Genomic DNA, 72,089 nt, shown 5'->3' on the forward strand with positions numbered 1-72,089 from the left:
ACCACGACGAAGCCACTGGTGGCTTTCTTTGCTTCCTGAAAGCTGGTTTCTTGCTCCCATGAACCAGGATCCTTATCCATCCAATCAGTTGGGGTCCCTAGGATGCTGAAGAAATGCTTGGTGTGTTTTGTTATGAGGCCAGCGATTGACAGGGCGGTGCCTCGTTTGATAGCTGGTCTCTTTGGAGAGGGGTTTTCACCGTCATTTTTCAATGCTTCAATCATATTGATCTTGCTTTCTTTGTCAATTCTGGTGTCAAAGAATGCAAATGCCACTAGTACTGGGCTCATGTACCACGTGTGGCGGCCAAGTGCCTTCAAGGCTGCCTGAGCCATCTTCTGATTGATTTGTTCAAACTTTTCCAACTTCTTGAAGAGGTTAATGTCATTCAGGGGAGCCTCAATAGCTTGTGGAGCCCGAAACCAAGCCTGTACATACACAAGGCAGACAAAAATGTTGAAGGCTCGGAGTTCTCTCGCCTCTCGAAGTGTCAAGTGGAACTCTGACCGAAACATGAACACCTGTAGTGAATATAGTGCTTTTGCCATCCATCTGGCTCTGTGCATTGCTCCTGGAGCCATGATCCGGATTCCACGAGGTGGGATTCCTCCCATGTAGATGACAGTCAGTTCTAGGAGTTCACGATAATCATCTCGTGGCTGCTGATCTTTCAAACACACAAGAGCAAATTCCAGAGCTTCATCCATCATGTCATTGTTCTGCGCAAACTCAGCTGCCGTATCAGGATCTGTGAATCCATTTTTTGGTTGGTGATGGGCAATGGACGGCCACTCCGCCTGAAACCGCTTAAAAAGCTGGATGTCAGGGCCTGATGAAGGACCGAAAAGAGTGGTGAAAACATCTCCCAGAATGATTTCGTGCGCATGATGGCGGCAAGCCAAATGAATTAGTTCAGTCTGTAGCTTCTTTTCAATGAGGACAGCAGCCCCTCCACGAACACCTGAATTGCTGGCCGTTGTGTCAAAAGACAAAGCCTTCACCTTGCCCACAAGGTTCCAGCTCTTCAGTGTGTCCACTACAGCGGTTGCCATAGCTTCTCCTCCCCCGTCAGGTAACTTGGGAACATTCAACAGCTGCTCCATTCCATGGTACTGGTTGGACACAAGGATTGGAAGACGATCCACCTACACATGCACAAAATCTCCAGTGACATCGGGAAGAAGCTTTCCATCCCAATGGACCACTAAAGGACCCTGCACATTATGATGAAATGCTTCTTTTATTTCGTCCATGGTTTTGCATCGATGCATCATGCGATTCCGCCGCACTGTCCATCGGTTCAGTGCCAGCTCTGCAGGATCCCATCCTACTGCTCTACAAATGGATGCCAAGTTGTGGACAGCCATTCGGTCACTTGTTTTCGTACGATCCAAAGAAGCTGCGACTTTAGGAGTGACAATGTTGATAGGCCTTCTTTTCTTGGGACGAGATATCCCACCATCAGATGATGAAGAACCAGCCTGTGCCGTGGTCTCAGAGTCAGAGTCTGAGTCTGTGACTTCCATAGCAGTAGCACCCTTCATGACCATTTCCTGTCTCTTATTTTCCTTCTCTGCCTTAGTCTTCTCCTTTTCTTCCCTTTCTTTCTTTCGCTTCGTTTTTGCTTCCAACACAGTGTCTACAGATCCCATTGAAGCCTTCCTCTCTGAGAATTGATCGTGAAGAAACTTCCTGTCCTCGGGGTTGGTGATTATGGCCTCCGAATCTGCATGCCTAAGATCAAACGTCTTCTCCAAGGAGGCCTTGAAGGATGCTTCCTTTTTCTCTTGGGTCGCACCAGCCCGCTTTGCACCTTTTTGGAGGCTCCTCCATTCTTCATATAGCCTCTCCAAACGATGGATGCAGTGCTGCTTCGTCGTTGTAGGTAGGTGAGCTTTTTCCCAGAACTTCACAACCTCTTCAATGGTGAGGGTTGCACTCTCCCGGGCAGTGCGATTCTCCTTCTTCAGGTGATGGAAAAACAGGACAAGAGATTGATGCACAGTCGGGAGCTTGGCACCTTTGATGGCATCTCCAGAAGTGGACCCAATGAGATACACATTATCCTGAGCCCGAGTTTTCAATGAAACACTGGTACTACTAGCACATGCCATATCTGCAAAATACGCAAGAATGTGGGTAAAATCCTGTTAATTCTTACTCCACAGGGTCACTCTCTACAAAAGAGCCACAGTCAATAAGTTAGGCCTACATATTACACACTAAAAAAGCGTACCCCTGACCCCGGGAACCTGTACAAAACATGCATGAAAATTGCCCAGATAGTGATCATAGGAAGTCTCAAAACTGTATGTATAATATATTGTATATAACTATATATATAATGTATAATGTGTATTTATGTATATTTATTATTTAATGCATATTTTATGTATAAATTTAATGTATATTTAATTATAATGTATATATATTGTATAACTATATATTTATTTATTATATTTAAATTTTAATATATTATATTTCTTTTTAATATATTATTTAATGTATTATATTTGTCTATATTTGTATAATTGTCTATCGTATAATTGTATATATAATGTATAATATAATATATATTATTATTATTTAATGTATATTTACTATATATTTTTATTTTTAATATTATATTTAATGTATATATATAATTATGTATTTATTTTGTGTATATACAGCCCAAAAAATGGGAAATCCTATTTTTGCATGGGGCAAAATTCATCACTGATGTGGCACCCCTACATATTATTGGATTCCATTCACATTTGGTGTGGTTTACTTTGACACCAAAAGGAACAAAAATAGGCCATGTCCCGGAGAAAATCTGCATTTTGAATTTTTGAAGCCCACCCTAATATATATATATATATATATATATATATATATATATATATATATATATATATATATATTATATATATATATATATATATATATATATATATATATATATATAATACATATATATATATAATTATATATATATATATATATATATAATATATATATATATATAATTATATATATATATATATATATATATATATATATATATATATATATATATATATATATATATATATATACTGAAACGCAAAAGAAACTTACCACCTTTGAAACCTTTAAATATCAACAATAACACTGCGTGTAGTAAATGTGTGAACTTATTTGTGGACAATAGTGTCCTCACTGTCAGACAAAACGGTCACGGATGGTCACTTGAACCTTCAATGGTCACTTCATAGCACAGCTGTTGAACAGCCGTTTTGACTGTCAGTGATTAGTCAAGGGGTACGGGATGATTTTAATGAGCTGCACATGATGTCTTGATATTGGCTTTAAAAAGGCCAGTGCAAAATGGGCATTTCAATCAACATGCCACGATTGTCAAGGGATCAACGGCAGCGTGCAAGGCGGACTGAGCTACCGTACAAACCAACAATTGCTAATTGAAACATTGGCATTTTATTGATGACCTGTCAAGTTTTTGACCAAGATACACCATCTCATCAGTTTGTTCTCTCGGTAACTGCGCGGACCACGTGTACGCAATCCGCTCGGCGTACTCAAACCACAAGTGGTTCGTGCGAGGCTTGTTTCCTCGCTCCCAGGGCAGCGCGGGGAATTAGGTACGAGCGAGAAGTGGTCCTGAAAACCTACTCCGCATTTGTCCGGAAGGGACATTGCAAGTCTCGGTTCCGCCAAGCCCAGTAAAGACAAGGGGATTAATCCTGGTAAGGGGAAGAAGGGTGGCATAGAGAACCGTAACTATATATATATATATATATATATATATATATATATATATATATATATATATATATATATATATATACACACACACACACACACACACACACACACAAACACACACACTCACACACTACCAGTCAAAAGTTTTAGAACACCTCCATTTTTCCAGTTTTTATTGAAATTTACGCAGTTTAATGTCACAATGTACTCTGAAATTAAGCATAGAACAAATAAACAATGGAGATTTTTAAAAAATCATAGAATCATATTAACAAAATTTAATTTAAAATTTTGACTCAGCAAAGTAGCCACCTTTTGCAGATATAACCGCTGAATACACTCGTGGCATTCTTTCTACAATGGAAATCAAATATTGTTCAGGAAGTTCTTCCCATCACTGTTGCAGAAGTTCCCACAAATGTGTTGCACTTGTAGGTTGCTTTGCTTTCATCCTGTCCAGTTCATCCCAAACCAGCTTGATGGGGTTTAAGTCTGGAGACTGTGCTGGCCATTCCAAGATTTGAAGCCTACCGTCTTGTTCTTATCCTCGAAGGTAGTTTTAACATAGCCTGGAGGTGTGTTTAGGGTCATTATCTTGGTGTAGGATGAACCCCTGACCACCTATGCGTGTACCAGAGGGTATTGCATGGCACTGCAAAATGCTGTGGTAGCCCTTTTGGTTCAGTGTGCCAGTCACTCTGTGCAAGTCGCCGACTCTGGATCCAGCAAAAGAGCCCCAGACCATCACGCTTCCTCCTCCATGTTTGACAGTTGGTGTCACACACTGAGGAACCATCCTTTCGCTGACTCGACGGCATACAAAAACCCTGCGTGATGAACCAAAGATTTCAAATTTTGATTCATCGGTCCATAAGACCTTGTTCCAGTCTTCATTATTTCACTGGCGGTGCTTCATGGCCCAGGCAAGCCTCTTTTTCTTATTTTGCCATCTTAGCAATGGCTTTCTAACTGCCATTCGACCTGTCAAACCTGCAGCTCAAAGTCTTCTCTTCACAGTTGAAACTGAGACTTGCTTACTTCGACCAGTGTTAAGCTGTGCTTGAAGCTGTCCTGTGAGCCGCCTATCACACAAGTTGTTGACTCTCAGAAACTTGTCTTCTGATTCTGTTGTGGCTTTGGGTCTGCCAGACCTCGTCCTGTCAGAGTTTCCTCCAGTTTCCAATATACTACTTCCTGCAGTGCAATATTGTCCAAATAATGCTTCAGAGGGTGTAGTAACAGTCTGTTTCAATACTGCTTTTATACAGACAGGGAGTTTGTAATCAAGTAATCAGCATAGGTTGGGACACCTGTCGGAATTGTTTGCATCAACCTTCAAGGCTTAATTTACTTACATTGCTGCAGAACAGTTTAAGTTGTTAACCCATTACTTGTTCCCTGAAAAAGGCCGTTTTTACAATATACTGTAACTGGGCAATTTACATTATTTCCCCGTTTTTGCTAACCTAAACTTTTTTTTAACCTCGAGCAGTTTACTGCTTACCTTTGTACCATTTCAGATTATTCACTAGACATTAAATTGCGTAATTTCCAATAAAAACTGGAAAAATTGAGGTGTTCTAAAACTTTTGACCGGTAGTGTATATATATACACAAGCTGGCTCGGCTCGCTACACTCGCCTCACCACGCGTCGTTACAGAGCTGAGGATAATGAGGATAATTGATAAGCTGAGGGCTTGTTTTAGCTGAGGATAATGACTGCACCTGAGTTGCTGTGTTGTCATGATTTACACCAATCATACAAACAAAAAATTATTTTGCACAAATTTATTTGTAGTGTTTGTGATATTACATTTTCATAAGCAATTTCGGTTTAACATTTAGGTTGAAAAAATAGAGAGAATTCAAAAAAGAACCCCTCAGCACATACATACTTTTAGTACTCGTGAGGGGTAGGTGCAGACTGGAAGTTTGGGACAATTACACCTCACCATCACGTAATTAAAAACACCTCACAGCCACGTTATTAAAAACACTTCACAACCACGGAAACAAAAGTTAAATATTCATATACAGACTTGGCATTTAATATGGAATATATTTTTATCCCTTGACTTGGGTTTACTTTCTGAACTCAGTATATCAATCTGGTGAGTTACTTTTACCCTTCGGTGATGTCTTTGTTGAAAGAACCATGTCACTGAATGTCTTTCGCAGCAAGAAGTCAATAACAGGATTATATCACAGGTGGCGTGACAAAATGTAAGGACAGGTACATTTGAGGATTGGCTTCACAATCGGGTATATAAGGGTTGTTGCGTTCTGTATTAGTGGAAAACAATTGCTGCACGTCTACAAAAGTTATTGCCGCTTCCTCTGGAAGATGGTCCGTCAACTTGACAATGCTGTTTGTCATGGAGTGGTGGCTTTATGAAATTCTGGCATGAAACAGCGTGCTATTGCTCGGCAGTATGGTATCACTCAAGGTCAGGTGTCAAAGATCCTGAAACGAAATGCTCAGAGGGGTGTCCCTACTCCAATACCGAGGCCAGGACGTCCACGCAGAACCACAAGGAGAGATGATCGCCAGCTGCACCGTTTAGTCTGCAATGGCCGTACCAAGTCAGCTAATCGGCTTTGGGCTGAGTGGCAGCAACTGACAAATGTGCCGGTATCCAGAAGGCTAGTCAACCAACGACTGGTTCAAGCAGGCTGTCGTGCCAGGCGTCCCCTGAGAAAGCCACACCTGACCAGACAACACAGCCAGCACCGATTGCAGTGGGCCAGAGAGCACCGTCAATGGCAGCCAGGAAACTGGAATCACGTGACCTTCAGTGATGAGTCTAGATTTCTGGTCTATCGTCAAGATGGCCGCGTCCGAGTGCGCAGACAAGTGCATGAAGCCGACAACGAAGATTGTATAGTGCCAAGAGCCCAAGCTGGAGGTGGTGGGGTGACCGTTTGGGCTGCTTTTCATACAGGGGGCAAAACTGACCTGGTTGTTCTGAATGGAAACCTGAACCAGTTCAAGTACAGGGTCATTCTGGAAGAAACATTGCTTCCATTTGCTGGTGCAGCCTTTTGAGGAAACTTTGTCTTCGAAGATGACAATGCACCGCCTCATCGTGCTCGCATGATCCAACACTTTCTTGCTGACCGTGGTGTAGAGCATATGGAGTGGCCTGCCATGTCCTCGGATATGAATCCGATAGAGAACTTGTGGGCAGAATTAATGCGTCAAATCGACAACTTGGTCCAGCAGCCTACCTCTGTGCGTGAATTGCAGCAGACTATTGTCACTGCATGGCAAGCGATTCCTGTCCAAACCTTGGCAAATCTCGTGAACAGCATGCCTCGACGTGTACGTGCTCTCCTGAATGCTCGTGGGGGTTACACGAAGTACTGAACTGTAATTTTACTGTCCGTAATCCCAGTCATAATTTCGCTTTTGTTTTTGTTGGAATTTTTTTTGGCTAATGTGCAAAATAAAGAGATACTTCTGGAAAACGTACAGAAGTTTAACACAGTAATGTCCGTGAATTGAGTTCGATATCAGTTTGCATCACTTTCAAGGATCAATTTATTTGCTTCAAAATGTCAAATGTGGTTTTTGTTTCTTTTAAAGGTCACATCAACAAAATCTAGAATAATTTCAACATAATTCCAAAGAACTTTTGGTTCTAAGTCATCTTGAAAAGTAAGTTCACCCCAACAAAAAAAATATTCCATATTAAATGCCAAGTCTGTATATATATTGTCTGTTATTAAAAAAAGAAAAATATTTCTTATGTGTTTCTTCTGCCTAAAATTAAATAAAAATCGATATTTCTTGGGCTTTGTGTGATCCTCTCAGTAGATCGTTTCAAATGATTCTCACACTTGATTTTCCATTACACATTATTTTCAGTAGAGCTGTGTGGTATATGCCCTGCATTTATTTCCTTTCTCCAACCCACAAAAGTTATTCAATCACTTTTATATTCTCACACGTGCGAACGAAATGTGGGATAAGCAATTGGGTCACTTTGTCTGTCTGTCTGTGGACAACTGTCAGTTTATGATCGAGGAACAAGTTAATTTCATTGAATGTTATAATTTGAACACAAATCGAACCAGGTATCCGAAAATTAACCTTTAGTTTAGCAGTACATTGGCTCTGAATTCATCACGATCGTGCATGCGTAGAGGAATGAGATGAATTTTTTTCCTTTCTGGCAGTCTAACAAAATTCAAAAGCATTCCAAACAGGAAACCTTACAGAAAAAAACAGGAAAATTTCAAATTTAGTGGTGTGATAGAGTCAGTCACTTTATTGTCCCTTCTAGTAATCTTTAAAATCAATCCAGATGTTCATGTTGATTTTAAAGATTACTAGACCATCTAAACGGTGGTCTAGTAATCTTTAAAATCAACATGAACATCTGGATTAAAGTACATTTAATGCAGATCTTCGTAGAGTAACACACAATTTTAAATATTTTGCATTACAGTTTTCCCTCTTTTTAGACAAATCCAACCTCCACCGCCCGATGTTGCACCACCATTTTGCAGTGGGCGGTATAAGTAGCTCAGAGTTTTGGCTCTGAGTGAAACAAAGAGTGCAACACAATTAACCTTTGTAAAGTCCATTAAATAATTTAATTCGATAAATTAGCTTTAACTTTTCTTGTCACTGGGGACGGGTACTTTTGCAAGTATTAAATAATCCAGATTTACAGATGTATCGATCTAAACGAAGGTCTGGCATAGATGGTGCAATAGCATTTTACTTGCCCTTTGCATGGTCCGGGATAATTTCCCGACACGACTATAAACCGTTGGATTGGCGTTTCACTGGCATCTTGCCTCACGTAGTGTGCCACCCCTCTGATGGTTGTGAAGGTCAGAAGGTCAGTGATTGTTCAAGGTCACAAAATCGTCAATTTCCATCTAATTGACATGAAGTTTGAGCATGGCTTGCACATTGGGTCATTGATGCCTATTGCCTTTGAGGTCAAAAGGTCATGGTCAACTAAAATCATCAATTTATTGGTATTTTTTTGCTGTTTTCCTCATGTTTAGCATACGGAAGAAGAAGAAGCAGACATGGACAGGCTTTGCATTTTCAGATGCTTACTAGTTTTTTTTGGGAATACCAGGCTGCAGATACTTGTAGATTTTCCAGAACATTTACAGCATTTTCTACAGCAGAGCGATGTCCCTCAAGGTTAATTAAACCTCCCTCAATAGAATAGGGGGAGGATTATAGCTGTTGCAAGGTTTGCTTCTACAATTAGTCCCCTCAATTTTTAATGGCACCACAGAGTTTCTCGGACCTCTAGGAGTACTAAACCACCACTTTTTAACCACCACAAACTAAACCACCATCCTGCACTCCTGCATCGCCGAGCCAGCTGTGTCTTTCGGAATGAAATTTTGCATCAATAATGTGAATAGAAAGTATATTTGACCTTGACCCAATTCTAATTGTCATGATCTAATTATACAACTTTCACATTTTTCACCATAACTCGACTAAGTTTGTCCGATCAGAATGAAATTGCCCTTTCTAGATAGCCTGGAATAAGTTTCATCAATCTCCATCATACTCCTTTGAGTTAAAAGTATAGGTCAAATGGCAATCTGAATAAAAATAACATAGTCATGGTCAAATGGTGGTGTGAAAAAAACGTGTTTTTATCATTGTTCAATTTTGACAACTAGTGAGATACCCGTGCTATGCACGGGTGGGAGGCCGGAAGCAAACAGGCAATGCAGATACGGCGAATACTAAAGCATGAAACCAATAAATTCCACATTCCTGTAGCACCTTCAGTTGCACAGAATGGACAGCAAGTCGCACATCATGGACATCAGACATGGACAGAAAGTTCGTGAATGACTTCCATGAAAAACGTACCCATTCGCAAACAAACGGGTACGTTCACGCATAGAAACATCGATCGTGGGTCCGTGGCAAATCTGCCTATGGCGATCCGCGAATTTCACGTTCAGAAAGTAGAAACCATCACGGCATGCCGTCATTCACTTGAACTCGATATCTCTTTTTTCATTCCAAACAACATATCTCCAATCACAAATTAATCAAAAAATAAACTTTTAACAACATTGTTAATGTTTCCTTCATTATAAAAAGTACCAAATCAACAGTTAAAAGGATTTTGAGCCGATAGCTGTTACGGCCTTGGCAATATCGATGGAGACAGCGATCTGTTAGCGTATACACCGCCCAAATAGCTTTGTTGAATTCTCTCATGTAGAGATTCAACCCGTGTCCTTATAAACTATCCATGGATATCCGTGTCCTTATAAACTACCCGTGTCCTATATGAACTGTCCTACGTTTGAACTCTCGCCGAGGTCATTATTTACTTTTAATGATGTTTATATACGAATCGAATTAAAGATAATTGGTTTTGGGTCATCCTTTCCGCATATCATGGGATTGTGAGTTGGAGAAACAGCCATGATGGCAGGGAGGGGGTTGGAATTCTCTCAAGCAGGGATTCAACCCGTGTCCTTATAAAAGGTCTTTGTCCGAGGTCACCGAGTCCAATCGAGTCCGTGCATTGTCACAATGAGAGCAATGAACGTTATGCAAACCTGAGAATGCTGGAGACTAAAGCTGAAATTGGGAAAACTAAATAGCCTATTTTACTCCTGGAGATCCCAGGATTATCCAACCAAAATATCTTTGCGATCGGTTCAGCAGTTTTTACGGTACCTTCGAACAGACAGACAGACGGACGGACATTTGGTGAATTATAGTAGGATGCGGAACCTGAAGGACAGCTTGACCTTCCAATATGCTTTTCCATCATAATAATGGATCTGCACTGATGTTGTGCATCTGATATTTAATTCATGTTCCTGACCTATTTTTTTCCCAGATTGTGACAAAATTAACAAAAAATACCTTTTAGATCATAACTTGAATAATTTTCTTTCGATTTTCATGATGTTGAGTTTTATGGATAGATTGCAGATGGGGACTCTTTCTTTTTTCACTCTATCCCGAAATGTTTATCCCTAAAGGTCAAAGCCATATATGCCATCAGCAGTCTGAACAGAATATGCCATCGGCATCATTGGATCGTGGACCAAGGGTAGAGGTCAAAGGCGATCGCCAAGTGTAAGCCGGGGGAGGCATTCCCTTGGTGATCGCTTGGTGATCGTAGATATCTATAGTTTGCTAGACCATTTATACACTACTCACAATAAGTTAGGGATATTGTGGGAGTGAGTTTATTTTATTTTTATAGGGGTTAGGGTTAGGGTATTGAAATCAAGTATGCTGTGTTTTTTCACACATTAATAACCATAGAATTAGGACCAACAACCTTTTTCAGCATACCGTAATTAATACACAAAATCAACCACACCGAAGAACCTGCCAATATCCCTGACTTATTGTGAGTAGAGTATTTCCACCATATATCTTCATCTTTTGTATGAGGCAGACAGGACAGCTTAGAGGTATGTACACCCTCTTTGAGCTGTCCAGTCTGGGCTCGCATCTCAAACCAGCTGTAAACTGTCATCCTGATGTTTCTCGAGCAGGGTGAGGCATCAATGTGTGTGCCATCCATCAGATGGATTTTAAGCTGGAGGAAATCTTCGCCAGCACTTGTTCTTGGATGTTAAATATCCCATGACGTCATTCGCAAATAGTAAGTGAGTTATCACTGGCACCCTGAACAAATTCCAAATTCCTTCACTTTCAGTTGATGTTTGCAGAAATATAATCATAAATATCACCAGAAGTCAGCCCGCAACTAGAGGGAACTACATAACTAGATATAGCTCATGAAATCCAATTGTACATTATTATGCGAGAAATGCTGCACCAATCAGCTCAATCAGTGCACTTGTTGATCAATCCAGAACTCGTGTTTAAGTCCAAACTTTCTCAAACGAAATCAATATCTCTAAAATATACCTCAGCATCCATCTGCTCTTAATCGAATGCAACCTTTATCCAGTAATCTTATAAATGGTCCCTCACAGAGCCTTGAAAAATCTTTACCATTACATTGACCCATCGCTATGTTTTGACCTTCATATTCGCAAAACGTTCAAAATCCGTTGATGCACCGGGTACACAAGTTTCCAAAATTAGTTTGTGCTTCGATCAGAAAAGAGCCGAGAGGTTCATTATCTGCTCACGAATATATTATTGATGTTCTCCTTGATTACAACAACTCGCCCGTCTCCCTACAAGTGTTCACGTCACCGTCTATAATAGGTTCACAATTCTGCCACAATATTTATCACATGATCGTGTGTAAGTTCCGTTCCGCAGGAGCGTTTACTTGTTCTTTGTCTTTTCTTCCTGAGTTTGCATTTTCGTTCCACACTTTGCGATGTCACTCTATTAAAGCTCCTCTAATAATAATAATAATAATAATAATAACTAGAACAGCACTCGGTAGAGAGCATGCACCTCTGCCAGTCTGAACAGTTTACGTTTTATATCCCACTGATAGGCCATATCTGGATCCGACATGAACCAAAATCGAATCGGCTCGTTCCTGTCGCCTCACCAACTCATCCACCAAGTTTCATCAGAATCCGTCCACAACTATTTGAAACATCATGGTGCACATCGTTTTTGACCCCCATCTTTAAATGGTGAAGAATCACTTTAACATTTTAAAATATTCTCGTATCTGGATCGTGTCCGTATCTTCAACAAAATCGAATCATTTTTTCCTTGTCACACAACCAACCTCTCCACCAAGTTTCGGCCGAAACCGTCCGCAACGTTTTGAGATATCGGGCTATACGTATATCGCTTTTCGCAATATCGCTCCATTGTGAAGAATAACTTTAAAAATTATAGTACCCAGATCCGGATCCAGATCTTCACCAAAATGTAATAATTTCGTCCTTGTCACATACTCAACATCTCCACCAAATTTTGTCTGAATCCGCCCACAATGTTTTGTGATATCCTGTTCACAGACAGACAGGTGAAAACATAACCTCTGCCCACCTTTGGTGGCGGGGGTGACTAGAACACCACTCAGCATGAGCATGTATCTCCCCAAGGCTGAACAGTTTACGTTGAGTATCCCACCGATATGTCATATCTAGATTCGGAGTTGAACCAAAATCGAATCGCTTGTTCTTGTCACTTATCCAACTCATCCACCAAATTTTGTCCGAATCCGCCCACAATGTTTTGTGATATCCTGTTCACAGACGAACAGACTGACAGGGGTGAAAACATAACCTCTGCCCACCTTTGGTGGTGGAGGTGACTAGAACGCCACTCAGTAGAGAGCATGTATCTCCGCCAGGCTGAACAGTTTATGTGTAGTATCCCACCGATAGGTCAGATCTGGATTCGGATCTGAACCAAAATCGAATCGCTTGTTCTTGTCACTTACCCAACTCATCCACCAAGTTTTGTCATAAGTCGTCCACAACTTTTTTCAAATATCATGCTATAAATCGGTTTTATCCCTATCACTTAAGAGTGAAGAATGACTTTAAAAAATTATATGATCCGGATCCAGATTCGGATCTTCACCAAAATCTAATCATTTTGTCCTTCTCACACACCCAACCTGCCCACAAAATTTCATCCAATTCCATTTGCAACTTTTTGAGATATCCTGTTCACAAACAGACAAACAAACAGGAAGGCATCATGCAGAGCACGATACTTGCAAAACCCACCCTCCCCCTCCCCCCCCCCCCCCCCAAAAGGTCGACATCCATATATCAAATGGTCCTTTTCATTAAGATTAAAATTGACGATCTAAATCAAAGCTCGGGTCAATCGGATTAAAATAGATGATTTTTCAGATGAAAATTGATGATATTTGAAGTTAGAAGATAGTAGAAGCTTGAGTTGACCTTTGACCTTGAGTTGACCTTTGAACTTTTGCCCTTAAAGAGTTGGTTTCCCAAATCAGTGATACGCTATGTAATTGCTGTTTAATTCGGAAGTTAATAAGATGAAAATTGATCATTTTGGAAGTTTGACCTTCAGTTGATTTTTGACCTTTTGACCTCAAAAATAGTTGATTTCTCAATTCAGTGACTCAATATGCAAATGCCCTTCAACTTTCACGGCAATCGGATGAAAAATGACGATTTTAGAAAAAAATTGACCTCAAGATGATCTTTGACCCCAAAATCAATCGGCTTCTCAGTTGTGACTACATCTACAACTCGGTAAAGTTTCATGACGATCGGTTTGGAATTGTGACCTGTAGGTGATTGACAGGCAGACAGACAGACAGAATAATGCTCAAGACCAACCAATATACTTGAAAAATCTTCCATTTTGCAAGTAACAAATAGACAATCAGACAGGGATGAAAACAACCTCCATATACCTTCAGGGGTGGGAGTAATAATAATAATAATATATACGTGTTTATGTCATGTAAAACTTCTGTAAGATTTGAAACAATGAGCTCATTTAATCAAAAATCGAACTTTTATATTGTTCTGTCATTTGATTGTTTATTCTGTCGTTGGGACACCCGTTTATGGCCGAAACTGTTCTTTTGTTGCTTGGGTGTCGCTCACTGGAATTTATTTGCAACGGAGAACTCCAGTGGCATGAAAATTGCTCTTCGCAGATGAAATACATTGATGAAGTCGCTTGCAATGGAAACAAGTTTATCCGTCCCTGTTTTTTTTTTGGTTTGTTTTTTTGTATACAAGATCGAGGCTCATGTAAGAGCTAACATTAATCATAAATAAAAAAAACTGACACATAAGACGAAATAAAGGGAGCGGGAAACAAGACGGGGAGAGAGGGCGAAGCACACAAGTACAACATTTGAGAGCAGGGACATCGGGAGATCTGTGGGAGGGAGAGGGCTTGGGGGGAGAAGGCGAGGGACGGGGGTGGGAGATGTAAAAACCACATGGACACTGCTAGGACTTCCAGAACTTTTTTTTCTGTTCTACAACTTGCGACTCATCAAACTCAGAGCTGGTAGTTGTTAGCGTTTGTTGCCCGAACAGCTTCGGCGACCGAGCGGGCACCGCTAATTTTAGCCAGTGTTGTCACCGTAGGCAGCACGGCCCGCATCCTTCCTTCCGCCCCCCACCAGCACCTCCACCACCACGAACCCCTTACCCCGCTACGCTCCCGCAAGCCGCCCACACCCTCGGGGACGGGACGTAGCACGTCTCGCACAACTCAATAAATTTCCGCTTATTTTTGCCTAGTCCCACAGGAACGGGAGCACCGCACCCCACCTTCAGCACGCAGACCTCGGCAAGTATATAACGTTGTGTGTGCTTTGCAAAGAGGCCAAGAAAAATAGATAAAATGCCAGTTACGCATAAAGTAGGCCCACTGTGCGTTTCTCTCCGCAAGCCCTTCTCTCCTCCCAAAAAGAAACTTCTGAGTTGCAGACTTCTCCAGGAGGATAGACCCCTCCTCTTTCGTCTGCAGTCATACAAAATGACGTCAAGGGGCGTCAGCTTATGAATAATTTATGGCGGTAATCCCGTCGGTACAAAACATAGCGCGTACCGTCGCGGTAGGGATTTAATGGGGGGTTTCAACTTTTTAAAAGCGATCCCAACGCACCCCATGTCCGCACACCACGACGACCCAGCACGAGTGCGGCAGCGCGACCGTTGATACCCGCGCTTAGCCCGAAGCTGAATGGCTCCCAGGCGGCTCGTCGTGCTCGCGCTACTGTGCGCGCTCCTTTCCGCGGCTCCGACCCGGGGCTGCGGACCGGGCCGGATGCACGGACGGCGCCGACCTCCCCGACGGCTCACGCCGCTCGCCTACAAGCAGTTCATCCCAAACGTGGCCGAGAAAACCCTCGGGGCCAGCGGCCGCTACGAAGGGAAGATAACGCGCAACTCGGAACGCTTTAAAGAGCTCACCCCCAATTACAACCCGGACATCATCTTCAAAGATGAGGAGAACACGGGCGCCGATCGCCTCATGACGCAGGTACCAACAACCTATAGGAAGGATGGTGTTCCAAATCCAGCACGACTCCATATATTATTCCATTGCATCAAATATCAATGTACCTTCTTTTTGATGGTGACGCTCGACCAAACTTTTGTAAACAAAGTTCAACCTGAGGATGTGCATCGGGGAATGATGCATCGGGTTCCAAAGTTTTACGAGTTTGTCGTCGCAGCCTCTGGATATTTTTTTCCCCATGTTAGACATTAGGCAATGACTTTAATTGTACAATAAACGATGCAAAAAAAAAAAATTAATTCATGAACGATGCAATTAAACGACTTCATCTTCTTCTTCCCCCTTTTTTTTTCTTCCGACTGCATATCTCCTGTGATCTGTGCACCTGTCGGTCGTTCAATCCTCCGATGTACTTTTACGTCCGTTTATCCTTCAAACTCGTTTCCTGTTCTAATTTAAATCGCGTGATCAGTGGAATCATTAGTTCATAACCCGTTTTGCCCTCGGGCTTCGCATTATCACCGATTGCTGTCATACTATGACTCATGGTGTAAAGACATACTCACGGCGGGAGTATCTGAAACTTCTCAAATAAAACTTAATGCAGGAAAGTACCGAAGTTCATTATCAGGATGCAACTTCGTCCAGCTACACAACCAGAAGGCACAGAGGTTTGGTATAAATGTTTACCTCCGCCACCAAAGGTGCATGGAGGTTATGTTTTCACCCCTGTCCGTTTGTCTATGAACAAAATATCTCAAAACGTTGTGGACGGATTCGGACAAAATTTGGCAGAGATGTAGTGTATGTGACAAGAACGAAATGATTTGATTTTGGTGAAGATCCGGATTTGGATCCGGCTACTACAATTTTTTAAGCTATTCTTCACCATTGGGAGATAGGGCCAAAAACGATGCACAGCAGGATATCTCAAAAAGTTATGGATGGATTTGGACGAAACTTGTTGGACAGGTTGTGTGTGTGACAAGGAAGAATCGATTCAATTTTGGTGAAGATCCGTATATGGATTCGGATATGAGAATTGTTTATTTTTTAAGTGGTTCTTCGCCATTGGGAGATAGGGCCAAAAACGATGCACAGCAGGATATCTCAAAAAGTTATGGATGGATTTGGACGAAACTTGTTGGAGAGGTTGTGTGTGTGTGTGTGTGTGTGTGTGTGTGTGACAAGGAAGAATCGATTCAATTTTGGTGAAGATCTGAATATTGGATTCGGATATGATAATTATTTAATTATTTAAGTGATTCTTCACCATTGGGAGATAGGGCCAAAAACGATGCACAGCAGGATATCTCAAAAAGTTATGGATGGATTTGGACGAAACTTGTTGGACAGGTTGTGTGTGTGACAAGGAAGAATCGATTCAATTTTGGTGAACATCTGAATATGGATTCAGATATAAGAATTATTTAATTTTATTAAGTGATTCTTCATCGTTGGGAGATAGGGCCAAAAACGATGCACAGCAGGATATCTCAAAAAGGTATGGATGGATTTGGACGAAACTGTTGGACAGGTTGTGTGTGTGACGAGGAAGAATCGATTCAATTTTGGTGAACATCTGAATATGGATTCGGATATGAGAATTGTTTATTTTTTAAGTGATTCTTCGCCATTGGGAGATAGGGCCAAAAACGATACATAGCAGGATATCTCAAAAAGTTATGGATGGATTTGGACGAAACTTGTTGGAGATCGTGTGTGTGTGTGACAATGACGAATCGATTCAATTTTGGTGAAGATCCGGATCCGGATCCAGCTAGTATAATTTTTTAAGTGATTCTTCACCATTGAGTGATGTGGCCAACCAGGTGGAGGTATGCTCTTCTACTGACTGCCGTTCTAATTCTTAATTGTTTTGGGCACAATTGGCTCAATTCATTGGGCACGACAGAATTCCCTCGCCCATGATGACTCCAACAATGTGATGCCGGATAACTCGGTGGGATATATTCGGTGACCGGTGTCGAGGGGCACACGCCGGGTGCGTACGTGGGCGCAGCGGGCACCGCGACACGAGCTTTCCCCTCGGAGGGCGAGGAAACCCCCGGCTGGCGCGCACAATGGAGGCGGTCAAGCTTAACTGAGCGTGAAATTGGCAGAATAACAGACTTGTGCTGGACAATTTACATCAATCACTTTCGACTAGACTCGACCGTAGCGGTGCAAATGACTCGGAAACATTGACTGTTCAGGTACTTAAACTGGGCTTGTACCCCTTTCTGTTGAGGTGTGAAAGCCATTCCTTTATAGGTATATTTAATTATTTAACGTGTGTGTATAGAGTGCTGAAGCTGTCGTTACACCATGTGCCACATTTTTTTTATGAAGCACTTTTCTGTCCGTTTATTATATCGTGGAGTAATGTCGGGCACGACCACCATCACTGCCATCCTGATATGGCAAGGGGTAACCGTCGGGCCACTACGTGAAATAAATGAATGGCCACAAGTGTACCTGTAATGTTACCTTGTGATGTTTCAGGGAGGGTATCCCGACATCACTGCGACTCTTTCTATGGGTACCTCCACGTATACAGGTGTGCGTTTTTCCCGCCCTAAATGACGGTGGGCAGGTACATCATGCTCCCCACCTTATTATACATCGAGTGCACAGGCTTAAAATCGACCGAGATTGGAATCTTGACTGTCAAGGAATATCGAGTTTAAAATATGAAGGAATTGATTTTTTATTGTCAGATAATACATTGCACATGGAGACACGTGTACATGTACTGTGTCCACAAGCAGCGCTGCAAGGACCGTTTGAACTCGCTCGCCATCTCCGTGATGAACCAGTGGCCTGGTGTTAAGCTCCGGGTCACGGAGGGCTGGGACGAAGACGGACATCATTCGGACGAATCCCTGCACTACGAGGGTCGGGCCGTCGACGTCACCACGTCGGACCGTGACCGTGGGAAGTACGGCATGCTGGCACGGCTCGCAGTGGAAGCGGGATTTGACTGGGTCTACTACGAGTCCAAGGCGCATGTGCACTGCTCGGTGAAGGCAGGTAAGGGTGCACTCCCTCCATTCCCTCTTTACTGCAGCATTCTTTACATGTACAGCCACGGTAAAGTGGAAACGACTATTAAAGCTAATTTTATGAGGATACCTGCCTTATGTGGCCACGTTATTACCCTCGCCTGAGGATAGTGTATTGCATTTGAGTCCGTTTGTTTGTCTGTCTGTTTGTCCGCACAGAATAAATATGATTTCCCCAGCAACCGTTGGTCCGATTGACAGGAAATTTCCACCGAAGGTACACCTCCTCCTGTAGAATTTTTAGGATAATTATGACGTCATAGGTCACGTTTTACGGGCGCCATGTTGTAAAAAAAGAAAAATAATAATTTGCACCTCTATATCTCAGAAAATGCATAGAAAAAATTGAGACATGGCTCCTTGTAAATAACTCTCCATGGGGAATAACGTGTTAATGATGATGTCATAGGTGCCTCCATTATGATGTCATAATTTGACGAGTACAAAACTTGATCCGATCAAGATGAAATTTCTTGAGCATAATCTAGGAATAAATTAGTTTAGAAAACAAATAATTGATGACGTCATCAGTTACGTGGTTTGGCCGCCATATTTGTTTTAACACAAAAGCCTTAAAAACCACTAAAAACACGTCCTGGGGAGGGTCTGCAATCTCTGATTGCTCTTTCTTGTTTGTTTTCAATTAGGTGGGAAGTTATCTTATGTACCCATGATTCTGGAAGATTTAAGTTTATAATAGTTTGCGAATGAATGATGAGAGTGTTTCGTTTGGTGTCATGATGATCGTTTTTGGCAGCACCTGCATCTTGTACTGTGTAGTCCTGTCTCTAATATGCAAAGGGAATCTCTGCAGGAAACTTTATGCAATATGTTGCCTTGACTGATTCACTGCGGCTGTAAATTAATAAATAATATTATGTGAACCTTTTGAAGATATCGAACTCGCCCTGAACTATACACATGGTCAATGTATGTCAGTTTCTCGTTAAGTTTTATTGTCATTATCATGATTCATGACACTCAAGTTTAAATATTATGATAATGCCCAAATTATAAATGTATCTTCAAAATGTTTCTTTATTTGGCCACAAATTTATTGGGTACACAACCTTCAATCGACCATATTACCTTACTCTCCCCCATTTTAAACAGGCTTGCTGAAGGTCAGAAGGTATGAGTAATAATTGTAATAACTATGAGATTACAAGTGCATAAGAGCTTTACATTTATTTGGAATGAGATCTTACGTCAAAATATATAACGCAGCTATTTATGAGCAAATATACAAAGGGCGTTCAAAAAGTTAGACGAACAGATAAGTTTTTGTATACATAGTCAGGACAAGGACGTAAGAGACAAGAACTGGACATAAAAAACAGGCATGCGTGGAGAAGGAAACTCCAAAGAGGGCAAACTGGAACATTAAGAAGGATTTGGGAGTGGGGATTAATGAGAGTAGAATATGTCATGGTTTTGGATTGGAGACAATCTGAGATGGTGGTGAACAGCTGTCTTGAAGACCTGGAGGGAAGAATGCTATAGAAGAGGATGTGAATTGATTGCAAAGGTGGGGAAAAAGAGGAACAAATTAATGAAAGTGAACAGTGATTCTGGATTTAGGTAGTTTAACCACAAGGGGGTTGACGGTGGACAGTGTGAGCTCTGCAGAACCCTGGAAAAGACAAAGCATGGCAAGAGCAGAGGGTGCAAGACCAGAAATGAGGTGGTAGAAGACAGAGAGACCACCAACCTGTCAGCAATGGCGAATTGATAGACCCATCGACTCAGCTTAAGTGCGGGAGATTCCAATGATCTTGAAGGCGTTGGTTTCCAAAGCATCAAGATGAGCAAGATGTGAGGGACGGGAGACATCCCACAGGGGAGAGCAGTACTCCATCAAGCTGCGGATGAAGGTCTTGTAGGTGGACAGGAGTTCAAGTGCGCCAAGGAATGACTTTGTACGATGGAAAATGCCCAGTCGACGGCTGGCTTTGGAGGCCACCTTAGATATGTGGCTTGTCCAAGAAAGATCATAGCTTCTAGTGAGACCCAGGAGTTTGAATGACAACTTCATCAAGAGAATTGTTAAGAAGATTATTTCGGAGAGAGATAGTGAGAGTGTGAGATTTGTCAGGATTGAAACACGTGTTTGAAGTGTTTGTCCAATTTTTGAGATGGAAGAGGGCAGATTCATCAGTAAATATAAAGAGGATTTTTCAGTTAGAGAGATTATTGATGCAGATCATAGAAAGGACTGTGCCCAGAACATTGCCTTGGAGCACTCCAGCCTTGACAGGGAGAGGAGATGAAAGGATTCTTCACAATAAGATACTCAATTATTTTCAACATATATGTATGCATAGTCTATATAATTAGAAAGGAAACATTTCTTCTCACTAATTATATATCTATCTATATATCAATATATATATATATATTATATATATTTATTTATATATATATATATATATATATATATATATATATATATATATATATATATATATATATATATACATATATATATATATATATATATATATATATATATATCTATATATATATATATATATATATATATACTGTATATATATATATATATATCAATATACAGGGGGCTGCAAAAGTAGGTATACAGTAATGAAAAACAAAACGTGCACACAAAACGTATTTTATTGATTATACAAGCATATCAATAATGACATATCAATAATAAACATATCAATAATAAACATATTAATCCCTCAAATGTTCAAACTGTTTGCCCCCGGCATTCACACACTCCACTAGTCGAGTGTAGACACCCATGCACACTCTGGCACAAAGGTCTTTATCAGCATCAAAATCCATTTGCGCTCCTCGTCCGTTGAATTACCAGCCATCGTTAAATTTCCACTTCACCTGCAAATAATAGATGTATTATAGAAAAAATTACGAAAATAAAAATATTAAAAATGGTAATAATGATTTTAATTAATTAAATGAATTCCAGTATTAAATGAATCCTAGCACCACTATTATAATACTGGTAATATTGGTATAATCCTTACTGTATACCTACTTTTGCAGCCCCCTGTATATATTGTCGCGTCCGTAGCCGATGACATTAGCCTTGGACGAATAGCCGGAATGGTCCTTAATTCCGAGGCGTACAGTCAAAATTGGTGGTTGGTTTTGTTGCGCGCAGGATGGAAGGATGCGAAGTGCTTACCTGAACGGAAGCACACGGGTTTAATCCGGAACCCGCAAAACATGCAAACACAACCAAGAAAATTCAACAATAATGATTTTAATGTAAATTAATTTGAAATGAAAATATCGAAATCAAGGCCGAAGTAACTTAATTTCCTACACGAGGTACCTCCACATGCCGACTTAAATACAGACGACCGGAAGCCACCACAGTCGTCAAAACCGGAAGCCACCGCACGGGAAGCGCACAGGATGGCGGCAGTGCCGCATCCTGAGCAGCCACCGGTGTGAGGAAAACAGATAGGACGGCCTCATTCTCATCCGAAGAGCACCACAGCCAAACCCTCTCTCACAATGCTTCCCATGTAGCCAAGAGCTCCTCACTCTCTTCAAAAGTGCACCACAAAGGCCAGCCTTCTCCTCACAGGCGCAAACCAAAGATGGCCAACTTTCCTCTTCGAGCAAAAACACCGAGAGAGAGAGACTCTTAGTCCAACCGTCATTTCTCACGAAAGCCTTCTCTCCTGACATCACACTGTTCAACGGCCAAGCTCCACTGAATCATCCCATGTCTCCTTGACCAATCATGAAGCTCGGGGTGTGGCCTGCTGGCTTTGCTCTTCCAGGCCCTCGTACCACTCTGGGGAAGTGGCCTTTTTCCTTATTAGGTTGGTGGGGTGGGGTTTACTTGCCAAACGACTCTGTCTGGCTTGCAGGGAACGGTTGTTGTTGTTGTTGTTTAAACAGAGTTTTTTTTATGGCCAGCGTTGTTGTAGTTCATACGTCGGGAAAAGCCACAGGGGGCAATCACATACTGGGGGAAAACTAACCTTAATCCCTATCTAATTAACACGGCTTCACCCCTCGTGTGAAGACACATAAAACAATCTTAAGCTCCCGTTTCCCTACCTAAATACATTGAGATGTCTCCTACGCGTCCACGGTCCATGCTATATCTATACAATCCTATCTTTATTATGGTATTCCATCATCTACCCCTGCAAACATAACTATATATATACATATACATTAATTTACATGCATACAAATGGAATATGCTTGCAGACTCTAGGGTGCATCCTCCATTCAAATATATTAAATGTATGCTTACTGTATTTGATGAAGTGGATTGTGAAAGAGATTTCTCTCTTTGATGAAATGAATTATGCTTGAATTCTGCAAGGAGAGCTAAATAAATCAAATAAGTCAAGAATGAGTGATCAGAACGAGCCCTTCATTTAACAGTTTAAAGGTCGAGTAATTTTTAACGTAAAAAGGTAAAAAGTTTTAAAAAACAACTGTTGTTTACATACGAATGGGTTGCGTGGAAAATACGAAGAGGTGGATTTTATGATTCTAAGTTGAAGACAAACGTTAAAGGGTGGAACTGGAATGGGTGGGTGGAAGTGGAAAACAAACAGTAATTGTCATATTACTTTCGCTGTTCTCCCATTGCTCATCGTTAAAAACAGAGCCAATTTGAGTTATCGTCATGTTAAGTTGGAATCTTTCCTTTTTGATTTGATTGGTTGAATTTAGATTGGTTATGATTGTTTAATAGACTGCTAGAGAGATAACTAATCCATATCTCATCTGGGTTCCATTCCCATCCTGATGATAATACAGTACAGTATAACAGTCATTTTACATGTTTTAAATGAATGATGTCATGAAGAAGACATGTCTTACTAGGTATACAAATTGCTGCTGTGAAGCGTAGGTTGACCATGCATACCGTACGACAGCCTCTTAAAACACTGTGAATTGCAGAGCCAGTGTTTTTTCGTTTCCAAAGAACACAAATTCTGTTGAAATAAAATTCCATATCATATTCTCTCCAAGCCTCTTCCCTTCGCTGTTCCAAGGGGGCGGGTCAAGGCAAGCCTGCTCAGGTGACAAGCGAGGCAAACCTGCCCAGGTCCATGGGTTGTGGATTTTGCCACCAGGGCGATGAAAAAAATGCAGGGAATTATAAAATGATTGTTTCTTTTCATATTTTGGACAATTATTTTTGGCATCATTTTTTGGCAATTGTTTATTTTTATATTTTTCACATATTTTGACAATTTTATAATGTAGGGTGTTGTGTTTGTATTCAACTTGCTGATACAAAGCAATATATACAGGGTGTTTCAAAAAGAGTGATACAACTTTAAACGTTTATTTACAAAGAAACAGAAACCTCAGGAATGTGAACCAAACATTTATTGAAAGCTTATGACATGGTATTTTCTATCACTGATTACTATTTCAGAAAGTCACTGCTAGAGTTAGTGAGAGCCCAAGGTCTGAAATTGGCATTTACGCAAAATCCTTGTAATTGACGTTCTCGGTTTTTTCCCCCTCAGAAAATGTTCTGCTCAATGTTCTGAAATGAAAATGTTCTGAAAATGACTGTTCAGAAAGGCATTGATCCTGACTCCAAAGTTCTGTCCAACTTTCCTGTAGGTCTCAGGTGGTTCTGCCCCCCAGAAAATGTTGTTGTGGTTGTTGAAGGCACCGTTCAAGTGGAAATGGGCTTCATCACTGAACTTGGGTTGATCTAGTGTGGGTGCCGCTCCATCCTGTCACTGAACCACTTCAGGTTGATCTAGTGTGGGTACCGCTCCATCCTGTCACTGAGCCAATTGCACATATGAAGTCTCCTTCTCATGTCATCTTGACACAGTTTATGCCTAATAGAGATTATGTATGGGAAAAGCTTCAGTTTCTTTGTGAGGATACGCCAGACTGATGTTGGTTTGATGCCCAGCTCCTGGGAGCGCCAGTGGTGGGACTTCTTGGGACTGTCCACTGCAGAATTTCGCACAGCGTCGATGTTGGCTTGACTCTTGGTTACTGATGCTGGCCTGCCACTGCTGCCCTTGCTCTGGTCGTGCACTGTACCCTTGTGCTCAAAATGTTTCACAATACATTGAATAGCACAATTTGTGGGTCCATCACGTGTTCTGAGGTCGTATTCTTGGCAGAACCTCTGGCGGGTGTCTACATATGATTTAGTCTCATATCACAGAGCCACCACTTTTGTCTTCTGCTCCACTGTCAATGGCATAGTTGAACTGCAGAGCTAGAAATCCCAGGAAACAAATTCCACGATAACACCACCAAACACTGAAAGGAAAACGGTATCAGTCAAAAAACAAAGAAATGGCAGGAATTCAAAGTTGTATCAATCTTTTTGAAACACCCTGTATATCCGGGTTTCCAGCAATATGGATCGTTAACACAGGGTGAATATACATTGACTAAATCAGTCATGTTCTGAAAGTTTGTGATAACTCGGGTGCTGATACAGAGATCTGACTGTATATGTAAACATGCAATTCTTAAAATATTAACTGTAACACTCAACACTTTGCTGAATGATTTATTGAACCGTCTGCAAAACGTACTGAACCGTCTGAAAAAAGATAAATGTTTGCGACTTCCTTCCACTTTACATTGTCCATAAATGACAAAAACCTACAGACACTTCGAGAATCATTCCGCTATGAAACGTAGAAACAACAGCGAGTCATGGTGTCTGTGGAAGATCATGTGACATGCCATTGTCTTTGGTCAAGTGACCCGCCATTGTCTTTGGTCAAGTGACCCACCGAGAGGAGGGGCAAAGCTCCACAGACCTACTTTTGTTTACAGACAGTTTTCTGCACATTTTCTTTTCTGTGAGTGAGTGAGTGGTTTGAAAGAGCTTTATATATTAGATATGTACATACAGTCACGTGAAAAAGTAAGTACACCCCATGTAAAGTTTTGACTTTGTCAACATATTTCAACATACAGCTATTTGATCTTCATTTCAACAATATTGATAGATAAAGGTGATGTAATATAACAAATATCATGAAACATTTACATTTTGTAGTCCATTGTATAATTTAAATAAACATAAATGCAAATTTCGCATGTGGAAAAAGTAAGTACACCCTTGGCTGTAAAAGGTGGTATTGCCCCCTTTGGCAGAAACAACCTCATGTAGGCATTTCTTATAACTGTCTATCAGTCTCTGACATAGACTGGGAGAAATTTTTGCCCACTCCTCCATGCAGAATTCTTTCAGCTGTGTGATGTTTGAGGGGTTTCTTGCATGCACAGCTCGTTTCAAATCCCCCCACAACATCTCGATGGGATTTAGATCCGGGCTTTGACTTGGCCATTCCAGAACACTCCATTTCTTTCTTTTCAGCCATTCCTTGGTGGATTCACTGGTATGTTTAGGGTCATTGTCATGTTGCAAGGTCCACCTTCGGTTGAGCTTCAACTCTCCAACAGATGGCCTCACATTATCCTCACGCACCCTCTGGTACAATGAAGAATTCATAGTGGATTCTATGATGTTGAGCTGCCCAGGCCCTGATGCAGCAAAGCTGCCCCAAACCATAATATTTCCACCACCATGCTTTACAGTTGGTATCAGGTTCTTGTGGTCAAATGCTCTCTTTAGTTTTTGCCAAACATGTCTTCTGGTACTGTGGCCAAATAGCTCTACCTTTGACTCATCTGTCCAGAGCACATTGTTCCAGAAGTGCTGGTCTTTGCCAAGGTGTTCATTGGCAAACTTTAGTCTTGCCCTGATGCTCTTTCTGGACAGCAAAGGTTTCCTCCTGGCACACCTCCCATGTAGATCAAATTTGTGCAGCCTCTTTCTAATGGTAGACTCGTGCACTTTGACATCAACAGTGGCAAGAGCTACCTGTAGGTCCCGTGATGACATTTTGGGGTTCTTCAAGACTTCTTTCAGCATCTTGCGGACTGCTTTCGTGCTAAACTTGCTGGGGCGGCCTGGCCTGAACAAGTTGGCAGTTGTTTGGAATCTTCTCCACTTGCAGATGATCTTCCGGACAGTCGAATGATTGATTTCAAATTGTTTGTAGATCTTTCTAAATCCCTTCCCAGACTCGTGGGCATCTATAACCTTCTTTCTGAAGGCCTCAGCGAGCTCTTTTGATCTAGGCATGGTGATGCCGCACACTTCAACAACAAAGAGCAAACCAAACTAAATGTCTGAGGTTTAAATAAGACAGGTTCCTCCAAAACCCTCTCTAACGATGTTCTAATCATTTGCACCTGACCTGATGCACCTGATTCTAATTTTAGGTATTTGAAGTGGTGATAAATGTAGGGGTGTACTTACTTTTTCCACATGCGAAATTTGCATTTATGTTTATTTAAATTATACAATGGACTACAAAATGTAAATGTTTCATGATATTTGTTATATTATATCACCTTTATTTATCAATATTGTTGAAATGAAGATCAAATAGCTGTATGTTGAAATATGTTGAAAAAGTCAAAACTTTACATGGGGTGTACTTACTTTTTCACGTGACTGTAAGTATACTAGAAAGTACTAAACATTTATGTCAATAAGTGAGTGAGTGAGTCCGTGATAGGCCATGTCTCCATCAGCCAGAAAAACGTCTAGAAATTGAATTACGTGCCATTCATCTGGGTAATACCTGGAAGTGGGTGTTTCTAGGGGTTGAATTTGCGCTGATTATGAATCTGCATTTCCACACTCGATATTCTATGGCAAAAGTGGTTAAAAAGGTCCCTGAAACCCCTTACGTGGGTCACGGTGGTTCACAAGTCCAAGCCACAATCTAATCCTGTTTCACCCGTTATTGACCAATAATCCTCGCATTTATGCTTAATAGCGTTGGAAAGAGGAATTTCAAATTTATAAGGTGATTCAGGGGTCCAGAGTGAGGGATCATTGGCTCTTGGGGTCACAACTTTGGCAATTGTGAGCCCAGGCCCATTGACCGAGGATTCACTTGTGTGATATTGCTGGAAAGGGGAAATGATTTCCTGTTTAATGGTGGCAATGGGACGGCGATGAGCTAGAGGGCGGATACAAGAGTTCTTCTTGGGGGTCGGGGGTGCTTCAGTTTGGAAAAATTCCTTAAGGGACTTCCTCAAATTTAAGGAAACTAGCAACGGTACCCGCCCTATGGGCGGGGCTCCAATTGGGAAACCCAAATGAAAAGGCAAAATATCAGAAATTGAAGGTTTTTTTTACTTTAAACGATTCATATAAACATCCGTTGAATCATATCACACGCAAATCATCAAAATCTAAACAGTATCTTTAGAATTTCAATAAAAGCCACATCACTGTTCATATCGGTAAATATTATTCCATCGTGTTTCAAATCGTGATCGATACACTATGATCGTGATTATCGTGATCGTGAATCGTGATCGATACACTATAAATATGATCGTGATGATCGTGAATCGTGATCGATAACAGTGTTCACAATCGCTATGTCATATGTACTCCCGATACGTGTACCAAATTCCCGATACGTGTAACTGTACCAAATCAACAGTTAAAAGGATTTTGAGCCGATAGCTGTTACGGCCTTGGCAAGATCGATGGAGACAGCGATCTGTTAGCGTATTCACCGCTGAAATAGCTATGTGGAATTCTCTCATGTAGAGATTAAACGTTACGGCTGTTACGGCCTTGGCAAAATCGATGGAGACAGCGTTTATTATACTTTTAATGAAGGACACTGTCTCAAGCCCCAGTCCCCATCACGGATGGGGCTCAGTGGTTTACCCGAGCCTGACGGCGAAGGGCAAGGTACACGCTGGCCCGTCCAGTGTAGCGCGCGTGCGGCCCCGGACACCGAAGGGCATTAAATGTTCATTAAACATTAAACGTTCATGAAACATTAAACGTTCAGTAAAGGATTACGAAACGAAAAATATTTCGAAATTACGTTCACACCGTCACGTCAAACACTACCGTGAACACTACATCGTCACAATGAGAACATCGTCAGTAAGTGATGTCAATGAGAACATGTTAGACACAGTAAGTTAACATCATGCTTATGTTCAATATTCTCAGATGTTTATCCGGCCCCAAAGCTTCATCTTATTTTGGCAATTCCAAGAAAGAAACCAACTAAACAAACTACATGGGATTCTTCGACTACTTACCCTGCGCAGTCAACTTGGTACAAGCCAACTCTTCTGGTTTTGAACGTTTTTTTTTTTTTTTTTGTATACAACATCGAAGCTCGTGAAAGAGCTAACATTAATCACACAAAAAGTCAAACCGACACAAACCGACACATAAAACACAAAATAAGGGGAGCGGTTGACAAGATGGGGAGAGAGGGGGAAGGACACAAACACAACATTTGAGAGCAGGGACATCGAGAGAACTGTGGGGGGTGGGGGGGAGAGGGCTTGGGGGGAGGTGGGAGAGGTATAAAACATATGGACACTGCAAGGACTTCCAGGAAAGAAGTTGGAATTTCGAAAAAGTGTATCTGGGGTGAATTAGCGGGGGTAGAAAAGATCAAGGTTTTGGATGGGGTAAGATAAGAGATGGTGGTGAACAGCTGTTTTAAAGACCTGGAGGGAGGAGTGGGATTGAAGGGAGTGGGGGAGTTTGTTCCAGAGGCGGGAGAAAAGGGGAATGAAAGAGTGAAGGTGAGCAGAGAGCCTAGATTTTGGCAGTTTAACCATGAGGGTTGCTGGCAGATCTTGTGCGACCTGTAGGAATATTTGGGGGACAGAGCACAGAGAGAACTGGGGGTGCAAGGCCGGAGAGGAGTCGGTAGAAGACAGAAAGACCACCAACCTGCCTGCGGTGAGTGAGTGAAAGGCCCTCGGAGTTAGCTTCATCGCAGGAGATTCCAATGATTCTGAAAGCTTTGGCTTCAACAGCGTCAAGCCGAGCTAGGTGTGAGGCAGGACCACCGGCCCAGAGGGGGAAACAGTATTCCATTGAGCTGCGGATGAAAGCCTTTTATGTGGTGAGGAGCTCAGGTGTGCCAAGGAAGGACTTCACACGACGGAGGATGCCCAGTCGGCTACTGACTTTTGAGGCCAGCTTGGAAATGTGGTTTTCCCAAGAAAGATCATGGCAGATAGTGAGATCCAATATGGCTGCCAGACGACATGAGCGATTACATCATAAATTTATATTCTCTAATATAATTGTTGCATAGATCACGCTCGATAAATTTCAAACTGATCAGACTAAGCGTTGTCCCTGTCAAATTATGATGTCATAATTATGACATCAATGACGTCATCGTTAACAACACCTATTCCCCATACGGAGTTCTTTACAATGAGCCAGGTTTCAATTTTTCTATGGAGCGGTTTTGGAGATATAGAGGTGTAATGTTTTTCAGTTTTTCCAAGTTGGCCCCTGTACTACGTGACCTATTACATCATAATTATCATTAAAATATTCTACAAGAGGAGACACTTCAATGGTGACAATTTTGTGTACATCAGAATAACAGTTGCAGAGAAAAAAAAAAATTCATACTGATCAGATCAAGCGTTGTACTTGTCGAATTATGACGTCATAATGAAGACACCGATGACATCATCATCATCATCATCATATCTTATTCCCCATGGTGAGTACTTGAAAATGAGCCTTCTTTCAACTTTTTCCATTGAGCAGTTTGGGAGTTATATCGGTGCAACTTTTTTCCAAGATGGCGTCTTTATCACGTGCCATATGACGTCATAACTATAAATAAATAAATTATACAGGCGGAGGTGCTCCGATGGTAACATTTTGTGTCAATCGGACCAACGGTTGGAAATAATGCGAACAGAACGGATACCCAGTTTAATGTCCATCCGTGGGCCCAGATTAGACAGCTTTGACGAATATCTCTCGGCCATCCTACCAGACCTTACAACGTGGTACTAAATAAAAAAGTATAACAAACTTCTCTTTATTTCTTTTTATTTCTCTTTTTTTTTTCTCAAAATACATAAAATACATCTTCCTTTAATTGGCTCCAACTGTGCTCTTAGAGTGGGATCACATTTCCAGCATTTTTGGGACACACATGGATCAAACATCATATTTTTTCTCAACTTTTCACCTGAGCCAGTCCTCCCATGGAGCCATCTTGTTTCATGTGGACAAAAATAGTACCATATATTCATCCACGGACGGTTCAAACGATACTGATTGGCTGGCCGCACTGCAAAAGTTGGCACGACTTTCAAAAGAGAGACCTTAGATTTGGGTAAATAAATATGTTTTGCCATGGAATATCTAGTGTGGAACTGCAGACTTGTAATCAGCATATCTTAATCTCCTTCAAATGCCGACTTCCACGTATTACCCAGATGGGTGCTGCAGAACTGAACGCGAGACCGTGATGGATAATGGGCCATGAGTGGTGTTGTTAGAAAGAGCTTTATATGTAATACTTAAAGCTCTTTCTATCACACCCTCAGTCACTGACTCCCTCACTCACTCACTCACTCACTCACACAAATGTTTAGTCGTTTATGGGTGGGCTAGAAAGCTGAAATTTCATGTACTGATTAAACTCAAAGCCAACATCCCAGGAAAAATCACAAAACCGTCGGAAAATGTGCATGAAGGAAACTATCTGTAAATAAAAGTCGGCCGGTGCAGCCTTACTCTGCTCAGAACGGGTCAAAGCCTCCCATCTTACGATAATTCACCAAATGTCCGTCTGTCCCTTCGAAGGTACCGCAAAAACGACGAAACCGATTGCAACGATATTTTGGGTGGGTAATTCTGGGACCCCCTGGAGTAAAATAGGCTATATTGTTTTTCCAATTTTTCCAATTTTCCAGTTTTTCCAAACACGATGGAATAATATTTACCGATATGAACAGTGATGTGGCTTTTGTTGAAATTCTATAAATACTGTTTATTCTACGTACCAGGAGAGAGTAGATCGACTCCTGACAAACTCTTCCTATATAAACGTGTGGCTCCGAGGTAACATGGCAGCGTGTGCAAAGCGACTGAGAAACAGGTGTAGCGGCCGCTTCCGTGTTACAGATTCGGCGCGCACTCTTCACACATAGACGTGCGACTGAGAAAGACCTGTGGCGGCCGCTTCCGTTTTGCAGAATTCAATCTTTTTCAAAATGGGCGCCATGTACTGTTTAGATTTTGATGATTTGCGTGTGATATGATTCAACGGATGTTGATATGAATCGTTTAAAATAAAAAAAAGCCTTCAATTTCTGACATTTTGCCTTTTCATTTGGGCTTCCCAATTGAAGCCCCGCCCACAGGGCAGGTACCATTGCTATTGATGATAACTCAAACTGGCTCTGTTGTTAATGATATCGAATGTTGAGCAGCTACAATAATATGATATCCCTTCTTGAAGAAATGAGCCTGGTGTTGGCTTAGTGGTTAGGGTGCCGGCTTGGGATCCTAGGATCCTGGGTTCGAATCCCAGTCGATCACTGAATTAACGCCAGGGCGGTTGACTCAGCCTGTCGTCCTTCCGAGGTCGGCAAATTGAGTACCTACTTGCTGGGATGAATGATCACGGTGTGTACCCCGATTTAGAATAGGTACACCGTATCCCTGCGCATCGTAAGAGGTGACTGAGGGTTGGCGTCAGGAAGGGCATCCGGCCATAAAAAAAACATTGCCTCAAACAGGGAACCAGAATTGTCATGGGGCCCGCAAGGCTAACCCCCGCTCTAACGGGGAAAATGGCCTTAACAAGGTGTGTGTGTGTGTGTGTGTGTGTCGTTGGTTGTTATCTCCATATCCATGTGTGGGTTTTAGGAGGTGGAATGGAGTCCTCCCAGGGCTCGAAGTATCCACCTCTGTTTGTATAAGGGATCACGATTCATGAACCTAGCTGTGGAAGTTTTGTTGTTCTCAAAGTTTTGTTCCGAGGTCTCTTTTTAAGATCTTCAGTGTGTCCCCGATAGCTTCTAACTGGAGTCCGATTTTGTAATAGATACACAAAGATTGAGTGTGTGTGTGTGTTTGTGTGTGTGTGTGTGTGTGTGTGTTTGGAAACAATTGTCAGACACACTAATTGCAAATGGATGCAGGGATGGACAGGGACCCATCATTATTCAAAGAAAGATGCTTGTACAAGATAATTTATTGTAACATTAATTACATACTTTTTGGCATACCATCGTCGCATCATTTTGGATTTCATTTTTTAAAAATTACTCGTAGGTAATATACTGCACATCATGCAGTATGCACTGTATGCACTGCACTGCACAATACACTGCACATCATGTAAACATCATGCACATATACTTGTTAAATCACATACAAACATATATACATACATACATACTCACATACAGTCACGTGAAAAAGTAAGTACACCCCATGTAAAGTTTTGACTTTTTCAACATATTTCAACATACAGCGATTTGATCTTCATTTCAACAATATTGATAGATAAAGGTGATATAATATAACAAATATCATGAAACATTTACATTTTGTAGTCCATTGTATAATTTAAATAAACATAAATGCAAATTTCGCATGTGGAAAAAGTAAGTACACCCTTGGCTCTAATAGGTGGTGTTGCCCCCTTTGGCAGAAACAACCTCAAGTAGGCGTTTCTTATAACTGTCTACCAGTCTCTGACATAGACTGGGAGAAATTTTTGCCCACTCCATGCAGAATTCTTTCAGCTGTGCGATGTTTGAGGGGTTTCTTGCATGCACAGCTCGTTTCAAATCCCCCCATGACATCTCGATGGGATTTAGATCTGGGCTTTGACTTGGCCATTCCAGAACACTCCATTTCTTTCTTTTCAGCCATTCTTTGGTGGATTTACTGGTATGTTTATGGTCATTGTCATGTTGCAAGGTCCACCTTCGGTTGAGCTTCAACTTTCCGACAGATGGCCTCACATTATCCTCAAGCACCCTCTGGTACAATGAAGAATTCATCGTGGATTCTATGATGGTGAGCTGTCCAGGCCCTGATGCAGCAAAGCTGCCCCAAACCATAATATTTCCACCACCATGCTTTACAGTTGGTATCAGGTTCTTGTGGTCAAATGCTGTCTTTGGTTTTTGCCAAACATGTCTTCTGGTACTGTGGCCAAATAGCTCTACCTTTGACTCATCTGTCGAGAGCACATTGTTCCAGAAGTGCTGGTCTTTGCCTCGGTGTTAATTGGCAAACTTTAGTCTTGCCCTGATGTTCTTTCTGGACAGCAAAGGTTTCCTCCTGGCACACCTCCCATGTGGATCAAATTTGTGCAGCCTCTTGCTAATGGTAGACTTGTGCACTTTGACATCAGCAGTGGCATGAGCGACCTGTAGGTCCCGTGATGACATTCTGGGGTCCTTAGAGACTTCTTTCAGCATCTTGCGGTCTGCCCTCGGGCTGAACTTGCTGGGGCGGCCTGGCCTGAACAAGTTGGCAGTTGTTTGGAATCTTCTCCACTTGTAGATGATCTTCCGGACAGTCGAATGATTGATTTCAAATTGTTTGTAGATCTTTTTAAATCCCTTCCCAGCCTCGTAGGCATCTATAATCTTCTTTCTGAAGGCCTCAGAGAGCTCTTTTGATCTTGGCATGGTGACGCCGCACACTTCAACCACAAAGAGCAAACCAAACTAAATGTCTGAGGTGTAAATAAGACAGGTTCCTCCAAGATCTTCTCTGACGATGTTCTAATCATTTGCACCTGAGCTGGTGCACCTGATTCTAATTTTAGGTATTTGAAGTAGTGATAAATGTCAGGGTGTACTTACTTATTCCACATGCGAAATTTGCATTTATGTTCATTTAAATTATACAATGGACTACAAAATGTAAATGTTTCATGATATTTGTTATATTATATCACCTTTATCTATCAATATTGTTGAAATGAAGATCAAAGAGCTGTATGTTGAAATATGTTGAAAAAGTGAAAACTTTACATGGGGTGTACTTACTTTTTCACGTGACTGTATATGTATATATATATTGTTACGGATACGGGGGACGGCTCTCCCGTTAGCAAGGGGTGATTAGCCCCTTGTCCTGTTAAGCTGGCTGTCTCCCCGGTCCTGGCACTTGTAACGCTATCCCGCGGGATGGAACGGATCAGGGTTATGGGCCCAGGGTTTATCCCGAATACCTTTATCCTTCCCTCCGCAGACTAGGGAGACAAGTACCGCTCGAACCCCGGTTTGGATGGTCTAGTTAGTTGCCGAGCGGTTTTTCGCAACCTGATGTTCGAGCCATTACCAAAGACTAACCCGATTCTCAAACGTTGGCCGAATCGCGCCACGTGCACTCAATATGGAAACGTCTAAAGCGACCGAAAGAGCATGAAGAAGTAAAGACAAAGTCGGGAATAACAAGATTTATTACTATTTATACACACTAAGCAGAAAGGAAAAGAAAGATGATTTATAAGGCAATTGAAGGAGCAGGAGACATAGGGCAATGATTAGCTTATATATCTGGCAGTCTTAATTAATACCCCAAGACAACATGAAAGACGGACAAACGGGCACACTTACACGGGGGAAATGATGGCAGGAATCACTGGAGGGAGGAGAAGGTCCAAGCCGATGGCAGGGCAGGAAGGTCCGGGCAATTCCACACCGTCGAGGTCCACGTTCCGTGCTCGAAGCGAACAGCAGCTGGCAGCTCCGCGTCTCCACAGCCGGCAATAGGGCCTAGAGGGTCTCGGCGTATTGCTGCAGTATCAGCACCCCCTCACGTCTCGTTCTCTCTTTGCTGCCTTAGCTGGATCGCGCATCTGCCGCACCTCTCTCTCAATCTTCTTCAGACCTCAATCTTCTCCAAAAAGCTCATCTGCCCTGGGGAGCGTCGCGCTGCGGGTTATATAGGCCCCGCCCTTCAACCTTTGCGAACCTCCCCCAAGTGTTCTCTCTCCGCCCTCTCAAGCCAAACCCCTCGTTCTGGGTTGGATGAGCGGGGCCGACTTACTCCTCCCCTCTATGACGAGGTGGAGACCCGCCTTTCTTCTTCGTCATTACCTCGTGCGTAATGGAGTCAAATGCAGCAAAGTGGACGGCAGATGAAAATGCAGCAAAGTGCCTAAAGAGTCAATTGCAGCAAACCTGGCAAACCTGGCACTTGGAAGCTGCCATGGGGCGTCGGAGGGGCCTACTCTTATTTAATTCGGTGCAATGAAGAGTCAAACTATTGGGAAACACATCCTTAGCCTACATAGAATAACGGACTAACTATTTAAAAGGATATATGGTGTCCTGTGTGTAGGTTTATGGAATTAACTAAGAGGACGAGCTTCGACCTTTCTTTACATTACGAGGGTCAGTTACACACAACAAAACCATAATTCTCACATTCTTTACACTTTCTCAAATTCGTAACAATATATATATATATATATATATATATATATATATATATACATACATATATATTTATACCACTACTACTTATCCTCTTCGTCCCAATGGGACCTAAGGCTGCATTTTTATTTACATATATATATATATGTATGTATATTATATGTATTATAAAAGACAGGGGTGAAATCATTATGCTGGGTGTTTTTTATTGGAATTTTTTTTGTATTTGTTATTTCAGTAGAACATTTCAAAACAAGCCATTTTGTCGAAATGATTATGCTGGGTGGTTTGTGTTTGCCTTACCAGCAAGTCCATGAGGACAGCAACATTTATTGTCCCCCGTCGCTCAGCGGAGTGAAAGGGGGACTGTGGCTTTCCCCTCCGTCCGTGTGTCCGTCCGTCCGTCCGTCCGTCCGTCCGTGCGTGCGTGCGGGCGTGCATGCGTGCGGGTGCAATCTGGTGTGTGGGTGTATCTAGGCACAAGGAAGAACGCTATTGAAAATTGGGTCGCCACGTCAAAATCCAAGATGGCCGCCGCCATGTATGTCTGAACCTTGTGAGATGAATATCTTGAAAAATAAGCGAAGTACCAACTTCTAATTTGGTGTGTGGGTGTATCTCGGCATAAGGACGAACGCTATTGAAAATTGGGTCACCACGTAAAAATCCAAGATGGCCGCCACCATATATATGTCTGAAATTTGTGAGTGAAATATCTCGAAAAATAAGCGAAGTACCAACGTCTAATCTGGTGTGTCGGTGTATCTAGGCACAAGGAAGAACGCTGTTTAAAATCGGGTCGCCACGTCAAAAGCCAAGATGGCCGCCGCCATGTATGTCTGAAACTTGTGAGATGAATATCTTGAAAAATAAGCGAAGTACCAACTTCTAATTTGGTGTGTGGGTGTATCTCGGCATAAGGAAGAACGCTATTGAAAATTGGGTCGCCACGTCAAAATCCAAGATGGCCGCCACCATATATATGTCTGAACCTTGTGAGCGAAATATCTTGAAAAATAAGTGAAGTACCAACTTCTAATCTCGTGTTTTTTTTTTTGTTTTTTTTTGTTTGTTTTTTTTGTATACAAGATCGAGGCTCGTGAAAGAGCGAACATTAATCACACAGAAAGACAAACCGACACATAAAACATACAACATCGGGAGCGGTAGACAAGATGGGGAGAGAGGGGGAAGGACACAAACACAATATTTGAGAGCAGGGACCGAGAGACATGGAGACATCGAGAGATCTGTGAGAGGGAGAGGGCTTTTGGGGGGGGGGCATGGGAAGGGGGGGCATGGGAAGGGGGGGGAGTGGGAGAGGTATAAAACATATGGACACTGCCAGGAATTCCAGGAAAGAAGTTGGAATTTCAAACAAGGTGGATCTGGGGTGAATTCGCGGGGGTAGAAAAGATCAAGGTTTTGGATGGGGGAAGATAAGAGATGGCGGTGAACAGCTGTTTTAAAGACCTGGAGGGAGGAGTGGGATTGAAGGGAGTGTGGGAGTTTGTTCCAGAGGTGGGAGAAAAGAGGAATGAAAGAGTGAAGGTGAGCAGACAGCAGAGATTTCGGCAGTTTAACCATCAGAGGGTTGCTGGCAGATCTTGTGCGACCTGTAGGAATATTTGGGGGACAGAGCACAGAGAGAGCTGGGGGTGCAAGGCCGGAGAGGAGTCGGAAGAAGACAGAAAGACCACCTACCTGCCTGCGGTGAGTGAGTGAGAGGCCCTCAGAGATAGCTTCATCGCGGGAGATTCCAATAATTCTGAAAGCTTTGGTTTCAACAGCGTGAAGCCGAGCTAGGTGTGAGGCAGGAGCACCGGCCCATAGGGGAGAACAGTATTCCATTGAGCTGCGGATGAAAGCCTTGTATGTGGTGAGGAGCTCAGGTGTGCCGAGGAAGGACTTCGCATGACGGAGGATGCCCAGTCGGCGACTGGCTTTGGAGGCCAGCTTGGAAATGTGGTTTTCCCAATAAAGATCATGGCAGACAGTGAGACCCAAAAGCTTGAGCGACAGAACTTCTTGGAGAGGATTGTTGAGAAAGTAGATGGGAGGGTTCTAGTGTGTGGGTGTATCTCGGCACAAGCAAGAACGCTGTTTAAAATTGGGTCGCCACGTCAAAATTCAAGATTGCCGCCGCCATGTATGTCTGATGCCATGTATGTCTGAACATTGTAACCTGCATATCTTGAAAAATAAGCGAAGTACCAACTTCTAATCTGGTGTGTGGGTGTATCTAGGCATAAGGAAGAACGCTTTTGAAAATTGCGTCGCCACGTCAAAATCCAAGATGACCACCGCCATGTATGTCTGAACCTTGTGAGATGAATATCTTTAAAAATAAATGAAGTACCAACTTCTAATCTGGTGTGTGGGTGTATCTCGGCATAAGGACGAACGCTATTGAAAATTGGGTCGCCACGTCAAAATCCAAGATGGCCGCCGCCATGTATGTCCGAACCTTGTGAGATGAATATCTTGAAAAATAAGCGAAGTACTAACTTCTAATTTGGTGTGTGGGTGTACCTCGCCATAAGGAAGAACGCTATTGAAAATTGCGTCGCCACGTCAAAATCCAAGATGGCCGCCACCATATATATGTCTGAACCTTGTGAGCGAAATATCTCGAAAAATAAGCGAAGTACCAACTTCTAATCTGGTGTGTGGGTGTATCTAGGCACACGGAAGAACGCTGTTTAAAATTGGGTCGCCACGTCAAAATCCAAGATGGCCGCCGCCATGTATGTCTGAATCTTGTGAGAAGAATATCTTGAAAGATAAGCGAAGTACCAACTTCTAATTTGGTGTGTGGGTGTATCTCAGCATAAGGAGGACCGCTATTGTAAAGTGGGTCGCCACGTCAAAATCCAGGACGGCCGCCACCATATATATGTCTGAACCTTGTGAGCGAAATATCTTGAAAAATAAGCGAAGTACCTTCTGGTGTGTGGGTGTATCTAGGCATAAGGAAGAACGCTATTGAAAATTGGGTCGCCACGTCAAAATCCAAGATGGCCCCTCCATGTATGTCTGACCGTTGTGAGCGAAATATCATATACATAGCATGTTTTCTGCGTGTTCCACTTTGTCAACTCACATCACTTCCCTGACGGGGGACCTAGGCGTAACGCTTGTTTTAATCAGAGTTCTGGCAAAAACTCAACTATTCTTCATCAAAAGATGATTTGGGATCTTTATTGTCCACCCACTACTCTACTAGCGATATTCGATTGGTCCCCAGCTTAATGTCCATCTGAGAGACGGAGCACATTGTGGTGTAACATCTGCCTGTAGAGCACCAAGACGACAGTTTATATCGTTTGGCCGACAATACCTCTGCCACCAAAGGTGGATGGAGGTTATGTTTTCACCCCTGTCTTTGTTGGTATGTTTTGACGAAAATTAAAATTTTTTGTCATTTGTCGGTCTGTCCTGTTTGTTTGTTTGTTTATTTGTCTTTGAGTGCGATAACTCGCGAAAGCTTTCAGTTATCTTCGTCAAACTTCTCCAGAGGATTCCGAAGCACAAAAGTGATTCTGTCAATGTTTTTTGACTATATAGGTCAAAGGTCAAGGTTCTCTAGTTTGTCTGGACGATATCTCAGCCATCCTTTGAAGCTGAAATTTGGACACAATAGTGAACAAGTGTTTTGGCCACAAGGGTATTATTTGTTTTTCGATTAATCAATTAGTTGATTAATTACTTAATTATTAGCGATTTATTAAGTACTTATTTATTTTCTTTCTCATCTGGGCAATATCTCGGCAACTTTTGAGCCCGGAAGCTGATATTTGGACATGACAGGCACCAAGTGATTTGGCTGTAGAAGGTTTTTTTGATTTATTGATTATTCATTTCATTTTTCGATAAATTACTTCATAAATTTTTTTTTTTTAAAGTTACAGATTCGGAATGAAACCGTGGTGGTTTAGTTATGCTATTAGCCAATTGATAAAGAAATTAATTACTTTACTAATATTAATCGTTTGTCTTATTTACACAATTAATCAATCAATTATTGTTTCTCTCGATTTTTGTCATACTTGCCAGGCTCCCTTATGAATGTCCCCCGTCGCACCGCGGAGCGAAAGGGGGACTATGGTTTTCCGGTCCGTGCGTGCATGCGGACGTGCGTGCGTGCGGGCGTGTGTGTGTGCGTACGTGCGTGCATGCATCAGCGAAGGACCGAATTCTAATTTGGTGTGTGGGTGCAAACCCACGTCAAAATCGGCCGCCGCCATGTATGTCTGACGCCATGTATGTCTGAACATTGTGAGCGGAATATCTTGAAAAATAAGCGAAGTACCAACTTCTAATCTGGTGTGTGGGTGTATCTAGGGCATATGGAAGAACGCTATTGAAAATTGGGTCGCCACGTCAAAATCCAAGATGGCCGCCACCATATATATGTCTGAACCTTGTGAGCGAAATATCTTGAAAAAAAAACGAACTACTAACTTCTAGTCTGGTGTGTGGGTGTATCTACACATACGAAAGAAAGCTTTTGAAAATTGGGTCGCCACGTCAAAATCTAAGATGGCCGCCACCATATATATGTCTGAACCTTGTGATCGAAATATCTTGAAAAATAAACGAACTACTAACTTCTAATCTGGTGTGTGGGTGTATCTACGCATAAGTGAGAACGCTATTGAAAATTTGGTCACCACGTCAAAATCCAAGATGGCCGCCTTGCGTCTTCCACTTTGTCAACTCGCATCACTTCACCGACGGGGGACCGAGGCATAATTATTGTCCCCCGTCGCACCGCGGAGCGAAAGGGGGACGATGGTTTTCCCCTCCGTCCGTGTGTCCGTCCGTGCGGGTGTACGTGCATGTGTGCGTGCGTAAGCGAAGGACTGCATTCGAATTTGGTGTGTGGGTGCAACCCACGTCAAAATCCAAGATGGCCGCCGCCATGTATGTCTGATGCCATGTATGTCTGAACCTTGTGAGTGGAATATCTTGAAAATAAGCGAAATACCAACTTCTAATCTGGTGTGTGGGTGTATCTAGGCATAAGGAAGAACCCTATTGAAAATTGGGTCGCCACGTCAAAATCCAAGATGGCCGCCGCCATGTATGTCTGAACATTGTGAGTGGAATATCTTGAAAAATAAGCGAAGTACCAACTTCTAATCTGGTGTGTGGGTGTATCTAGGCACAAGGAAGAACCCTATTGAAAATTGGGTCGCCACGTCAAAATCCAAGATGGGCGCCACCATATATATGTCTGAACCTTGTGAGCGAAATATCTTGAAAAATAAACGAACTACTAACTTCTAATCTGGTGTGTGGGTGTGTCTCCAACCCACTTGCAAATATTATCGACTCTTCCATGTTTTCTGCGTCTTCCACTTTGTCTACTCACATCACTTCACTGACGGGGGACCTAGACGTAATGCTGGTTTCTCTCGATTTTTGTCATACCTGCCAGGCTCCCTTATTATTATTATTATCCCTCATTGCCTGACGCATTATTGTCTGTTTGTTTGTCTGTCTGGTTGTTTGGGAACAGGATCATGACTAGACAGCTTACAATGCCCTACATCTGCACCCAATATTGCCATATTAAAGAAATATATATTTAGAAATTCTGCTTTTTGTCATTCTACATCATTGGGTAGTCGCCATTGCATAGCACCAACTTGCGCTTTAATGCGTGAACACGAGACGTGCATGAGTAGCGCTCCCCTGTGGCGGACCCAGCGTGATTATTGTGAAATGGAAATGGGATTCGTGGACCTCCCGTCTGGACGTAACATGTACTGCTGCCATAGCAGTGCACCTGATCAAACACAAGCACAGCTCTTAACTAGGCTTGCTCTTCATTTGCATATGACCGCAATGGTCCAATGGGTTGCCCACTGAAGCATCTTCTATATTTGAGGTATGAACCAAAGCATCCTCCACATCAAATGAACCCATCATAACCTTCTCAGAGAAAAATCTGTGAGTTTTGTGGAATGGAAGTTCATAGATTGCCAGGGGATTCCCAACGTATGTCTCCCTCGTCGGCAGCAGCCAATCTGAATTCATTATCCAAACGTGATGTCATTTATCTGGTTCTTGCATGATCGGTATGAATGACATCCTGTGTTATTTTCAAGAGAGATTCCAAGGGAAAGCAATTATTGCATGTTGCCATTTTGTTCACGACAGCAATCGATCAATGCCACCAAATTGAATACGAAATCAAAGTTTAAGCAAACAATTCACTTAAAGTACTTTTTAACAGGAAAACTTAAAGCTAAAGGTTGTTAGCCTATAAGTTTGTGTGGCTAGGTTAACGCAGGTGTATTGTCCACACGTTATAACAATTCGTGCATCAATCTCCACGTGCAAGTAGTGCTGAGAGATATCAAGGAGCTTAAAGTTGTGTGTGTATGAACAGCTTGACTTCACGGAGAAATGTACCATTGTTTTCAATACCTCCGCCACCAAAGGTGGATGGAGGTTATGTTTTCACCCCTGTCTTTATTAGTATGTTTTGACGAAAATTGAATAATTTTTTTTGTCATATGTCGGTCTGTCCTGTTAGTTTGTTTGTTTGTTTATTTGTCTTTGAGTGCGATAACTCGCGAAAGCTTTCAGCTATCTTCGTCAAACTTCACCAGAGGATTCCGAAGCACAAAAGTGAAGCTGTCAATGTTCTTTGACTATATAAGTCAAAGGTCAAGGTTCTCCAGTTTGTCTGGATGATATCTCAGCCATCCTTTGAAGCTGAAATTTGGACACAATAGTAAACAAGTGCTGTGGCCACAAGGGTATTATTTATTTTTCGATTCATCAATTAGTTAATTAATTACTTAATTATTAGCAATTTATTAAGTACTTATTTATTTTCTTTCTCATCTGGGCAATATCTCAGGCACCTTTTGAGCCCGGATTGTGATATTTGGACATGACATTGACCAAGTGATTTGGCTGTAAAAGGTTTTTTTGATTTATTGATTTATGAATTAATTGATTAATTATTTCATTTTTTTATTCGTTACTTTAAAAATTCATTTTCAGAAAGTTACAGATTCGGAATGAAACCATGGTGGTTTAGTTATGCTATTAGTCAATTAATAAAGAAACTAATTATTTTACGAATATTATTCATTTATCTTAATTACACAATTAATCAATCAATTATTGTTTCCCTCGATTTTTGTCGTACCTGTCAGGCTACCGCTGGACGCCTTCTTGTCTGTTTGTCTGTCTGTCTGGTTGTTTGGGAACAGTATATCTCAAAAAGTTGCAGATGGATTCGGACGAAATTTAGTGCAGATGTTGGGTATCTGACAAGAATGAAATGCTTAGATTTTGATGAAGTTCCTGAACCGGATCTGGATCAGAGTTTTTAAGTGATTCTTCACCATTGAGTGATAGGGCTAAACTGATTATGTATAAGCCTTAGAAATCTGTTAAAAAAATATAACCTCACATTTTGTCTCTCTGAACCTCTTCCCTTGACTGATCTAAGGGGACCTCCCGTCCCTCCAAGCAAGCTTCATTCACATGGCTGAATGTCTTCATCCCTGGGCATACAGCCCTGGACATACTCCCCGGCATCCCTGGGCATACAAAAACATGTTCTGAATATTCGTTATAGCCAGGGTCTCTGATACAGAGGTCCCAGTGTAAATGTAAACATGCAATACTTTAATTTAAATATTAACTGCAACACTTACCACTGTACACAATCTGTTAACAATAAATGGTTATGACATCCTATCATTCAAGGTACATTGCCCATAAATGACACTAACCCACAGGCACTTCTCTAATTGTACCACCATAAGGCCGAGACACGCTCGCTACATTTAGGAGCGATTGTGCCTGTGAAAAATATTGTGATGTTCCATTGTGTTTGACCATGTGACCCGCTGTTTAAAAAAAATTCTAACAGTTTTGTTTTGTTTCCTGGGATGTCGGCTTCAAGTTGCATCATTACACAAAATTTCAGTTTTCCATCCCACGTAGAAAGTACTAAACATTTATGTCTGTGAGTCAGTGAGTTAGAAAGATTTTTGTCACACTTCATTCACACGGGCTTCGCCCCAACACCCTTTCACCATTTCACATGCCACTCTCTCCATGGAGTTCCTTACCGGCACAAGAGACATTGATTATTGCCCTGCTTAACCATAAACCCATCTAGCTCATTGCCCTCGTCGTCCCTTACATTACACATGCTCGATTTACTCTAATGTATTCGTTTTTTAATTTTAAAAGTCAATTTAATAATTTAATAATTGAAAAAAATAGGGTTTCATTCGTGTTTGGGAACTAATTAATCACTTGTTACATTTACTGTATATAAAAGGGATTTTTTTCCTGGTTTCCAAACATCCAGCTTACGAACAGATTTTCAAGAACACACTGTGTTCGTAAACAGGGGACTGCCTTTATATCCCATCAATATTCTTGTATTTCCATGATCTATTGATGCTAATTTTCATTTTTTCTGAAGTTGCACTTTGTCGTTGATCATGCGTCATGCACAGAGCTTTATGAATCTCATGGTTGTAAGCTGCCAATTATTTTTCTATAAACTGTGTGTGTTTCAAACTTGGAATGTGGTGTGTCTCAGAAAACTCAATTGCAGCCAAATCTGGTGGTTGCTTTGCTGGCTCGACAATGGTGCGAACGGAGGCCGGTGTCTCCAAGCGCATGATGGACCTACAGCCTGGAGATCGGGTGCTGGCCATTGGACACGATGGAGGTATCGTCTACAGTGATTTCCTGCTGTTTCTTGATGAAGAACCATCCATCAGGCGCCTCTTCCATGTAATTGACACAGAAGCACCATACCTTAGGCGCCTACACCTAACAGCATCACATTTGGTATTCGTGGCCAAAAATTCAAGTCTTTTCCAAGATGCGCATCCACTGTTTGCGAGTGGTGTGATACCAGGCGACATTATCTTCATAGTTAATGGGACTGGGAATGGAGAGATGCGAGGGGTCCGCGTGGCACGCGTGCACACGGAAATACAGTGGGGCTCATACGCCCCTCTAACAGCTCATGGTACCATTGTAGTTGACAGCGTCCTAGCATCCTGCTATGCCATGCTGGACATGCACAAGGTCGCACACTGGGCTTTCGCACCACTTCGACTCCTGCACAACCTTGGCATGTGCTCCGGCAGTCCGGCACACGGTGGGGGAATACACTGGTATCCACGACTACTACATTCAGTAGCACGCTTTGTCATTAGGGACGAGGTATTCCACCCATTGGAGCAGAACCGTGTATTCTCGCTCCCTGCAAGTGCGTAAAAAGTGTGCAGGGAGCCTATGTAAACAGGTACCAATTGTTTTGAAAGCTTAAATATTATTAGAAGAATAATCATTATTTTTATGAACCAGCCAAGTTGTCTTTTGGGCCCAAATGACCTTTACTTTGAATCATAACAGATGAAGCGAAGTCTGTAAAGCCTGAGACACATTTCTTAACCTGTATGATGGTCATATGGATACACATATATACACACATACACACATTGAAAACTCCTAAACATTACACAAGTGATTCAAAAAAATGAGCAATTGCAATTAGGTAGTGAATGTGTTATGGGTGCAATAGATGATCAGAAGAGAAAATACAACAGAAAAGTGGATAAGTTGGACAACGCACTGGTATCACTGTTCTTTCAACCTCTTCAACATCAAGATATTATTTCACCACATTATTTATATGCTTGCGATCATTATCTTGCTGGAAGACGAAGAATTCCTTTCTACCCCATGAGTTGTATGCTTGACAGAATTTCATGATGAATCAGAATCGACCCTTACTTGTCAGCAGTCATGCTGCCAATAATTCTTTGCAGATCAGCAACATCATTGGCTGTGATAGGACCCCAAACTGATACTGATCTTCTACCATGCTTCACTGTCATTGTTATCCAGTGTAAGATTCCATTTTTTTTTCTCTCCTCCATCAAACACACTGTAATTGATTATTGGTGAACAATTCCAACTTCAATTACTCTGTGAAGAGCACAGGCCTCCATACTACTGATGCCCATTCCAACCTTTTGGTTGAGATCTCTCTATCAGCCATGTTTTGCAAGCAGTTTTGGGGTAACGTTCACATCTACAGTCACGTGAAAAAGTAAGTACACCCCATGTAAAGTTTTGACTTTTTCAACATATTTCAACATACAGCTATTTGATCTTCATTTCAACAATATTGATAGATAAAGGTGATATAATATAACAAATATCATGAAACATTTACATTTTGTAGTCCATTGTATAATTTAAATAAACAGAAATGCAAATTTCGCATGTAGAAAAAGTAAGTACACCCTTCCATTTATCACTACTTCAAATACCTAAAATTAGAATCAGGTGCACCAGCTCAGGTGCAAATGATTAGAACATCGTTAGAGAGGATCTTGGAGGAACCTGTCTTATTTAAACCCCAGACATTTAGTTTGGTTTGCTCTTTGTTGTTGAATTGTGCGGCGTCACCATGCTGAGATCAAAAGAGCTCTCTGAGGCCTTCAGAAAGAAGGTTATAGATGCTTACGAGTCTGGGAAGGGATTAAAAAAGATCTCCAAACAATTTGAAATCAATCAATCGACTGTCCGGAAGATCATCTACAATTGGAGAAGAATCCAAACAACTGCCAACTTGTTCAGGCCAGGCCGCCCCAGCAAGTTCAGCCGAGAGCAGACCGCAAGATGCTGAAAGAAGTCTCGAAGAACCCCAGAATGTCATCACTGGACCTACAGGTAGCTCTTGCCACTGTTGATGTCAAAGTGCACGAGTCTACCATGACAAAGAAGCTGCACAAATTTGATCTACATGGGAGGTGTGCCAGGAGGAAACCTTTGCTGTCCAGAAAGAACATCAGGGCAAGACTAAAGTTTGCCAATGAACACCTTGGCAAAGACCAGCACTTCTGGAACAATGTGCTCTGGACAGATGAGTCAAAGGTAGAGCTATTTGGCCACAGTACCAGAAGACATGTTTGGCGGAAACCAAAGACAGCATTTGACCACAAGAACCTGATACCAACTGTAAAGCATGGTGGTGGAAATATTATGGTTTGGGGCAGCTTTGCTGCATCAGGGCCTGGGCAGCTCACCATCATACAATCCACTATGAATTCTTCATTGTACCAGAGGGTGCTTGAGGATAATGTGAGGTCATCTGTCGAAAAGTTGAAGCTCAACCGAAGGTGGACCTTGCAACATGACAATGAGTCTAAACATACCAATAAATCCACCAAGGAATGGCTGAAAAGAAAGAAATGGAGGGTTCTAGAATGGCCAAGTCAAAGCCCAGATCTAAATCCCATCGAGATGTTGTGGGGGGATTTGAAACGAGCTGTGCATGCAAGAAACCCCTCAAACATCGCACAGCTGAAAGCACTCTGCATGGAGGAGTGGGCAAAAATTTCTCCCAGTCGATGTCAGAGACTGGTAGACAGTTATAAGAAACGCCCACTTGAGGTTGTTTCTGCCAAAGGGGGCAATACCACCTATTAGAGCCAGGGGTGCACTTACCTTTTCCACATGCGAAATTTGCATTTATGTTTATTTAAATTATACAATGGACTACAAAATGTAAATGTTTCATGATATTTGTTATATTATATCACCTTTATCTATCAATATTGTTGAAATGAAGATCAAATAGCTGTATGTTGAAATATGTTGAAAAAGTCAAAACTTTACATGGGGTGTACTTACTTTTTCACGTGACTGTATATTTACAGCAATCTTGTTGACAAGATCTGCACTTGACATTCATCTATATACTGGAAAAGAATGCACCCTGAGGTGCTTAGGATGTATTCTTTTCCAGTATATAGATGATTAACCTTTGGGTGTTTTCACTTTTTGAGAGGTTTGGCTTTCTACCCTGACCATTACTATTTTCAACAAGTCCAGTTTGACATACCATCTTCAGAGTTGTACAAACAGGTCTTCCAGTTGCATGGAGTCTTATGCCATTTTTTTTTCAATGAATGTATCCTTCACCAACCATTAAGGTTTTGATTTCTCCGTCCATGTCATATCGTATTTCAGTTTTTTGAGATACGTAATACTGGATTGATAGTACTGCAACTGGGCAGAGTATGACTGCCTGTACTTTTACAGGTTTTATGATCGAGTGACACATTCTGATTGGTTGGTTAACAACAAATGACATTTTAAACTGTCAAAAAGTGATTGTACACTTTCACGGAACATAGTGGTGGCATTCCCATAGTATTTGCAGCTTGTACGCTTTCCCTTCTCTGTTTCTATTATTATTTCCAACACACAAAAATGTGCTGTATATCTATATATATCTATATATATCTATATATATATATATATATATATATATATATATATATATATATATATATATTATATATATATATATATATATATATATACATACATACAAACAAACATGCAGGCATACATACACACAAACATGCAGGCATACATACATACATATACATATCCATGTTATATATTGATCCAGTGATTAGATATTTTAAGCCTTAAAACCTTAAGTTAGTAATTTATTATTTGGGAGCGAGTGCTTTTACTTGGATGCGCATGCCGGAAGCCACGTGAGATGATCCTGCACCAAGGAGATGCCATGTGCATCGCCCCGCTCTGGATTGCCTCCAAAAATCGTAGAGGATCTTCCGCAGGTTAGCTGCAGTAAATTATATTTTTATATGCTTTGTTGTATAATAGTTCTTCAGAGTTATTTACAGCAACATGTTTGTAGTCAGATGTACATGTTTTTCACAAAGTATAATTTAAATCGAATGTAAAAATCAGGCATTGTCCTGTATAGTTTGTTGTAGAATTACCTTTTTACCGCTTTGGAGGTTGTGGTGTATTTATTAACTTTGACTGCTAATTAAATACTTGGATTCTAAGTATTGTGAGGACATTGAGTGTTTTTGCGCATGCCATATACACACCATACAATGGTACATCAGTAAGTACGTGGCCGAACAAGTCAATTAAATACATGGGGCATGCAAAGGTTATATGAACGAGATACTTAAAATTGTCCAAGACTTACCAATGTTTTCTTTTACTTCACTGTATCACAAATGTTTTCTGTTATTTCTCAGCAGAGAAGTATATATAATTATAAAGAAAATGTATGATAGTGTGTGTTATTTAATATATACAACATCTTTACTTCTTCTTTTTTTAGTGCATCTTGGACTTCTGGTATTATCTCCTTTGTACAACTTTTTAAATGCCCCACATGGAGGATATAATTATGAGGTTGAAATGTTTAAAATGTTATGAATATACTTTCTTTTAAAAAAATACAAACTTGTCATTGTGAATTATTTATGGTTTACATCAGGTCACGAACTTACTGATCATCCATCGTATATCTCACTTCATCTGCGATTGAGTCTCAAAGGTCTGCACAACAACATTTGAGACACACAACACAACATTTGAGAGCAGGGTTTGTGATTAGATTATCATAATAGTCAGACACATCAACTTATTATTTTTAAATTTACAACTACATCTCATTAGTAGTGGAATATATTTTCATAAAAGCTTTTAGCCACTTATTATATGTTGAATAATGAAAAAAAAAATTGTTGCTGTTTCCTGGAGATGTAGTCCTTCTCAGGTTCTACAAACTATATGTACAACCCAAAATTTCCAAAAAGTATAATGCTTCATGGACTACAAACTTTCCAAAAGATAAAGAAAACTAGGTTTAAATTCTCAAATTATGCATGAGCAAGAAACACAAATCAGTCGTTTCAAGTCACGCCGTATTGTATTGCATTTGGAATCTCTCTTCCTTGGAATTTGGATGAAGGTATTTAAAAGTGAGCAAACTTGTATTCTACATTGTAGTGGAAGCCCATCCAGGATTGTAATGCTAGCCAAGAAACTGCTTCCTCAGAACCGATGCTTTGTGTAGAGCACACTTTACATGATATGATGATAATGATGATATTTAATTATATTGAGTCAGCTCATTCATGTAGTCATTAAGGAAACAAAATATAACAGAGAAAGAAGGCCATTTAGGGCCATGCTGGTCGACACCACCTCTGAGCAAGATGAAAATTTAGAATTTTCCACACAACAACATGATGTACATCCCAAGATTACAAACCGACTTAAAGATCAATCAAAATGCGGAGTGTGGCACTGATATAATTATCCCACATCTGATATATGAAGGAAAAAGTTTTTTAGTTTGTGTGTTTGTTCGTTATGCATTCGGACCCTGTGGGAACCAGTGTAACCAAAATTTGCATGGCCTCCTCTTTCATCCAGAGGAAGGTTGAGGGCTAGGTTTGGATAATGAAATAGAACCACCTTTAAAGGCCATTTGTCCCTGCAGATAATAACCAGATAATTAATAGAAAGAAAAAAAATCAGATAATTAGCCTGCAGGCCTCGATCGGGTCTTGTGCTTATACACCATGCATTAATTTTATTATTTTAATGCTTCACTTGTGCCTGTTTTTAAAAGATTGCTTTACACAGGTTTTTCTAACACTTTTGTGTTCAGGCCTGAGTGAGTATGAACTACTAGCTGAAGTACCCCGCGTTGCCTGGGGAAATGCAATGAAATATTGTTGCGCGAATACCCTCCGGTTAATACCAGGGCTCGCGGATGACCCAAACGGCTTTAATGGAGGCGACGACCAAACACGGATTTTGCTATAAAAGCACGGGAGAAAGAAGGGAAGAAGAAGAAGCGGAGGTGATTACCTTTAGCCCCGACGGCAACTCCGACCCTGGAGGAAAGCAACTCAAACGAAACCCGAGTTCAATGCACAAAAAGAAACACGTTTATTTCGGAACCCGAGAACAAGAGAACGCAACAGAAGATAAATAACGGTCCTAAATCGGGATCCCGCACACCTCACCTCAGAAACAAGACAAAGGAAAATGAATTACAAAAATGGCTGTCCGTCGTGTAATGGTTCGTGGGTGCGAGCTTATCTGTTTGCAGTCTTGTCCACCGTCCAACGCGGCTCCAAGCTCCGGCGCAAAGAAACCCCCTGTCCGCTTCGTCCACGCGCTCCGCCAGGCCCGAACCAACGCCCCACTCCAGGCTCCTCGTCGACCGCCCACAAGGTCCATTCGCTCACAGCACCAAAAGCACCGAGCACCGAGCACCGCTCCAAGCACCACGAAGATGGTGAACCCACGACCACCAGGACCTCTCAAGACGAAGAGCCAAGAGCCAAGGACGAACAACGACAAGCAAAGGACCAGCACGACTCAATACCAAGAGCGAAGCCTCAGCACGACGCAATACCAAGCGCGAACTGTCAGCACAACTCAATCCCCCAGAAGCGAAGCGTCCAGAATCCCGCCAGCGAGTCCTTTTGAAACCTGGCATGTCACGTCAGTACTGGCGCGTTACCAACCAGAGCCTCGTAGCTTCCCGCCATTTGCCGAACCTCCTTGCGCCTTCCGCGCTGATTCGCTCCAGGTTCGCGCCTTCCGCGCCAACCAATCACGGTCCTCCTGGGCGTGGTTACAGCTTGTCTCACGCGATGTTGCTAGGACAGCTGGTGGTGTGGCTGGTGGCGGCCATCCGGCGGTACCCAGATCTGGCTTCCTGCCGGTCTTCTTCCAAGGTCATTGTAAGGGAAAGGGAATTATTTAATGTTGCACTAAGGGACCTATCTAAGTGTTTATATGAGTATGCGTTGCCATAAGGGACAAAGGTTTGGTGACGGGGGGGGGGGGGGGGGAGGGGGGAGGGGCGACGAACAATGGAACCTTATCCATAATTCCTGCACTATTTAGCACGCCCTGCTCCCTCGTAGCGGGGACACCAATACAGCTTATCCCAACAAACCGGACTAACATAGAACTTATTACAGGGTAGATTCCCTATCGCGACTGTCGAAGCATGTTACCTATTCAGATCTATCTGGCTCTAGATATTGCTCTACCCAAATTCATAACAATATGTACAATATTTAAATATTTCATGCATGGCAATCACAAAACATATGACTCGATCACTCCCGGGGAAAAAATGCAGGCAGGGTATAAGAACATAGTCCTGAAAAGTGAAAATGCACCACACTTATAAATGGGCTTTGAAGGATTTATAAAAGGTAAAGTATGAATAGTCAGCAAGAGGAAAAAAAATCGAATTGATTTACATATTGGCATCTTCATCCTCTACCTACGCCATCATTAAATTATTTGGATATGTTTTGCTAACAACTCTCCAACACCTCATAGCTCGGTGTGAGGCATGAACTTACTGAGGAGCACTGTTATTGCTGCTGTCAGGGCCAGCCCGAGATCAAACGACTGCAGAAAGAGAAGGGGGAAGTGCCAACAGCAGGGCTGACAGAGAAAATATATGGAGACAGACAAACAAAGGATTTGAGTAGCGATAAGGGGTAGGGGAGGACACAAGGGGTGGACAAGATGGATACAGAAGCAGAGTGGTTTATCTGCTGGAGAAAAGATCATGGTTTTGGATCTGAGAAGTTTAGTGCTGCGGAAGCAGTTTTATACACCGCCCTTGTACACGGTAATAAGGCAACGTTGAGTCACAGTTTAGCAGACGGAGGCATTATTAATCGCCATAGAACGCAGCATCAATCGGCAATGTTCATAGTCATATTGGCGGCTTCTTCTTCACCCCAATACTGTAACCTCTCACATGCCACGCCCACTTCCCATGGGTTGCGCTTCACGGCCTCTATTTCAAACAACACCTTTCAGAACTTATCCAAGTACTGTAAAATTATTATAAAGTATTAAAATGTAAAATTATTCAAAAGGTGATTTATGTTGTTCAAGTATCTAATTCAATTTGAATAAAGGTGTAAAGAGGTTTAATGACATATCAATAAATTAATTCGGGGTTTTACCACCGTTTTACATCGTGTCTATTACATCACCCTATCTAACACGTTACATTAGTTATCTGTGTCTATTGTTTGTGTCATGTATAATGCCCTTTAAAACAGCAAGTTTCCTGTTTGGAATTATTTTCAATTTTGTTTGACTACCAAACGGGCAGACAGAGTAAAAAAATTGTCTCACTCATCTTTGTACGTGCACGATCAGGACAAATTCAGAGCCAAAGCACTGTAATGAAGGAGCTCAGGCTCCCACGTCGATCGGAAGAATGGACGCGACAAAAAGCTGGAATTCGTCCGAGTTGCTTTATTCAAACAAAACACTCAGGTACTCTCAAAAGCCCGTTTATCGGGCAGCAATATATATACACACATTATCCCGGAGCGTTTGCCCAGGAAAGGCGAGAGGGGGCGTGGCCGAGCGTCCTGGCTGCGGCCTGGCAAGTTGAGGGCGAGCCTGCCCGGGCATGCCCGGGCGTCCCGACCGAGGCCTGGCAAGTTGAGCGCGGGCCTGCCCGGGCGTCCTGGACGAGCCCGGCATGGTGATCGCTCCGCGTCCTTGATAGGTGCAAGGCGATTGTGAAAATCCAGCGGTAGCCGCTACACACGTCCCCCCAGAATCGACTTGCACCGGCAGGGTCAATTTGAGGGGGGTCCTGATGACCCGGCCGAAGCGACCCCTGGCGGGTCGTGGGGGGGGGGGGGGGTCCGGTGTGGTGGTGGGCGGTCGAGTGGGGGGCACCGTGGACGGGGGGCGGCCTCGCCGCGGCGGAAGGGCCACCCGTGATGGTTGGTCGACGTCCACGTGCGCCGGCTTGAGGCGGTCCACCGCAATCCGGTCCGACCTGCCGCCGATGTCGATGACGAACGACTTGTCGTCCCGTCGCAGGACCCGGAAGGGCCCGTCGTACGGCTGCCGGATTGGCCCCCGATGTGCGCCGTGACGCACAAAAACCATACTCCGCTGTGCGAAGTGCTGGGGGGGACGTAGGACTGGGGGTCACCGTGGTGGGATGTTGGCACGGGGGCAAACCGTCGGGCGGCCTCCTGGAGGTCCGAGCGCTGGTGAGCTGCGGACCAGGGACTGGTAGCGTCGGGCACGAATTCGCCCGGGACGCGTAGCGCCTGGCCGTAGACAAGCTCGGCGGTGGATGCCTGGAGGTCCTCCTTGGGGGCCGTGCGGAGGCCCAAAAGGACCCACGGCAGCCGGTCGGCCCAACCGCCGTCTTGAAGGCCGGCCATGAGCGCGGCCTTCATGGAGCGGTGGAATCGCTCGCACAACCCATTTGCTTGGGGGTGGTAGGCCGTAGTACGGTGGAGCTTGACCCCCAGGTTGCGGGCGACCGCGCCCCACAGCTCGGAGGTGAACTGTGGTCCGCGGTCTGACGAGATGTGCGCCGAAGCGGGCGACCCAGGTGGCGATGAAAGCCTGCGCCACGTTGGCGGTGGTGGTGGAGATGAGGGGAACGGCCTCCGGCCACCTGGTGCTCCTGTCCACCATGGTGAGCAGGTGTGTGAACCCCCGTGACGGGGGGAGGGGGCCCACCAGATCCACGTTGACGTGGTCGAAATGTCGTTCGGGCACAGTGAAAGGTGCCAGCGGGGCCTGGGTGTGTCGGTGGACCTTGGCCCGTTGGCAGGCTGTGCAGGTGCTGGTCCAATCGCGGACGTCCCGACGAAGGCCGTGCCAGACGAATTGCGCCGACACCAGCTTCTGGGAAGCTTTCCGGCCCGGGTGGGAAAGGCCGTGGAGGGAGGCGAAGATGCGGCGTTGCCAGGTGACGGGCACGATGGGGCGAGGCTGGCCTTGGGAGACGTCGCAGAGCAGGACAGTGTCCGCGAAGGGGATGTCGGCCAGGCGGAGGCCCGTGTCCGCCGCCCGGAGGGCTTGCCCCATGGTGTCGGTGGTTTGGTCCGCCGCCATAAGCGCGAAGTCCACGCCCAGGTGGACCGCGTTCACGCTGGCCCGGGAAAGACAGTCGGCCACAGCGTTGTTTTTGCCGGCGACGTGCCAGATGTCCGTGGTAAACTCCGACACGGCGGAGAGGTGGCGCTGTTGGCGGGCCGACCACGGCTCCCTGACCTTGGCCATTGCGTGAACCAACGGCTTGTGGTCGAAGAACGCCGTGAAAGGTCGGCCCTCCAGGAGGTGGCAGAAATGGCGGACGGCCAGGTGTAGACCGAGGAGCTCACGGTCAAACGTGCTCTATTTGAGCTCGTTCGGCCGGAGCTGCCGGCTGAAAAAAGCGAGTGGCTGCCAAACCCCGTTCACCCATTGCTCATGTACGGCGCCCACCGCGTAGTCGGAGGCATCTGTGGTGAGGGCGATGGGAGCGTTGAGCACCGGGTGAGCGAGCAGTGTTGCGTCGGCGAGGGCCCGCTTTGAGCTTTGGAAGGCCGCGTCCATTGCTGCAGACCAGGCGATGTCGTGCTTGGCCGGCTTGCCCCGGAGGGCTTCGTAGAGGGGCCGCATGAGTTGAGCAGCGCGGGGCACGAAGCGGTGATAAAAATTCACCATTCCCAGGAATTCCTGCAGGGCCTTTATGGTGCGGGGACGCGGGAACGTGGTGATGGTCTCGACCTTGGTTGGCAGCGGCACGGCCCCGTTCTTGGTGATGTGGTGGCCCAAAAAATCAACGGCCGTCATGCCGAAGTGGCATTTGGCCGGGTTGACGATGAGGCCGTGCTCGCTGAGGCGCCCGAACAGTGTTCGGAGGTGGAGGAGGTGCTCGGCCCGGGACGTGCTGGCGACGAGGATGTCGTCCAGGTAAACGAAAAGGAACGGCAGGTCACGCAGCACGCCGTCCATCAAGCGCTGGAACGCCTGAGCCGCGTTCTTGAGACCAAACGGCATCCGTAAGAATTCGAATAAGCCGAACGGCGTGATGACTGCCGTTTTAGGGACGTCGGCCGCCCTGACAGGTACCTGGTGATATCCCCGTATGAGATCAATTTTCGAAAAAATGACCCGTCCCGCCAGACAGGCGGAGAAGTCTTGGATGTGCGGGATCGGATACCTGTCGGGGGTGGTAGCGTCGTTAAGGCGGCGGTAGTCGCCACATGGGCGCCAGCCGCCCCCTGGCTTTGGGACGATGTGTAGTGGCGAAGCCCACGCGCTATCGGAGCGCCGCACGATGCCGAGGTGTTCTAAAGCGTCGCACTCGGCTTTGGCCACGGCGAGCTTGGCTGGGTCGAGGCGGCGGGCTCTGGCGTAGACCGGCGGGCCCGTGGTTGGTATGTGGTGCTCGATCCCATGCCGTACTGCGACGGCCGAAAACGTCGGCCGCGTGAGGGCCGGGAACTCCGTGAGCAGGCGAGCAAACCCGTTCGCCGCTGGGAGGGCGCATGCCAGCTCGGTCGGCGCGGAGCTGCTCAATTTTTTTTTTTTTTTTTTTTTTTTTTTTTTGTATACTGAATCGAGGCTCGCGAAAGAGCTAACATTTACTTCACAAACAAATCAACCAGACAAACAAAATATATAAAAAGAGGGAGCGGAAGACAAGATGGGGAGAGCAATGAGCGTGTAACATACCAGGGAACAGCCAATGGCAGTAATGGCAGTAATGAGTAATGGCAGTAATGAGCGTAACAGGATACCAATGTGCATACCAGGGAGCTGAAGGTTTCGGCGTTGATTAAACGACGCCGTTGGACGTCCACCAGCAGTCCGTGTGCGCAGAGGAAGTCGGCGCCTAGCAGAGCCATGGGCACGTTTGCGGTTACAAACGTCCAAGCAAAGCGTTGGCCGCCGAAGCAGAGGGTGACGTTGCGCGGGCCGAAGGTGCGGATGGCCGATCCGTTGGCCTCAACCAAGGAGGGGCCGCAAACCGCGGACTGCCTGTCCTGGTCAGAGGCGGGTATGACGCTCAGTTGGGCGCCGGTGTCGCACAGGAAGCGCCGTCCGGACGCTTTATCCGTGATGAACAGTAAGTTGCCCGTGTGGTCGGCGCTCATGGCTGGTAATGGACGCCGGCCCGGCCGTTTCCCGGCCTGCCGAAGGTGCACGGGGGTCGGCATGTCCAGGCCTTCTGTCCGAACCTGGCATGATAGTAACACCACGCTTGGTCAGGTGGAGGCCCCGGTCGTCGTGCTGGAGGTGGTCGGCTCGGTGTAGCGGCCGCCAATTGCGTCGGCAGTTCGGTCGTCGACCGTGCCGGGTGCTCGGGCGCCATGGGTGTTGCATCAGACGGCGGTGGGCCCCAGGTCGCTGCTGCGATGCGCTGGCCTGCGGCGGAGATCTTGTGCTTCCCTGGCAAGGGCACGGGGATCCGTGATCGTCGTGCTTGCCAGGGCAAGGCGTACCGGGCTAGGCAGCTGACGGAGGAACAGCTCCCGGAACAGGAATGCCGGAGAGTGCTCGCCGAGCAGCGAAAGCATGTAGTCCATTCTCTCGGAAGGGCGCGTGTCGCCGAGCTCGGGCAGGTCGAGCAGGCGCCATGCGCGTTCCGCCGATGGGAGGGCGAAAGCATCGAGGAGAAGCTTTTTAATCGCGCCGTATTTGTCAGCGGCTGGCGGGCTCTCAAGGAGGCTCAGGGCGCGGGCCGCGGTGGCTGAACCGAGCGCTGCTACCACATGGTGGAAGCGGGTGTCGTCGGCCGTGATGCCTCGCAGGGCGAACAGGGAGTCCGCCTGTGCGAACCAAACAACCGCGTGAGCCTCCCAGAAGGTAGGCAGTTTAAGGGCCACTGCCGTGTCCATGTCGGTAGGTCACCAATGAATGAGCTCGGGCTCCCACGTCGATCGGAAGAATGGACGCGACAAAAAGCTGGAATTCGTCCGAGTTGCTTTATTCAAACAAAACACTCAGGTACTCTCAAAAGCCCGTTTATCGGGCAGCAATGTATATACACACATTATCCCGGAGCGTTTGCCCAGGAAAGGCGAGAGGGGGCGTGGCCGAGCGTCCTGGCTGCGGCCTGGCAAGTTGAGGGCGAGCATGCCCGGGCGTCCCGACCGAGGCCTGGCAAGTTGAGCGCGGGCCTGCCCGGGCGTCCTGGACGAGCCCGGCATGGTGATCGCTCCGCGTCCTTGATAGGTGCAAGGCGATTGTGAAAACCCAGCGGTAGCCGCTACAGTAAAGTGCCAAACTTGTCTTCCAAATTCATGTCCCGATCCGTGTTCAAAATATACCATTCAATACAAATAAGTTGTTCCGTGATCATAAAGTCACGATCATAAATTGAGTGCATGTCATAAAATTGACAGACAGACAGATGGATATACATGAACCAATTGCTTAACCCCGCTAATCGCTTCGCATGTGCAGGGTAAAACTAGAACATTAAAACAGTGTATCAAGTCTAGGAACTTACAGTGCATTCAGAAAGTATTCAGACCCCTTCACTTTTTTCACATTTTGTTATGTTGCAGCCTTGTGCTGAAATCGTTTAAATTCATTTTTTCCCTCATCAATCTACACTCAATACCCCATAATGACAAAGAGAAAACAGGATTTTAGAAAGTTTTGCAAATTTATTAAAAAGAAAAAACTGAAATATCACATTGACATAAGTATTCATACCCTTTGCTATGACACTTGAAATTTAGCTCAGGTGCCTCCCATTTCTCTTGATCATCTTTGAGATGTTTCTGCACCTTAATTGGAGTCCACCTGTGGTAAATTCATTTGATTGGACATGATTTGGAAAGGCACACACCTGTCTACATAAGGTCTCACAGCTGACAATGCATATCAGAGCAAAAACCAAGCCATGAGGTCGAAGGAACTGCCTGCAGAGCTCAGATCTCCACTGATCAACACTCCACCGATCTGGGCTTTATGGCAGAGTGGCCAGACGGAAGCCTCTCCTCGGTGAAAGACACATGAAAGCCCGCTTGGAGTTTGCAAAAAAGCACCTAAAGGACTCTCAGACTGTGAGAAACAAGATTCTGTGGTCTGATGAAGCCAAGATTGAACTGTTTGGCTTCCGTCTGTATCATAGACGTTTTTATACACGAGATCGTCAATTTTAATCTTAATGCAATGGACAAATGATGTATCCATGGCAACCTTTGGGGGGTGGGGGTGGATTTTTCAAGAATCGTGCTCTGAGTTGTAGGAAAAAAAAAAGAACTTGTGGACGGATTCGGCTGTAATTTCGTGGAGAGTTTGAGGATATGACAAGGACGAAATGATTAGTTTTTGGGTTAAGGTTCCAATCCAGATCCGGATCAGATCATTTTTTGAAGTGATTCTTCACCATTGATAGGGTCAATAACGATATATATCATGATATTTCAAAACATTATGGACGAATTATGCCAAAACTTGGTCGATGAGTTGGTTCGGCGAAGGGAACAAGCCGATTCGATTTTGGTTCAGGTCCGAATCCAGATCCGGCCTATCAGTGGGATACAAAACAAACTGTTCAGCCTGGTGGAGGTGTGCGCTCTACCGAGTGCTCCTTCACGAGTATGACTGTTCGGATAGTCTGTAGGTATGCGCACTCACCTATGAGCTGTGTAGCCTGGTTTAGAATGTCGGTGCAGATATAAATTGTTGTCCTGGTGTTTTGCAAAAAGGACAGGACATCCATGCGTGTGCCATCCCTCAGATGGAAGTTAAAGTTTTTTCTTTCCTGGAAGTTCCAGCAGTGTCCATGTGATTTATACTCCCCCCCCCCCCCTCAACCCCCCCAACCTTCCCATGCCTCCTCCCTCCAAGCTCTCTCCGTCCCACAGATCTCCCGATGTCCCTGTTCTCTGCTGTTGTACTTGTGTGCTTCCCTCTCTTTCCCCATCTTGTCTCCCTCTCCCTTTATTATATGTTTTGTGTGTCCGTTCGTTGTTGTTTTTTGTGATTGATGTTAGCTCTTACACGAGCCTCGATCTTGTATTTAAAAAAAAAAAGTGTGCGCCATGCCTACTCATATTAGTTGGTGGGCTTTAAAGACACCATTGTGCCCTTCACAAAAGAGTGAGCGAGTTATCGCCGGCACTGACTAAATTACAGATTATTGTCAATTTCAGCCAAAGGTCAGGGATGGTCAGCCTGTTCGTGAGACTCGGATCTGAAATGTTATGCGGATGTTATTGCTGTAACTATGTAAAATGTTATAACTGACTATGCACCTGAAAAATTCTGGCTGTCCTTCAATGAAAGACTACTTCTGTTCATCAGACATTAAGCCGCACCTAAAGTGTCTGCGCTTCGCAGTAAAGGTAACTCGCAAATCCGCGGTACTAATCCCAAAATCCACCACACGGCCCGCTTATTAGCCAAAGACGATGCACTTGGATTTCTAGCCAGTATACCTTCTTAAAGGCCAAAAATGCAGGTTTATCCTCCATAAGAACATGCACCTGCTTTTTATGAAACCTAGGCCAGCACATTGCTATTTTGTCCACATTTAAATGATATCGAACAAGTATGGTCACAAAAACGATGAAGAAATATTGTGATAGGATTTGATTTAAAGTAAAAACGCCAAAAATAAGAGTGAGTGGTAGCATTACCTATGTTAATATATATAATAGCAGAAAGATGGTATAGGATAGATCCATATATATATATATATATATATATTTATTTTGCCCTTTGTCCAGGGATTTCGGTGGTGAAACGCGTTGTGGGGTTAGTCTGTGTATTCCCGGTGTGTTGTTTCCCCATTTGGCGCTTTTAATCTCCTTCACTCACCAATAATCCGGTTGACCAAATCTAAATTCAACACCTCCTCCTTCACCCCATCGGTCTTTCCTTTAACCCCACAGTCGATATATTCTCGTCTTTCAATCCGTCTATGCATTCGTACACCTCATTCGGTTATTCATTCACATTCAATCAATCTATTCATCCGTCCGTTCTTCCCGTGATCACCAGCCTCCGTCAAAACCCGTACGGGTGAATCTCAAAATGCTGTGCACAGATTCAGAGGAAATTTGGTGGAGAGCCTGGGGTGCATGACAAGGACAAAATTATTAGATTTTGGTGAAGATCCAGATCCGGCTACTAGAATTTTTAAAGTGATTCTTCACCATTGAGAGATATGGCCAAAAACGATATGTAGTACAATATCTGAAAACGTCAAGGACGGATGCAGACTAAACTTGGTGGACATCTAAGGACAAATTGATTTGCTTTTGGTTAAAATCAAAATCCAAATATGAGGATTTAAAATTTTTAAAAAGTGATTCTTCACCATTGAAAGATCAGCCCAAAAACGATATTTTACACGATATTTCAAAACGTTGTGGACAGATTCGGACGAAACTTGGTGGATGAGTCGGACATCTGACGAGGACGAATTGATTCGATTTTGGTTAAAATCTGAATCCACATCAGGATACAAGTTTTTTTAAATTTCCTTAAGTGTTTATTCACCATTGAGAGATAGGGCCAATATATATATATATATAACACCATGCTTCAAAAAGTTGTGGATGGATTCGGATGAAACTTGGTAGATGAGTCGGACATCTGACAAGGACGAATTGATTCAATTTTGGTTCAGGTCTGAATCCAGATTCGGCCAATCAGTGGGATACAAAACGTAAACTTTTTCAGCCTGGCGGAGGTATGCTCTCTACCAAGTAGCTGTCATTCCAGTTTTTTGTGTTTCCCATTGTTGATTGTTTTTTATTATTGCATTTGATTCTGCCAGGTATTAATTGATATATGTAATTAATGTAAGATTTTAACTTCTTCACACTCTTTTCCGTCAATGCTCATTTATTCCATATATAGAAAGGGAAGTTTTTCTCTGGACTGTAAATAAACCTATTGTATTCTGTTGTATATTATTGTATCCATGTTTGTTTGTATGTTCATCCAAATACAAAAACATCTCCAAATTCCATGACAATTCAGCATTTTGATTAAATAAAACAACTTCCAGAAGCCATTGTAAGCCAAATTGGCATGTACATCATGGATCCCTCTTAGTGATCTATCAAACATCTCCAAATGGAAATTTTGAATTCAGTCAAGATGCCAGTACACAATGACCTAGCCTTTTCGAACGGCACTGTGAGATTTTTTAAATCCATGAACGAGTGCGAATACACAAGACAGCCGGCTTAATATGTCTCCATATTACTGGTGACCTGGCGGATTTATCTTCCGATGAAGAATCTTACACCCAGGTACACGTAATCGGTAATTAAGTAATTAAGAGGTATCAAAGTTCAGGGGTCTGAGCCAATAGCCATCCTGCTGGTTAATTGCCAGGATTTGGCGAGTTCTCCCGGCAGGGCGTGTGATGGCGCCACCGTGTGGTGCATGGAGTCAATGATCCCAGACCTAGAGAACGCATGCTCCATATAGAGACTGAACACGGCTACATATGTATTGATAACCGATCGTCAATCATTCATTCTTACGGCCAGGCTTACGGGAGCGATTTGGAAAAGTCTTCACAAGGATCCCGGCGATAACTCACCTATTCGGGTGGATCTTCGTCAAGACACCGTTGGATCCATAACATCCACCAGTGAATACGAGCAGATGGGACATCCGGCTTAACAACTTTTCTGATGCAATGCTCTGTTTGTGAAGCGCTCATCCAACGGTGCATAGAAGGGTCAGGAATCGAACCAAAACGAGACAGCTCAAAGACTAATGTGATACCTTTGCACCTTGCTGCCGGGCCAGGTGATAGTATAATATCGGTTTCATTGCACACACCGTAACATAATACCATTTACACTCGAGACAATGCTCAAAAATGTATTGAGTGGTGGTGGCGGCGATACTCTATGGTATGGCCGAGCATGCCAATCCTGGAAGGATCACGACACCAGCGCAGACTTTTTTCTTTTCTTTTTTGTATACAGAGTCGAGGCTCGTGAAAGAGCTAACATTTATCAAACAAACAAGCAAACAAAGTATATAAAAAGGGGAGCGGTCGACAAGATTGGGAGAGAAGGGGAGGAAGCACACAAACACAACATTTGAGAGCAGGGCATCGGGAGATGTGTGGGAGGGAGAGGGCCTGGAGGGAGGCAGGATAGGTATAAAACGCAAGGACACCAAGGACTTCCAGGAAAGAAGTCAAAAGTCACCTCAAAAAAGTGGATTTGGGGTGAAATTAGCGGGGGTAGAAAAGATCAAGGTTTTGGATTGGGGAAGATAAGAGATGGTGGTGAACAGCCGTTTTAAAGACCTGGAGGGAGGAGTGGGATTGAAGAGAGTGAGGGAGTTTGTTCCAGAGGCAGGAGAAAAGAGGAATGAAGGAGTGAAGGTGAGCAGAGAGTCTTGATTTTGGCAGTTTAACCATAAGAGGGTTGCAGGCAGATCTTGTGCGACCTGTAGGAATATTTGGGGGACAGAGCCCAGAGAGAGCTGGGGGAGCAAGGCCGGAGAGGAGTCGGTAGAAGACGGAAAGACCACCAACCTGCCTGCGGTGAGTAAGTGAAAGGCCCTCGGAGATAGCGTCATCGCGGGAGATTCCAATGATTCTGAACGCTTTGGTTTCAACAGCGTGAAGATGAGCTAGGTGTGAGGCAGGAGCACCAGCCCAGAGGGGAGAGCAGTACTCCATTGAGCTGCGGATGAAAGCCTTGTATGTGGTGAGGAGCTCAGGTGTGCCAAGGAAGGACTTCGCACGACGGAGGATGCCCAGTCGGCGACTGGCTTTGGAGGCCAGCTTGGAAATGTGGTTTTCCCAGGAAAGATCATGGCAGATAGTGAGACCCAAAAGCTTGAGTGACAGAACTTCTTGGAGAGGATTATTCAGAAAGTAGATGGGAGGGTTGTCCAGTCGGTCTTTTCGGAGAGACATCGTAAGAGTGAGATTTGTCAGGATTGAAAGACATGTTCCACTTGTTTGCCCAGTCTGTGATTTTGTCCAGGTCTGCAGAGAGTGAGGAGGCTGCAGACTGCCGATCTGAGGGATGAGGAATGGAGCGGCAGAGAGTGGAGTCATCAGCAAAGAGATAGAGAGGATTTCCAAGAGAGTCAGACAGATCATTGATGAAGACCAGAAAAAGCACAGGGCCCAGAACACTGCCTTGGGGGACTCCAGCCTGAACAGGAAGAGGAGATAAGAGAAACCCATTCAGGGCCACACGTTGACTACGACTATAGAGGAAGTCCGCCAGCCATGCGTGGAGATTTCCATGGATACCAAAGGAGGAGAGTTTGGTGAGCAGAGCGGGGTGCCAGACCGTATCGAAGGCACGTGATATGTCGAGGGAGACAGCTCTAATTTCCTGTTTGGCATTGAGGACCTCCATCCATTGTTGAGACAGCAGAAGCAGCATGTCCAGAGTAGAGTGACCTGGTCTGAAACCAAATTGATGATCAGAGATCAAGCCATTGGAGAAGAGGAAAGATTTCATATCCGAAGCAATGATGGATTCCATGACTTTGCTGATAATTGGGAGAAGGCTGATTGGTCTGTAGTTGCTAGGATCTGTTTTTGCACCTTTTTTGTGCAAAGCGGTGATGTTGTCTGATTTCCAAGCAGATGGCAGTTGACCTTGAGCAAAAGAGAGGGTGAAGAGAACAGAGAGAGGGAGTGAAAGAGCGGAAGAACAGGATTTTAGGACCCGTGGGCTGATGCCGTCAGGTCCAGTTGCAGAATCAGAGTCGAGGGTTGACAGAAACTTTTCCACCTTGTCAGGAGGAAAGGACACGGAGTCCAGGAGCAGCTGGGTACGGTGGGTACAGAGAGGGATGGGTTTGGGACACAAGATTTAGAGGCAAACACAGAGTTGAGGCATTCAGCTTTTTCACGTGCAGAGTCAGCTGTGTAGCCGTTTGAGGTAAGGGAGGGGATGGAGGGGGAACAAACACCAGAAACAGATTTGACCAGATGCAACCAGGATTTGGAAGAGGGAGACAGATAAGAGAGTTCGGTCTTGAGAACGGAGAGATATTTTTTCCTGGCTCTCCTGAAGGTGGACACACACTTGTTTCGGGCTTTGTGAAAGGAAATGAGATTTCCTTCCATTGGATTTGCTTTCCAGGAGACGAAGGCAAGTTGTTTCTGGGCAACAGCCTCACCACAAGATTCCGTGTACCATGGACGGGAGGACGGGTATGACAACTGAAGAGATGGGATAAATCTGTGCATGAGAGAGAGCAATTTACTTTGGAAGAATTCCCAGGATGAGTTGATGTCAGAGGTGGTAGAGATGGGAGACCAGTCCAGATGATTGATGGCTGCTTGAAGACCGTGCCAGTTGGCCTGAGTGAAATGCCAGACTCGTCGACGCTGAGGAGGCTCTCTGAGAATGGTCAGAGAGATGTCCACTTTAACAAGCACATGATCAGATGAGCCGATTGGAGCAGAAGAAGTGCAGCACACATTTTCAGGGAAGTTAGTCATAACCAAGTCCAGAAGAGAAGATGCTCCGTTGACTGAGATCCGGGTCGGGAAATTGACAGATTGTGTCAGTCCCAGTGAGTTGCAGAACTCCTTTGCTGAGGAGCCATGGCTGGTGAGAGAGGTACCCACACCCAGCCAACTGGCATGGTGACAATTGAAATCACCACATATGAGGAAGAGAGAGTTGGGATGGGTAGATAGAAGTTGGTCCATATTATCAGACAGCGAGATGTAGATGGAGCCATCACTGTTTGGTGGACGGTACAACACACATATGAACAAAAGGTGGGAGCGAATGGGGAAGCCGTAGCCAAAGGTATTCCTGGGGGTGAGGTGGAGATAGGGCAGTGCAGGGCGAGTGAGGAAGAGAGTTTTTGATAAAGATAGCAACCCTACCTCCAGGACGAGGCTCAGGTCTATCATACCTGAGGAGGGAGTAACCCAGGAGAGATACTAAGGAATCAGAGACATCATGAAGGGGGAAAGTTTCTGTTAAGCAGATCACGTCTGGTTTGACAGAAGCAACCTGTATGGAGAGATCAGTTAAGTTTGAACGAAGGCCCCGGATGTTTGAGGTCCATACCGTTAATGAAGAGGAAGGGGGGGCATCCGATACAGAACAGGGGGGAGGCGGGGTAGGGTAAGAGGTGGAAGAGGTAGGGAGAGCTGTTTAAGGTGTGTCAGAGATTTCAGAATACCTTGGAGAAAGGGAAGGATGGGGCGGACAAAAGGATTGATGGTGATTGGGTGAGGCACAATGAGGTGTTATTTGAGGAGGGGGAAGAGCGAGGCAGAAGGTTTGGGGAGATGGAGATGAGTGTTGCAAGGGGGAAGAAGCGGGGAGGGCGCTTTGAGGAGGGGGAGTGAGAGGGGGGAAATTGAGAAGAAATGAGGGTGGGGAGATTTGAAGGGGAGGGGCGAGGGGGAGTTTAGGAGGGAAGGGACAAGGGGAGGGATTTGAAAGGGATGGGATATGGGGGAGATTTGGAGGGGAGGGGTGAGGGGGGAGTCTAGGAGGGGAGGGGTGTGAGTGGAGTTTAGGAGGGAAGGGGCAAGGGGGGAGATTTGAAAGGGATGGGTGGTGGGGAGGATTAGGAGGGGAGGGGAAAGGGGGAAGATTTGAAAGGGATGGGTGATGGTGAAGATTTGGAGGGGAGGGGTGATGGGGAAGATTTGGAGGGGAGGGGTTATGGGGAAGATTTGGAGGGGAGGGGTGAGATTGGATTTTAGAAAGTGTACGATTAATGGGAAACGAACATTTATTGCAAAATGAGTTTCGTGACCTTCGAGTCAAAAATACGTTTAAGGACGCTGGAGGGAGGATGGAGTGCAGGAGAGTTTAGGGAATGTAGAAAAGATGCACTGTAAGAGATGGAATTTTTTTTTGGGATGAATAGATTTGGTGAGCAAGTTGAAAGCAGCCTTTTAAAGAAGAAGAAGAAAAAGGTGTTATAATATACGACGGAATACAGAACTTGAGGGGAAAGTGTTAACATCTTGAGGTTAATAACAGTGAAAACTATCTGGGGAACTGGGGGAGAAACACGTGGTCGAAGAACGAACGAACGAATAAGAACGAATAAACGAATGAGAACAAAGAACAGAGAAGGAAATGTTTTTTTTGTTGTTTTTTTTGAGTTGAGATTTTAAACAACGAAGTAGGCTATGGGGTGAAAAGACTGGGAAAAGCAGAGAACGAAAGTTATTGGAGCACAAACGGCGGACCGCTGAGAGAAAAAACAAAGCCTCAAGGTTGGATACTTACAAGGCCTCAGAAGACACGATACGAATTAACACGATTTTCTATACAGGTATGAAAGATTTGCACCGAAAATCTTCCTCAGGACACAATATACGTACACACACCATAAAATAAATACAGTTATAATGAAAATACAAATGGGAACAATTACTTAACTTCGATTTCGATGGATATCGTGGAGAGCTGCAAATAAACGAAACCTCGCCGGCAAGCAATTTGTATTTTTGCCGGCAAGCAAACGCCGGCAAGCAAACTTTTTTTTTTCTTTAAAAAAAATACCAAGTCGAGGCTCATGTAAGAGCTAACATATAGAACATATAATAAAGGGAGCGGGAGACAAGAGGAGAGAGAGAGAGAGAGGGAAACAACACAAGTAGAGAGCAGGGACATCGGGAGATCTGTGGAAGGGTGAGGGCTGGGGCAGTGTACACGAGATAAACAAGATGGACAATACAAGTTATTTCAGGAAAGAAATCGGAATTTGAAGGAGGTGGATTTGGCATGGATTAATGGGGGCAGAAAAGATCAAGGTTTTGGATGGGGGAAGATAAGAGATGGTGTTGAACAGCTGATTTAAAGACCTGGAGGGAGGAGAGGGATTGAAGAGAGTGTGGGAGTTTGTTCCAGACGCATGAGAAAAGAGGAATGAAAGAGTGAAGGTGAGCAGAGAGTCTTGATTTTGGCAGTTTCACCACAAGAGGGTTGCTGGCAGATCTTGTGTGTCCTGAAGGAATTTTTTGGAGATAGAGCAGGGGGGGGGGGGGGGGGGCAGGCCAGAGAGGAGACGGTAGAAGACAGAAAGACGACCTACCTGCCTGCGGTGAGGGAGAGAAAGGACCTCAGAATCAGCTTCATCGCGGGAGATTCCAATGATTGTAAAAGCTTTGGATTCTACAGCGTGAAGACGAGCTAGATATGAGGCAGGAGCACCAGCCCAGAGGGGAGAGCAGTATTCCATTGATCAGCGGATGAAAGCTTTGTATGTGGTGAGGAGCTTAGGTGTGTCAAGGAAAGACTTCGCACAACGGAAGATGCCCAGTCGTGACTGGCTTTGGAGGCCAGCTTGGAAATGTGGTTTTCCCAGGAAAGAACTTGAATATTTCAATTTCCTATTGGGTCAATACTGCTGGGACTACTGGACGACTTTTATCCTTTATGCTTGGACCCTCAAGAGTCATCCTGACGAAAGAAAGTAGCTGATTTGATCAGCAAATATTAAAGTATCAGCAAATATTAAAAGTAAACAACTCAATGTGACATAGGTTTCTTTATTTTCTTTATTTGAATCGTATCAGTGCGTACATCCGAAGGTTTATTGGTTTAGAAATCATAACATGATTCATCATGTCTGTCCGATCAAGTATATTTAAGAAAAAAACATATTTGGCGTTGAATAATCCATTAAAATGTCACTGAAAAAAAAAAAAAAAAAAAAAAAACCTCCCTCCCGACCCACTTTTTTGAAAAAAAGTGATGATAAACAGGAATTTTTTTTAACCAGCCTTAACTCAGGCACCTTTTGAGTTAGGAAGCTGATATTTGGACATGCCAATGACCAGGTGATTTGGCTGCAAAGGCTATTTTTTATTTATTAATTAATCAATTAATCAATTAATCGATTAATTATTTGATTAATGACTAATTTTTTTATTTTTTTAAGTTACAGATTCTGATGAAATGGTGGTGGTTCATGTGTTCTCTGACCGAATTGATTAATAATTTAATTTTTTAATGATTATTATTTATTTATTTTCATTATTAATCATTTCTTTATTTTCTTTCTCATTTGGCCAATATCTCAGGCACCTTTTGAGCTGGGAAGCTAATATTTGGACATGAGTGACCAAGTGATGTGGCTATCAAGGATATTTTTTATTTATTGATTCATCATTTCATCGATTAATTATTTATTGATAATCGATTAATTATTTATTGATTAATGAATTAATTATTTGATTTTTTTGTTAATGAGTTATTTAATTAAATTTCTAAAAGATACATCTTCGGATGAAGCACTAGTGGGTTAGTTATGCTATTAGCCAATTATTGATTAAGAAAATATTTTGTGATGTTGATTTTAATTATACAATTAATCAATCAATTAGTGTACACCTCTCCCCCCCAATGCAGCCTCTATGAGCTGCACTGCGGTATTGCCGGGCGCCGGAGGCGACCCGGCAATGCCGCGCTGTAGGATATTTAATTATTTGGCATGGGGGCGGTGTACTTTGAATGTATTTGTACTTGTTGTGTGTTTGTTTTCGTTGTAATAAACGATTGCATGTTTAAAAGTTAAGGTGTACTTTTTTTCTAAACGGCCAAGATGAAATTATCAACCCGTATTTGTTTAATTACGTGAAGAGAACGCGGTCATAATACGTACGAACCGTGGAAATGCTTGTCTGAGCTTCAACTGCAAGTTGTTTCAAGCTTTTGATCTGTCAAAGTGAATGAAAATGATGACGTTGTTCAAAGATATCCCGTCGAGGGAATGCCCAGCAAATCCTACAATAAAGTAAACGTGGAAAGGCTTGACTGGACGAGCAACAGCTGGAAGTTGAGTTTTGTAGGTTTGGGGGGAAACACAATTGCTGTTGGGATCCATGGGTGTTTCTTAAGACGTTGTTTAGTCGATATAATAATGCCCCGGGAGGAGGACGCCACTGACCACCCCGAGGACGGGAGGAGGAGGATGCCGCTGACCACCCCGAGGCCTGGACGAGGAGGATGCCACCGACCACCCCAAGGGCGGGAGGAGGAGTACGACGCCGACCACCCTGAGGCTGGGAGGAGAAGGATGTCGCCGACCACCCCGAGGCCGGGAGGAGGAGGATGCCGCTGACCACCCCGAGGCCGGGACGAGGAGGATGCCGCCGACCACCCCGTGTATGGGAGGAGGAGTATGACGCCGACCACCCTGAGGCTGGGAGGAGGAGGATGTCGCCGACCACCCCAAGGCCGGGAGGAGGAGGATGCTGCCGACCACCCCAAAGCCGGGAGGAGGAGGATGCCGCCGACCACCCCAAGGATGGGAGGAGGAGGACGCCGCCGACCGCCCTGAGGAAAGGACGAGCACAATCCGAGCACAATCCCACAAGATATGCGGAAAGGACGACTCAAAACCAATTATCTTTTTAAGATTTGCCTTTGTTCAGGCTTTTGTGTTAAAACAAATATGGCGGCCGAACCACGTGACTGATGACATCATCATTATTTGTTTTATAAACTAATTTATTCCTCGATTATGCTCAAGAAATTTCATCTTGATCGATGAAGTTTGTACTTGTCGAATTATGACGTTATCATGGAGGCGTCATTGTAATTATGACGTCATCATTTTCCTAATCGTTTAATGAACGTTTAATGTTTAATGAACGTTTAATGAGCGTAAGAATGAGCCTAATGATTATTGAATGAATGTAATGAATAATTCGATGTGAAGCGAAAGACGCCTCAGAGCTGTCACATTCACAATCGCTATGTAGTTTGTACTCCCAATACGTGTTTCCTTCATTGTAAAAACTACCAAGTCATCAGTTAAAAGGATTTTGAGCTCATAGGTGTTATGGTCGATGGAGACAGCGATCTGTTAGCTTATACACCCCCCAAATAGCTACGTGGAATTCTCTCATGTAGAGATTAAACCCACGTCGTTTGAACTTTGGCCAAAGTCATTATTTACTTTTAATGATGTTTATATACGAATCAAAAAGAAGATAATTGGTTTTGGGTCATCCTTTCCACGTATCTCGTGGGATTGTGAGTTGGAGAGACGACAGTGATGGCGGGGAGGGGGTTGGCATTCTCTCAAGCAGGGATTCAACCCATGTCCTTATAAAAGGTCTTTGTCCGAGGTCATCGAGTCCGATCGGTGCAGCCGTTTGTGCGGTACCCGGGAAAATAACGTTATGTGGGAGTCCAAACCGGAAAATGCTGGAGGCCAAAGCTGAAATTGGAAAAACCATATACCCCATTTTACTCCAGAACCCTGGTGTTGGGCTAGCGGCTCGGGTGCCGGCTTAGGATCCTCGGATCCTGGGTTCGAATCTCGGTCGATCGCTGAATTAACGCCAGGGGGGTTGACTCAGCCTGTCATCCTTCCGAGGTCGGCTAATTGAGTACCAGTTCACTGGTAATTCCCTGTTTGTCGTTAAAGGCGGCAAAAAGGGTTGGCATCAGGAAAGGCATCCGGCCGTAAAACATTGCTTCAAAAAGGGGACCGAAAAACAACAACAACCATGGTCCCCGAAAAAGGCCAACCCCCGCTTGCGGGGAAAAATGGCCTCTAAAGGTGGTTTTTTTTTTTTTTTTTAACTCCAGGAGGTCCCAGGATTACCCACCCAAAATAACGTTGCGATCGGTTCAGCTGTTTTTGCGGTACCTGCGAACAGACGGACAGACGGACATTTGGTGAATTATTGTAAGATATATGGCATGATATTTCAAAAAGCTATCGATGCGTTTTTTTTTTTTTTTTTTTTTTTTTTTTTTTGTATACAAGATCGAGGCTCGTGAAAGAGCGAACATTAATCACACAGAAAGACAAACAGACACATAAAACAAATAACATCGGGAGCGGTAGACAAGATGGGGAGAGAGGGGGAAGGACACAAACACAACATTTGAGAGCAGGGACCGAGAGACATGGAGACATCGAGAGATCTGTGGGAGGGAGAGGGCTTTGGGGGGGAGGCATGTGAAGGGAGGGAGGCATGTGAAGGGGGGGAGGCATGTGAAGGGGGGGGGGGGGGTGGGAGAGGTATAAACATATGGACACTGCCAGGATTTCCAGGAAATAAGTTGGAATTTCAAACAAGGTGGATCTGGGGTGAATTAGTGGGGGTAGAAAAGATCAAGGTTATGGATGGGGGAAGATAAGAGATGGTGGTGAACAGCTGTTTTAAAGACCTGGAGGGAGGAGAGGGATTGAAGGGAGTGTGGGAGTTTGTTCCACAGGCGGGAGAAAAGAGGAATGAAAGAGTGAAGGTGAGCAGAGAGCCGAGATTTCGGCAGTTTAACCAACAGAGGGTTGCTGGCAGATCTTGTGCGACCTGTAGGAATATTTGGGGGACAGAGCACAGAGAGAGCTGGGGGAGCAAGGCCGGAGAGGAGTCGGTAGAAGACAGAAAGACCACCTACCTGCCTGCGGTGAGTGAGTGAAAGGCCCTCAGAGATAGCGTCATCGCGGGAGATTCCAATGATTTTGAAAGCTTTGGATTCAACAGCGTGAAGCCGAGCCAGGTGTG

The 72,089-nt window shown here is 43.7% G+C and overlaps 1 protein-coding gene across 1 annotated transcript; it reads left to right on the forward strand.

The window, feature by feature from the left end:
• Positions 1 to 15,285: 15,285 nt before the first annotated feature.
• LOC137431776 (sonic hedgehog protein-like) lies at positions 15,286 to 45,439 on the forward strand. The gene is made up of 3 exons (XM_068123474.1): positions 15,286 to 15,650; positions 18,398 to 18,662; positions 44,541 to 45,439. The coding sequence occupies exons 1-3, from the start codon at positions 15,351 to 15,353 to the stop codon at positions 45,227 to 45,229; spliced, it is 1,254 nt and encodes a 417-aa protein (XP_067979575.1). The 5' UTR covers positions 15,286 to 15,350; the 3' UTR covers positions 45,230 to 45,439.
• Positions 45,440 to 72,089: the final 26,650 nt, after the last annotated feature.

This window comes from Myxine glutinosa, chromosome 7, assembly GCF_964187855.1.
Source record: "Myxine glutinosa chromosome 7, kmMyxGlut1.1, whole genome shotgun sequence".
Taxonomy (NCBI): Eukaryota; Metazoa; Chordata; class Myxini; order Myxiniformes; family Myxinidae; genus Myxine; species Myxine glutinosa.

Excerpts from the sequence above, each read along its gene's own strand:
- LOC137431776 (XM_068123474.1), top strand. The coding sequence starts at position 15,351 with ATGGCTCCCAGGCGGCTCGTCGTGCTCGCGCTACTGTGCGCGCTCCTT. Across the intron at positions 15,651-18,397 it reads CCGATCGCCTCATGACGCAG|CAGCGCTGCAAGGACCGTTT; the intron begins GTACCAACAACC and ends TGTGTCCACAAG. Across the intron at positions 18,663-44,540 it reads GCACTGCTCGGTGAAGGCAG|AAAACTCAATTGCAGCCAAA; the intron begins GTAAGGGTGCAC and ends GGTGTGTCTCAG.